General features: G+C 37.3%; 1 long non-coding RNA gene and 1 other non-coding gene across 2 annotated transcripts; both read left to right on the plus strand.

Annotated features, from left to right (window-relative positions):
• The first annotated feature begins 1,269 nt into the window (after window positions 1-1,269).
• On the plus strand, window positions 1,270-1,388 carry LOC149837909 (5S ribosomal RNA). Its single transcript, XR_016432276.1, has one exon. It is a non-coding gene; the product is annotated as a 5S ribosomal RNA (ribosomal RNA).
• Window positions 1,389-35,499: 34,111 nt separating this feature from the next.
• LOC149837910 (uncharacterized) lies at window positions 35,500-44,352 on the plus strand. Its single transcript, XR_016432134.1, has 2 exons — window positions 35,500-35,958; window positions 44,180-44,352. It is a non-coding gene; the product is annotated as an uncharacterized LOC149837910 (long non-coding RNA).
• Window positions 44,353-72,089: the final 27,737 nt, after the last annotated feature.

A 72,089-nucleotide genomic window follows, 5' to 3' on the forward strand; every position in this document is an offset into this window, starting at 1 on the left:
TGCATTCATTTTTTAGAAGAAAACAAGTTGAGCTAATTATTGGTCAGCATTGACAATTTGTGATATCTCTGTGTCTCCGCCTCCACCCCCTCCATGTTTCAATGGTTAGGGATCATCCACTCTTCTCAAGCTAATTCAACTGCTAATTGGCTTGTTCCCCACTTGAACAACATGTACACTTTCATAAACAGAGGGCACCCTCGCATCCAAACTGTCCCTCCTCATCAGGGCCTCCCATCAATCGAAAGAATGCTGAACCAAGATTCCAACGAGCCCCCCTCCACTTTTATCTGCAGATTCTGCACCATATTTCTTGCCATTTTTGGCATCTGTCTACCCAACTTAATTGCTTACCGAAAAAAAGAAAGTGTATATTTCTAACAAGCCAGCTCGAGCTCAACCATTTCACTCGGGCTCGCCATCAAATCGAGCTTGGCTTGGCTTGCCACAAGAATTAGCTGAGCCTGAACGCCCTTTGCTCATCTTATTTTGCTCGCTTACCAGCCCTAGTTGTGTTTTGTATTGGGTATCTGACAAAATCTGACCCAAATATTATTTGCTTTGAACCAAACCTGACCTGGAAAATATGTGGGTTGTGATTGTTGTGGGATGTCCTATTTAATAATAGCTGAACCCATGTAGTTGGGATAAGGCTTGATGATGATGGTGATCCTACTTGACTAGGCTTGACCTAAGTATCTTTTACCTATTTTTAGGCATATGTAAAAGTGCATATATGTGTGTGAAACCTAATCACTTGCCATTGGGGCAAGTTCAGCCCCACCCTATCATGACCCTTTTGCCAGCCATAAAATGTATTTTTTTGCACAATTGACAGCCCTATGCTTGATGTGAGAAATCTTACATGATACATATGGATCTAATACGACTAAATCGGATATAGGTTACCCCAAGTGGTATTACCTAGCATGATTAAAGGCTATAGCTGAGGCTTTTGAGATTTAAGCCTTTAAGGCTGCAAGAGGATGCTTGTCTCAGAGGTTTAAGCCTTGTTGCAAAGGCATAAGCATTTCAAAATTGATTTTTTTTTCATTAAAGGGGATGTTGCCATATACCAATAATTAATAGGGTTAGCATAGTTGGCAAAGTCGTCGGTTTGAACCAACTGAATCAGTGACTTGGTTCGATGGGGAGCAACTGAGTCTTGATTTGTGTTTCACTCGTTTTTCAACCCAGACTTTCCTATAGGGATCTGTTTAAACCGCTTCACTCGGCTGGAACTCGATCTGACCCAATTACGTTGGAATAGGGTGCGATCATACCAGCACTAAAGCACCGGATCCCATCAGAACTCCGAAGTTAAGCGTGCTTGGGCGAGAGTAGTACTGGGATGGGTGACCTCCTGGGAAGTCCTCGTGTTGCACTCTCTTTTAAACTCCGCATGTGTATAACTGTTTAGTTATACACTGTCGGTCCCAAGCCCGGATAAAGGAGGGTTGCGGTAGGCCTGTGACAGCCAGCATAAAAACTTTGTCATATCCTATGAAAATGAACCAATATGAGAATTTCGTTGGGGCGTTCCCTACTGAGCGACGCGTTGTACTCTCTAGGCCCGGAGGCAGTGATAAATGGGCAAGGGTTGCTAGGTCGTCGCCCAGAAGCGACGCGTCACACCGGCGCCCGGGTGTGGTGTCAAATAGGCAAGAGTTCCCTCACTTTGTTGGACGGGTGGGGGTAAAGAAGTTAGTCCAAGACCATAAAATTAGGTTAGCCACTTGGAACATAGGGTCCTTAACTGGTAAGTTGGTAGAGTTAGTAGATGTTATGTGTAGGAGAAAGATTGATATTTTATGTCTTCAAGAGACCAAATGGGTAGGTGAGAAAGCTAAAGTGATAGAACCTTGGGGATATAAGATTTGGTATACAGGAATAAATAGGAATAGGAATGGCGTAGGGATTGTTATAAGTCGTCAGTTTATAGATAATGTAGTTGAGGTCCGTAGGAAGGGTGATAGAATTTTACTTATTAAATTAGTGTTAGGTACGGATATTATTAATATTATTAGTGTTTATGCACCTTAAGTAGGTTTAGATGATTCCATTAAGCATCAATTTTGGGAAGATTTAGATGGAGTAGTACAAGGGATATCTTATGGAGAAAAGCTTTTCATTGGCGGTGACCTTAATGGACATGTAGGCATTAGTAGGGATGGATTTGAGAGTATCCATGGAGGCTATGGTATAGGAGAAAGAAATAAAAGTGGAGAAAGGATTTTAGATTTTTGTTTGTCCTATGATATGATCTTAGCAAACACTTGGTTTAGGAAAAGGGAGTCTCACCTAGTAACATTTAAAAGTGGGGTTAATACGAGTCAGATAGATTTTTTCCTACTTAGAAAGAGAGATAGGGGTTGTTGCATCGATTGTAAGGTTATACCGGGAGAAAGTGTAGCTGCACAACATAGAGTCTTAATTTTAGATCTTAGAATTAGACAATGCCGCAAATGGGATAGACATAGGATAGATCCTAGAATTAAGTGGTGGGCACTGAAAGGAGCTAAACAAGGAATGTTTGTAGAGCAGGTAGTTAAGGAAGCTGATTGGTGTCTCGAGGAGGATTCAGAATCAATGTGGAATAAGATAGCGGGTGGCATGAGAAAAGTGGCTAAGGAGGTATTGGGTGAGTCTAAAGGCGGTGCACCACTAGGTGAGGATACATCATGGTGGAACGAGGATGTCAAATTAGCTATTAAGGTTAAAAGAGAGTGTTATAGAAATCTAAGTAAGAGTCGGGATAATGAGAATTTGGAGAAGTATATGATAGCAAAGAAGGAAGCTAAAAAAGTAGTTCGAAACGCGTGGGCTAAGGTATATAAGGAGGTTTATGACAAGTTGGATACCAAAGAAGGCGAGAAGGATATTTATAGGCTTGCAAAGATGAGAGATAGGAAATCGAAGGATTTGGGTATGGTTAGATGTATCAAAGATGAAACGCAAAGGGTTTTAGTCAAAGATGAGGAGATTAAGGAGAGATGGAAAGATTATTTTGATAAGCTATTTAATGATAGTCATGCTCAAGATCTTGGAGACTTATCCATTCCTTTTCATGAGATTAATCGTGACTTCATGCGCAAGATTCAAAAGAAAGAAATTGCAGAGGCTTTGAAGAAAATGAAATCAAGAAGGGCAGTTGGCCCAGATGGTATACCTATCGAGGCTTGGAAATGCTTGGGAGAGAAAGGTTTAGAATGGTTGACAAATCTTTTTAACTTGATTTGGCGAACAAATAAGATGCCTAATGAGTGGAGGAAGAGTACTTTGGTGCCTTTATATAAGAATAAGGGTAATATACAAGATTGCACAAACTATCGTGGTATAAAACTCATGAGTCATACTATGAAACTTTGGGAGAGGGTGATTGAGTCTAGGTTGAGGAAGGTTGTCATGATATCGGAGAATCAATTTGGTTTTATGCCTGGAAGATCAACTATGGAAGCTATACATCTTCTTAGACAACTTAGTGAAAGATATAGAGAGAGGAACAAAGATTTGCATATGGTTTTTATTGATTTAGAGAAGGCATACGATAGAGTACCTAAGGACGTTCTCTGGTGGACAATGATGAAGAAAGGTGTTTCTCTCAAGTACATTAGAATAATTAAAGATATGTATGAAGGAGTAGTAACCAATGTCCGCACTTGTGGAGGGGTGACAACCAATTTTCCAATAACGGTTGGGTTACATCAAGGATCTGCTTTAAGCCCTTTCCTATTTGCGATAGTGATGGATGAGCTTACGAGATCAATTCAAGAAAATGTACCGTGGTGTATGTTGTTTGCTGATGATATTGTTTTGATTGATGAGTCTAGAGCTGGGGTTAATGCTAAGTTAGAATTATGGAGACAGACATTGGAAGCTAGAGGTTTTAAGTTGAGTAAGAGTAAGACTGAATATATGGAATGTCGATTTAGTAAGCAACGAAGTAGTGATGGGAGTGTAGTGAAGCTTGGTGAGCAAGAAATACCGATGAATGATTATTTCAAATGTTTGGGATCCATCATTCAAAAGTATGGAGAAATTGATGGAGATGTAAATCATAGGATAAAGGTTGGGTGGATGAAATGGAAAAGTGCAACTGGAGTGCTGTGCGATCGTAGAATGCCATTGCGATTGAAGGGAAAGTTTTATAGGACGACTATTAGACCCGCTTTACTATATGGTACGGAATGTTGGGCTGCCAAGAGACATCATATTCAAAAAATGAGTGTAGTTGAGATGCGAATGCTTAGATGGATGTGTGGAAATACTATAAAAGATAAGATTCGGAACGAGGAGATACGTAAGAAGGTAGGTGTTGCACCCATTGAAAATAAGATGCGAGAGAATCGTTTACGGTGGTTTGGACATATTCGGCGAAGGCCTAATGATGCTCCAGTTAGAAGGTTGGAGAAATGGGAAAATATATTAGTTAAAAGAGGTCGGGGTAGGCCTAGGAAGACTTGGATGGAGATGATAGGAAATGATATGAATGCTTTGAACCTCACCGAGGACATGGCATTGGATAGAAATGATTGGAGGAAAAGGATTCATGTGGAAGACCCTAAATGAATTTCTTTTTTGGTTCATATCGCTGACCCCAATTGTTTTGGGATGAAGGCGTAGTTGTTGTTGTTGTTGTAGGATGGGGGAACATGACTTAAAAAAAAAAGAAAAATAATCGGGCAGAAGTGGTTCTAACCTCGACCCTCTCATTGTCTCCACCCCCTCTCCTGTGCAGCGACCAGTGAGGTCAGTCTCTCTCTCTCCTTCTTGGGTTTTTTCTTTTATTTTTTTGTTTAGATATTTTTCTTTAATTAAGGTTTTTTTTTCATTGATTAGGGTCTTTCTTTGGTTTTCATTTATTAGGGTTTTGAATCAAACATCTTTAATTAGAGCTTTTTTATTTAATTTTATTAAGTCCTTCCTTTGATTTGATTAGGGTCATTTTTACTTGATTATGGCTTTAAATCAAATATCTTTAATTAGAGTTTTATATATTTAATTTGATTAGGACTTTTTTATTTTCTTTGATTAGGGTTTTAAATTAAAAATTTTAATTAGGGCTTCATGTACTTAATTTGATTAGGGATTTTCTTGTATTTGATTAAGGTTGTTTTTCTTTTGAATTAGGACTTTTTATATTTAATTTTAGAGTTTATTTGCGGGTTTTTTTATGGTTTGTTTTTTGTGTAGTTTAGGGTTTTTTTGGTTTATTTTCTTGTATTTTAGGTTTTTATGATTTATTTATAGTTTTTGCATTTGTATATAAAAATATAAATTTTTATTTTTTTTCTCAAATTACCGAAAATTTAAACATTTTTTTGTACTTGGATTCAATTTGAGATCCATATTTGGGGCTAAAATTCATAATTTGTTTTATAAACTTTCATAATTAAATCTAATATGACTCCGTTTACACTACAACAAAGCAGTAGATTAGCGACGACCACATTCCGTCGCTACACATGTTAGCGACGGATTAGCGACAACGAGGCGACGATATGCTTACATCGTGAATATTTCAACGCTAACTGGCGACGGAATTATTCCATCGCCAGGTCCGTCGCTAATTGCGACAGACTAACGAGCGCTATATTCCGTCGCCAATCCGCCGGTACTAAACGGCGACCACGGCTTGGCGACGGATTTACTTCCGTCGCTATGCCGTTGCTAGATTAATATGAATAGCGATGGATGGTTCCGTCGCTAATCCGTCGCAAACACGAAAAAAAATTAAAAAAAATTATTTGAAAATTAAATATCGAGAACTGTACAATTTATATTTCCTGTATAATTTATATTTCCTGTAAATAAAAAACAAACCACACAAAAAATTTCATATAACAAGAATCTACAACAATTAATCGTTCCACCTTAAAATTAACAAGTTTAATTATTTACAATTCAACAATTACAATTAGGAAACATAAAAAAATAAAACTTCTTCAACACAGTTCTCTAATCATCGCCAAGATTTTGCGCATCTTCTTGTTTATTGTCTTTATCTGTCCCTTCAGCTCCACTACACTGATTATCGCTAGCAGCCTACACAAGAAAAGAAGAGTCAGTATTGATAAACAAAATATAATGAAATAAATTACACACTATATGTGATTCTATCATGTGCTCATGTGTGATCTAAGGCAGTAAAAAAACTCTATATGTGATTCTATCATGCTCATATGTGCTCTAAGGCAGACAAAAAGTTATATATATATGTGATTCTATCATGCTCATATGTGTGCTAAGGCAGTCAAAAAATTGAATATGTGATTATAGCATGTTCATATGTGTTCTAAGGCAGCTAGAAAAACTCTATATGTGATTCTACCATGCTCAGATGTGCTTTAAGGCAGGCAAAAAACTATATATGTGATTCAATCATGCTTGTATGTGTGCTAAGGCAGTAAAAAAATTGAATATGTGATTGTAGCATGCTCATATGTGCTCTAAGGCAGGCAAAGCAAAAAAATTTATATGTGATTCTATCACAAATGATATATGTTCTAAGGCAGTAAAAAAACTCTATATGTGATTTGTGCATGTTCATATGTGTTTTAAGGTAGTCAAAAAACTGAATATGTGATTATAACATGCTCATATGTGTTCTTAGGCAGTAAAAAAACTGAATATGTGATTATAGCATGCTCATATGTGCTCTAAGGCAGGCAAAAACACTTTATATGTGATTATAGCATGCTCATATGTGCTCTAAGGCAATAAAAAAACTCTATATGTTATTATAGCATGCTCATATGTGCTCTAAGGCAATAAAAAAACTCCATATGTGATTCTATCATGCTCATATGTGTGCTAAGGCAGTCAAAAAACTGAATATGTGATTATAACATACTCATATGTGTTCTTAGGCAGTCAAAAAACTGAATATGTGATTACAGCATGCTCATATGTGTTCTAATGCAGTCAAAAAAACTTTATATGTGATTCTATCATGCTCATATGTGTTCTTAGGCAGGCAAAAAAACTTTATATGTGATTATAGCATGCTCATATGTGCTCTAAGGCAATAAAAAAAGTCTATATGTTATTATAGCATGCTCATATGTGCTCTAAGGCAATCAAAAAACTCTATATGTTATTATAGCATGCTCATATGTGCTCTAAGGCAATAAAAAAACTCTATATGTGATTTTATCATGCTCATATGTGTGCTAAGGCAGTCAAAAAACTGAATATGTGATTATAACATGCTCATATGTGTTCTTAGGCAGTCAAAAAACTGAATATGTGATTATAGCATGCTCATATGTGTTCTAATGCAGTAAAAAAAACTTTATATGTGATTCTATCATGCTCATGTGTTCTTAGGCAGGCAAAAAAACTTTATATGTGATTATAGCATGCTCATATGTGCTCTAAGGCAATAAAAAAAGTCTATATGTTATTATAGCATGCTCATTATGTGCTCTAAGGCAATCAAAAAACTCTATATGTTATTATAGCATGCTCATATGTGCTCTTAGGCAGGCAAAAAATTATATATGTGATTCGATTATGCTCATATGTGTTCTAAGGCAGACAAAAAACTGAATATGTGATTATACCTGAGAGGGACCTGGAATCGATGATCCCCTTTCCAGAACAGCGGCATTGATCTCATTTCGGAGAAAGGGGGCGACAGTGTATTGGAAGTAGTTATTTAGTGATTCATTACCGATCTGGCGTACATCATCATCGGAAAGAATAGTCGGCTGCTTGGAGCTTATGTCGGCGCAAGAAGTCGGTGAGCCGTAACTGGAAGAACCAATAACTGGTGAAGTGTTCATATTACTCCCAAACCCGAACACGCGACCTTTTTTGGGTTCACCTGCTGCAGTCACCCATGCTGTAGGATCAAATGATGGATGCTGAGTAGCGTCATCACCATATCGCTCTACCATCTGTTGCTCATATGCCTCCTACAAAATAATGTTTAAAATATTCATTAATAATTAATGATAACATTATGATAACTTGCATATATATTGCAATGATTATTAATAGAATTAATACATACTGTTGTCGTTCTCGCCTTCTCTGATACGAAGACTCACGTGGTCTTCCGTTTATGTGTTTCAACAAACACATCCTTATATGGTATACTGCCTCCTTTTTCTGCTTCCTGCGAAGTTAAATAACAAAAGATTTACTACACAAGTTTGCAACAATACTTATAAAATTAATATTATATATTAATGAGTTACCATTTTCTTCAGGTGGCTCCCAAATGTCCTAGATCCACCAGTGTGTAGATGGGCTTCGGGCATCTTCGATCGATTTTGTGCAGCCTTCGCAGAGCGATTTCTAAATGCATCTCCCGCCCACTTATCGCACATTTCATCCCAGTAATCTCTCCTAATAGTAATAGGACCATGACCCTTCCACAGTAATGGATCATCTACTACGCCAAATACTTTTTTTGCTGCAGTCTTCATAGTGTGCAGCTTGTCTGCAAATCGATTGACAACCACCTTCTGCCACACCTTCCTTGCATCATTTTCTTCCACCGTAGTTGCGAAGCGATTCGAAGCCTATAAATATTTTCAAAAAGTTAGTAGACATTGCTTAAATAAATTAAATATGAAACACATTAACTATGAGGAACAATTGTATACCATGAATGAGGACCACAATCTATCTAACACCTCCTTTGGGTACTCTTTCTATTGAGCAACTGGTCCTGGTAGATGTTGAAGAAGTGAATTCCTAATCTCCCGTACTACTTCTTGTGGCTCAAACCTCGTGCTGCACATGAATTGTTACACAGTAAATATCAATATAAAATATTTAAAAGATATGCAATAATTGAAAACAAAATACTTACGGTCGATTATCGATATACACTATTCGAATGAGTTTTCTTGTGCCAGCCTGAGAAGACCCTGTTTCCTGTGTTGGCTGTTGACTTGTGTGATCAACTGGTGTAGGTGGGTCGTGTACAGGCGCAACATCATCTGTAAAAAAATACATTAGAAATTCTCAGAATGCGCATTTGAACTAATCAAGCATCCAATTAGTTATATGATATACCTATCACAGGAGCCTGTGAAGATGAAGGTTGAGTCTGGCTACTACTGGATGAGCGACCACTATAACCTCCACGAACCATATTCTAACAAATAACATATGTCATACAATACATTCAAATAATTCACATCAAGTATTACAATGCATTCAAGTCATTCACATCAAGCATTGCAATGCATTCAAATCATTCGCATCAAGTATTACAATGCATTCAAATAATTCAAATCATTCACATCAAGTATTGCAATAATTCAAATCATTCGTTGCATAAATTATAATACATTCAAATAATTGAAATCATTCACATCAAGTATTATAATGCATTCGAATCATTCGTATCAAGTATTACAATACATTCAAATAATTTTTTTAATCATTCACACCAAGTATTGCAATACAACTCACATCAAGTACTGCAATGCATTTAAATAGAGGTTTGCAGTATAAGATTTTGCTCACTAGCTTGAGAATTCTTCCTCGTCACTAGTTTGACTTTCTTCTTCTTCTTCATTGTTTGCCCATCCACTTGGTACATCATTTGGATCACATTCCTCTATGAATGTTTCATCGGCCAATGGAGATATGACATGCATATCATGCGCAACATCGTGACCATAAGCGAAGTCATAGACATCATCTGATTGATAGTAATCGCTGTCTTCAGCTAACTCATCTTTCTGTAACTGATCATACTCGGGGTATAGTTTGGACTTCACCTTGCAAATTGCTCACCATTCATTTCTATCTGACTTTTTTATACTCGGATATGAAGTATAATAAACTTGTTGAGCTTGCGCGGCTAATATGAATGGTTCATATGTTCCAAACCTGGATTTATGATTCACCTCCACAATGCCTGAAGCTTTGTCGAGTCTTGTTGCAGTTGGATCAAACCAATGACACTTGAATAAAGTTACTCTGTTATTTATGCCTAAGTAAGTCAACTCCATTATTTCCTCTATAACACCGTAATAATCATGTTCATTTTCACCGTAGCTGCTACCCTTGACACACACACCACTATTTATCGTTGATTTGTTTATACCGTAGTCTTTTGTATGGAATCGATAACCATTTACGATATACCCGTTGTAGCATTGCACAACTTTGGTCGAACCATTTTCTAAATCACATATTCCTTGATCTTTAACATCACCATGGTGAATCTACGCACAGACATAAACAATGATTGTGATCACGATCAATTAAGTAACTTAGTGTTGTTTATAAGTACAAAATTTATGTTAGCTTCTTTACAAACTGTTTCAACCACTCCACAAACTTAGTTTCACGTTCTTTTTGTACTTCTGCATCAGTGAGATGTGAAACTTCGCTTTGCAACTCCAGATCAAATCGTCTGCAAACCATAAATACTTATATTACCGAGCCATGTATCCACATATAGAATATAAAAAGATTTATAATTGAGTTGCATATACATATACTTACTCGATGTATGGGTCGATCGTTGAGCAATTAAAAAGAATATAGATGTGTGCTGCATCTTGCTACCAAATGATCTTTAACATCTCGATTTGTCAATAGCTTTGATCGGCAACTACCAAATGTATGCCCAAGTGGTTGAAATATCGACAGCTTGTCAGCTACACTTGTTCTCCATCATCGTTACGGGGCGGGCATGTGTAACGTGTTGGAATATGAGGTTCGAAGTACATAGATGAGAAATTTGAAATCTCTTCTAAAGTGTACGCCTCACAAATAGAGCCTTCTACTCTTGCTTTATTACGAACCTTTTTTTTTGGGTCGAACATGCATCTGACAAGAATATACATTTCAAATTTTAAATATCTGTCATTAAAGAGACAAATATAAAAAAACATATACCTTTCAAATGGGTACATCCATCGATATTGCACAGGGCCACCAACCCTTAGTTCATATGGCAGATGTATGATCAAATGTTTCAGAACATCGAAAAATGCTGGCGAAAATATATTTTCTAACAGACAAATAGTGGTGATGACAAAGTCCTCGACATTCTTTACATCTGATACAACGACCTCCGATGCGCACAATATTCTGAAAAATCCGCTCAACTCAGACAATACCCCCCATATAGGTTTGTCTAACATATCATGGAATGCTAGGGGTATCAATCGTTGCATAAAGATATGACAATCATGGCTCTTCAACCCATATAACTGTCCATCATCAATCTTCACAGCCCGAGCAATGTTAGAGACATATCCATCTGGAAATCTCAGTTGTCTCAACCATTGACATACATGTTTTATTTGATCAGGTCCGAGCACGTACTTCGCCTTTGGTTTCATTACTTTGTCATTATACTCTTTGAGTTCCAATTCTGGTCTTTTACATATTAATTTTAAATCCATACGAGCCTTCGGATTATCCTTCGTTTTTCCTTTAATATTCATTACTGTGTTGAACACATTATCAAACACATTTTTCTCTACATGCATCACATCCAAATTATGTCGTATCAATAGGGTTTGCCAATACAGTAGTTCTCAAAAAATAGATTTTTTTGTCCAATTGTGATCCTTCCCAAATCCACGGAAGGGTGTAGGACTACGGGCATCTGTTAATACATCTGGAAAGTATCGCAATCTTCTTAGAATCTCTATGCCAGACAATCTTGAGGATGGACCTTCTGTTTCAGTTGTGCCTGCTTTAAACGCATTCTTTTGACGTTGGAACGGATGATCGTTGGGTAGAAATCGACGATGGCACTCAAACCAGCAAGACTTCCTTCAATGCCTCAATGTAAAAGCTTTGGAATCCTCCATGCAGTACAGACAAGCCAACCTCCCATGTGTGCTCCAACCAGATAACATACCATATGCAAGGAAGTCACTGATTGTCCATAGAACAGCGGCCTTCATGTTGAAATTTTGTTTTTTGTGGGTATCATACGTGGTAACACCGTCATCCCAGAGTACTTTTAGTTCATCAATCAATGGCCTTAGATATACATCAAGATTTTGGCCAGGTGAGGTCGGACCAGGGATCAACAAAGACAAGAAAAGATTTGGACGTTTCATACACAAGCTTGGTGGAAGGTTGTATAGAGTTACAAATACTGGCTAGCATGAGTATGGAGTTGATCTACCTCCAAATGGATTAAATCCATCTGTACATAGACCGAGTCTAACATTTCGCACTTCCATTGCGAAGTTCTGATGAGTACGATCAAAGTGCTTCCAAGCTTCAGCGTCAACAGGATGCGTGATCTTGTTTTCATTGTGTTGAACTTTATTTGCATGTCATCTCATGTGTTTAGCTGTCCTTGAAGACATATACAATCGCTGCAATCTAGGAGTGATAGGAAAGTAGCGGAGTGATTTGTATGAAACTTTCTTTGATCTCGTGCTACCATTGCCTCTTGTCTTTGGCTTGAACCGAGGATGCCCACATGATGGGCATGATATGTTGTTTTCCTGCTCCTTGAAATACAACATGCAGTGATTTGGATAAGCATCAATCTTTTTGTAACCCATACCTAGAGCGTTGACCATAACTTTCGCACGATAGAAATTTGGTGGCAATTTCTCATCTTTGGGCAACATACTCTTCACAGTCATGCACAAACGGTCAAAACATGATTGACTCAAATTATACTCAGACTTCAAATTCATTAGTTGAAGAACTGCAGACAAGATAGTGTGACTCTCGCAACCGTTCCAAAGTGGCTCATCAGCATCTCTACGTAAATCATAAAATCTACTAGCTACATCGTTTGGTGATTCTTCATCTACGACAGTTCTTACATCACTAGAACTCATAGCAGAACCTAGTTCTGTTTCTGCGGCATCAAATATCAAATCCGTATATGGATTATCGTGCACCACATTCACCCGTTCATCAAAATCGTTTCTAAATTCTTCTTCATGAAACATCCAGTTCTGATAATCACTCACAAAACCCTTCCTGTATAGGTGATGTCTAATGCCATGAGGTTCTACAAATCGATTATTCTTACAAATCTTGCAGGGACACCTAATCCGACCTGTGGGATCTACTGTACTGACACTTGCCGTTGTAAATTCAATGAAACTGTCAACACCATCCATATATTCATGCGGTAACTCATTGTCCACTATCCTACGGTACATCCATTCACGGTTTGCAGTCATTTTTTCGTATGATGTTACGAATAGTATCCTAACCAGTTAAAAGAGAACCATCAGAATGCTATGATGAAGAAAATATCAAATTTATCATGCAATATATGATGTCATACAATCACAAGAATTATGATGCATGCATTGATAACTTAATATTTTCATGTGCAAACTATTCATGACACGATACATTCATTTGAAACATGCTTTCAATATACAATTTCACATGGAAGACATAATCAAATTGAAAGTAACTACATGTAAGCATGGATACCATCACATCAAACATTGCAATACATTGAAATAATTCATATCAAACAAATGTCAAACATGTACCTGCAGCAAACACACTTCAATATCCCACTAACTACTATCATGCCTAGCATGGACTCCGTACTCCAAAAATAAGAACACTTCCATATTCATACATTAAAATCATGCTCAGCATGATCTCCGAACTCCAACAAAGCAATCTTAGATATCAACAACTAAGTGAGTGTGTGAACAATAAAGTGTTACATTCAATAAATTAAATAACATGTGATGCGCTTGCATCACTTACTCACCACGGGTATTTACCCGATTTGCATTGTTTTTGTCATTTACTTACCACGGGTGGCGGGGCACAAGCAAGTTCCGTTGAGAAATCTGCAAAAAACACTGTGTTAAAATGAATATTTAAGCTAATTAGGGAAACACAAACACTTATGCAATGCAAAAAACAACTAAACTGATGATGATATATCTAATGATGAAATGCGATGAAATAAAGTGTGCAAGTAATGTACTGCAATGAATATTGAAGCTAATTAGGGAAACACAAACACTTATGCAAAGGAAGCAAAAAGACTAAACAGAACTTTTACAAGAATGAAAAACTAAAAGATTAACATTATAATAGTCATGTTTTTGTGTGTTTTGTTTAGCTCATAAGTGACATTATAATTATACTCTTGTTCTAGTAGCTTATACACTTATTTTGAGTATCATCGTAGGTAGACAAGAGATATTTTCAATGTGGTGAGTATTGATGGGTATTTTAGGTTCTTTTGTGTGTGTTTTAGTGTATTGTAGTTTGTTTATTTATTCTGTAATTAAATCATTTATTCAATGTGGTGACTATTGTGTTTGAAAAATTAATGATTTTTTAAAAATGTTAAATTGTCTTATTAAATATTTTTTATATATCATATTTGTGATGTGTTTAGCCATCTTCTCTCTATAATATATAACTGATATAGTTTATTTTTGAAATATTTAATGTTTCATGATATATATATATATATATATGTATATAGTTGAGATGTTTTGTTAGCTTTATTTACATGTTCTCAACAATTAAATGATATTAAAGACCATTTCTGGAAAAGAACGGTCAGTGGCTTGGTGTGGAAACATAAGCTTTTTGTTGCTTTTGCTTTGATATAGAAATCATGTAGTAAATGGATCCATCTTGTAAGGTCTGACTGATTGAATACTGTATAGTAACCATGTTTGAATGAAAGAATTGGAAGCGTAACGTGAAGTCACCCGAGTGTTGGACGTAAAAAGAAGTCCTCAAAAAAGGAGGGAAACAGGGAAAAAGATTAGAAGGCTTCCTGTGCTACAAGTTCTTATGCAGGTTTGCCTGACATGCCTAGGGCACAAGGGTGCATGGGCCGAGTTGTTAACGAGGCCCTCTTTATGATACCGCCAGGATCTCCCTTAGCTGTCATTCCTTAATGCAATGAATGTCATCCAACCACCATGGATGGGTTGTTTGGTTCTCAGCCAGAGCTCAACAAAATTCTTTGAAGCTCAAGAAAGGCAGTTCAGCGATGGATGTCATCATTGTATGAATCAACAGCCAATGACCCTAGCGGTTAGCGGAGTTGGAACGGAACCATCTGCTAGAAAGGCAGTTTGGATTCATTTCCTGTGGCCATTATCTCCTTTGCATAAGCCGAACCCAACATAGGCCATGGGGTCAAGGGTACTAGCCATGGCGTTTTATGGCCCCGAGAAAGCGACCATCTCCAGACCCAAGACTGCAGTTTCCTCGTGTAAAATATGGAAAAAAACAACAACCATGGATCAGTTCTGAATGAATGGCATCTGACCACCATGGATGGGTTGTTCTGCTTTCAGAGAATATCTATTCGACATGAAATCCAATCGTTCTTAATGATGTTTGGCAAAGTAGGAATTCAAGATAATTTTAGCACACCTTAATCACTATAAAAAATCAACAAAGGATCAAAGTCACCGGTGTAAAAGGTAAATGCCAGTACAATGATCATGTTTTTCGATTCAACACCATCCAGTAGGAACGGGCTCATCTGAAAATTCAAATTCCTAATTGTGGAAACAAAAGGGAATGTTGGCACCAGGCTCTATGGAACTAACGAGGCAGGGGGGCCGACCCCCTCCCGGAAAAACTAAAAGGGGCGGGAGAAGAATAAGAAGAAGAATGAAGATGACTTACCGTACCGGAAATGATTACCTGCGCGTCGTCGGGCGGTGGCGGGAGGCTGACGGGGAGCGGCGGCTAGCGAGCGGTGGACGGCTGGTGAGCGGTGGACGACTGGCGAGCGGCGGCTGGAGAGCGGTGGACGGGGAGCGGCGGCTCGCGAGCGGCGGCGGCCGGGCGGTGGCGAGAGCCGACGGGCGGCGAGAGGGAGAGGGCGGCGGGCGGGCGCAAGACAGCGAAACAGGAAAAAGAGAAAGAGGGATGAGATTAGGGATTTACGCGACATTTAGCAACGGCTTAGCGACGGAATAATTCCGTCGCTAAGCCGTCGTAAATCAAAATACCAAAAAAGCGACGGAATATATTCTGTCGCTAAGCCGTTGCTAATTAGCGACGGATTAGCGACGACAGAGTTCCCTCTCTAAATCCATCGCTAAAATGGTGTTCTTGTAATAAGAATTAGCGACAAAAAATTGCAGTCGCTAATCCGTCGCTAAGTAGCGACGAATTAGCGATAAAAGTTGTTTCCTCGCTAATCTGTCGCGAATTAGCGACAGATTGTTTCTCTAGCTAATCTGTCACTAATTAGCAACGGAAAAAATCCGTCGCAAATTTCCGTCGCTGATTAACAATTTTCTTGTAGTGTTAAAACATTTATATATAAAAAAAATATCAATTCTTATTTTTTCATAAATTATCCAAAATTTTAAACATTTTTTAATTTTTAGATTCAATTTGAGATCCAGAAGTTAAAATCTATAATAAACATGTGAAAATGGTTGGGTGTATCGAGTCATACAATCCAAAATGAAGTTATCTCACCCATTATATCCATGTATCCAAGTTGTCTGCACAACATAAAAATCAAGCACTTGAAACATGAAACACAACTTCTTGTTCAGTCAAAACAAACGTTGGATGTAATACAGTTGTTACAAAACAGAATCTTGGATGAGCCATCAAATATACCCTTCAATTTTGTTGGGTTTCTTACTTTTCTTTTTGCATGGGTTTTTTATTTCTAGCCGAGTTGGATCCCCTTCAATTTTTGGTATTTTTTTTTAAAAGGAAATTAAGGAATCCAATCCAAATGGCATGTTGGCTGGGATTTTAGCCCATGAAATTTGGGATTTTGCCCATGCATGTCTATATTTCCAAAAGGCAAAAACCCATGCAAAAGAAAATTAAGAAACCCAATCCAAATGAGACGTTAGTTGGACTTAGTACATGCATTTTTGAAATTCCATCCTATAAATATCTTTATTTCCAAAAATCAATGGCCAAGCTAGCTAACGTTTTGCCATTTTCTTATGGCAATTCTCATCTTGTCCTCCTAGATCTTTTCTTTGTGCAGTTTTTTGGAGATGAAAGAAGCTATTTAAGCCTTCCAAGTCTTTCAAGTTTGTAAATAAAAAATGAGAGTGCATACTACTGATAATTCCTTTGATTTTTCTGGTGCTTTTTTAATATTTTCTTGAATAGTTTTAAATGTATTTTTATTTTTTTAAGAAATATATATTAAAAAAAATTCAAATAATATGGTTCGTCGTCCAAGTTGACTTGTGACTACGAGTCACGATTTGGATCCCAAACGACTTTTGCCCGGGCCAACTATGGGGTCAAAGCTCTATGAAAAAAAAAAACTTCTCAAACTGATCAATAACATGTACTAGCTAATATCTAATCATCATAAGTTCAAACAAATCTATTTTCTACTAGCACTTAATTTTTCAAAACATTAAGAAACTGGATGTCTAATGTTGATGTATTATTTATATCATTGTTATTTATTTTTTTGGCATTTAAAAATGTATAATATTTATAAACTTTCGGGCTCAAAAGACATAAGGTCATATATACTCCTCGATATGCCTCAAGGCTTGGGCCTTTTTTTTGTTTTGATATTCAAGCTGAGAGATTAAGGCTCCCCACCTATACCAACATTAGACAAGACCTACTGTGGCTGAAAATCAATTTATCTTTCCACATGACACAGTCTCCATCTTTCGAACTATCAAATCAGGATCTCTGATTCGAAACACACAATGTTTCATTGAAGATATCTCCATCTTGCTCGAAGAATTTCACACTAATGTCGCTCTCCCTTTGGCGCTCGTTTATGGTCCTTTATACAAAAAAAAATGGATCCCGAGGTTGTATTGATAACCTAATTAGGCCAGTCGCACTTAGTAACAACATTTATAAAATCATTTCCAAAGCGCTGGATTCCCGTTTCCAATTGGTTATTGACTCCATTGTCTCATATAACCAATTTACATTCATTAAAGGTAGTAGATTTTCATAAGAGTTTTCTTATGGCGCATGAAGCCGTGCATACCATTCATTCCACCAACTGATCAAGCTTTTCTGCTAAAGCTTGATCTTACCAAGGCTTTAGATTCGGTTGGATGAGACTTTCTTATTGCGTGTAGGGAGAAAATAAACTTTGAAATAAAATGGTGTTATTGGGTGAAGGAGCTTCTCCGAATCTCCGCAACCGCATCAATGGCCTTTGCTGTGTATGTTTTCTGAACTTTTCATCAATGGCCTCAAATCAAGCATTGTCATGTTCAATGGCGAGGGAGAACTAGTCACTTTCACAACAACCATTTTTGACTGACCAATAGGTTTCCTTTCTATCAAGAGCCTTGGACTGCCCCTTCGCCAAGGAGTCACAAGACACCATTTTGGAAAAAAAAATGGAGGACAAAATTCTTTCAGAAATTAATTCTTGGGTTGGCTTTAGACTTTGCTTTAGCGGGAAGTGACGTTTGTGAAGCACGTCCTTTATACTATACCTAGGTTCTTTGTCTTGTGCAAATTTTCCACATGACAAATAAGATGAGGAGGCGAATCAATAAATTAAGCCTTCCAAACGTTTATTTGGTCCAGGAAAGTGCTAAAAGAACGAGCCCATCTGCGCTCATGGGATGTTATGGTTAAGAAAGCAAATACAAGAATAACACCACAGATTAACGTGGTTCGGCACTGTTTGCCTACATCCACGGAGAAGAGGACACTCCCTCACAATTTATTCTGAACACTCATACATCAGAGGTTTACATTCAACAGCAATATATAAGCAGCTCCAACCAATCCAAGAAAAGAAACAATTGGCTGGAGATAGCCTTCCTCTCTTGGGAGATAATTATCATCTCTACAAAAAAGGCAAAAAACAATAACCATGGTAACAGATAATAACCATGTTAATCATAATCATAAAAGAAAGCATATCATAGGCTGGAGGAAGATCATGCCATATGTGGAACGTCTGCCAAAGGAACGGATAAACATCAATATTAACATTCTTCCCCTCAAGTTGGTGCGCAGATGTCAATCAAACCCAACTTGTGACTTAGTTTGATATGCATGTCACGGTTTAGAAATTTAGTAAAAATATCTCCCCATTTTTTTTGCTCCCCACATATGATGTGTACACTTCTTTTGCTTGAATTTTTTTCCTCACAAAATAACAGTCAACCTCAATATGTTTGGTTCTCTCATCAAAGACTGGATTTGCGCCAATGTGCATAGTCACCATGTTGTCACACTTGAGTTTCATCGGTTGGATTAAGATTATACCCATATCTCTGATGAGAGCTTTGATCAAGACAAGTTCACATGTGCACGTAGCCATGGCGCAGTATTCAGCTTCTGCGCGAGATCTAGCAACAACCGACTGTTTCTTGCTCTTTCATATAACAAGGTTTCCTCCAACAAACAAGCAAAAACCTATGGTGGATCTTCTGTCATTAGGATCTCCAGCCTAGTCGGCATCAGTGTATCCTATAATGTCGATATTTTCATTCATCTTCATAAGAATTCCCTTGCCAGGGGTCCCCTTGAGGTATCTTAGGATTTTGTGGGCAGCCTCAACATGGATAGATCGTGGTTCATGCATGAATTGACTAATTAAACTTACAACATAGGAAATATCTGGATGGGTAATAGTGAGATATATCAATTTTCTCACAAGTCTCTGAAAGCTTTCAACATTGTCAACCGTATCTCTGTCATTTTTCTTAAATTTGCAGTTGACTTCAAGAGGAGTTCCAGTAGCCTTTGCTTCAATTGCTCTAGTATCTTTAAGAAGATCTAGAGCATATTTACGTTGGCACAAGAATATTCTTTTATTTGAGAGAGCAACTTCGATGCCAAGAAAGAACCTTAGTTGGCTAAGATCTTTGATTTCAAACTTGGCATGTAAGATTTCTTTGGTTTTCTGCATCATAGTTTTATAATCTTCTGTCAAAATTATATCATCAATGTAGACCAGAAGAATCACAATACCTTGAGTAGAACTGTGAACATAGTATAATCATCAATATTGTGTTTAAAATTGATGTTGATGAAAACCTCACTGAGTTTTGCAAACCATGCCCGAGGAGATTGTTTTACGCCGTAGATTGATTTGTTTAGTTTGCATACTTTTTCGATATCAGAGTTGTATCTGGAAGGAGGATCCATATACACTTTTTCTTCTAATTCGCCATGAAGGAAGGCATTCTTTGCATTTAATTGATAAATACCCCACTGTTTGTTAGCAACAACAGACAAGAGAATACAAATATTTCAGTGAAGTGTTATCATTGCAAAATTTTACTTTTGCAAATCAAACTGACATTTTGAAAAAGTTTTGAAAATAACTTGCCTCCATTTTAAAATACGGAAAAATTCTGAGGAATGAAACTCGTCTGTCGGTACGAGGTTCAACCATTCTTGGTGCCATAACCAAGGGTAATGGAACCAAGGATCAATCATGTGCTTTGCTTTGCTTTGCTCAACTTGTCTAAATCAATGTTTTATTCCTAAATGCACAAAGAATCAGGCATGTGCTATGAACTTTATAAAATGCAGATTGAAAACATGATGTCTGCTTGGAATACTTGGCACATACTTCGAAAAGTGGACACTTTAAAAATAATGAATTACATTGAAAAAATATTTTTGAAGAAAGGAAAATTGATTTCTGAAGAAAATGAGATCTTTTTGAGAAAAATGAATTCTGAAGAAACTTTGGAGATTTTTGAGAAAATCAATTTTTCTGAGTTTTGAACTCTTGAATTAGTCAAAAGGATGGGCGTGTAACCCTGTGAAAAACTATTCATGATGTAATCTAACCTAGATGAATGAATGAATGTAATTTGCAAAAATATTTTCTAAAGAGTTTAAGAAAAATCTTTGATAAAAGAATTTTTGTGCCTTATAGAACTTAGATGAAATAAATTCTTTACATATCCCTGACTATGGCTACGAATATGTATTGAATATAGTTCATTTGATTCTAAAAGAAGAAAATATTTAGAAAAGTTTTGAAAATATGCAATGATTTCTGAAAATGCCTAAGAGTGTAGGCCATTTGTGGCTTAAAAGAAGATGATAATTCTGGATATTGTTTGTATTCTAACTATGGCCACAAATATGAACTCAATCAAGTTTATTAACTCCTTAGAAACTAGTGCATGTGCCATTCATATTGACCATGGTGAGTTTGCATATGCATGAATCATCATCCATCACATGAATCATATAATTGAAATAAACTATATGCAATGCAGCCCTAATCTAAGAAGAAAATTAAATTCTTATTCTAATATTTACAATTATAATTTTCATCAAAAGAGAAAATAAAAGAAAAGAAAATACACTATTGAATGTCCCTGCAAAATTAGCAAACTTGTTAGTGGAGATATGTCATCTTTTCAGGATTTATCCAGCAATATATGGAAATTGCTGGATTTATCCAGTAATATCTGAAAATTGCTGGATTTGTACGGATATAAGCCTTTTTCCATGCTTCCCTAAGATAAACATAATAAAGAATGATGCAAATATGAATAAATAATAAAAATGATAACTTTAAAATTCATAATTTTGAGAAAAATGACCAAAATGCTCCTAAAAACAAGACCATGGCCTTGAAATAAGGGTTTTCAAAAAAGATTTTTGTAAAACTTTTAATTCAGGGAACAAATGGATTCAAATCAACGCCAAATCAGGTGTGGAGTAACCTAGAATGATTATGAACATGATAAAACCCTAAAAATATAAAACTTTTCATGAAAAATTTGGAATATCATAAAAATATCAAATTTTGTCTGTGTTTCAGTTGAATCAGGATTTCGCGGGCATCTTGTTTTTATGATTTAACTAAATAATGCATCAAATAAATTCTAAAATTCACAAAAAATCAACACGAACACTTCTAATAACTTTAAAATTAAAGTGCAATAAAAAAATATTTTTGGTAGTATTTTGATATGAAAATTAAATAAAAACATAAAAATATACGATTTTGCCCACTGGCACGTACCTGTCACAGTGTCAGACCCGAATCAAGCATCAAACAGTAATGAAAATAGTAAAATTTCACATAAAGAAACTAAATATCTTGACAAAAATATTTCTTTTTATAAATTAGAAAAATCATCTCTGGTTAGGAAAATATCATTCTGGCAATATACGCTTGATTTCGGCGAACGTATAACGGTTACAAAACAGGTAGTTCTGATTTTGGTTCAAATAAAACTAGCAAACAAAGTTCAAAAATCACACTGATAAAACTAGATATGTTGTTAAACTTGTGACATCTTGCATATCATCAATCGAATCTCCGGTTAGGGAAATACGATTCATGCAAGTTGAACTAGGGCTTAAACGATACATAACAGTTATTGTGAAAAAGATTCTGATTTATGACAGAGAAAAAATAGCAAACGACCATATAAAAATGTAAAAATTTTACAGGATATACTAGACATCATAACAAACCCACTACTTTTTACGAATCTTCGATTGGATCTTTGATGAGAGAGATATCACCTCGACAAGCTGACCCTGATTCTATGTAGCATTTTCATGGTACAAAAATCAGAGTTCGATTTCTTTTTTTTTTAACAAGGTTACAGAACCCAAAATAATCCAATTTTTTTATGGAACATTACTGACAAACATATAATTCAACCCTAAAAAAATTAGATTTTATTGACAGAAAAACACACATGAAATAATGTCATTACCGTGTGGTCATAATCAAAAGATGTATAGTATCGATAAAGCATGAATAACCCTAATTTAAGCATGTAAAATCATAAAAAAAACATGAAAATCGTATAACAAATCATGATTGGATGCTTGAATGAATAAATTAAACATGAGCATGATAAAATATATAAAAAAATTTCAGGGATACATGATTGAAAATTTGATTTAGCCTTTGAAAGAAGGATTTGATCCATGGAGGGATCGAATCTCATCTTTTCTTTGGCATAAGCATAGAAAACGATAATCTAGGCTATTTTGATGGATTAAAAATATAGAAATCACTATAGTATAGCCTTAGATCACGTTCTTGGATCTATTTCTTGGTTTTTGAACGAGGAACATGCTTAAATCCCACATAAAGGGGGGGCGGCAATGGTTAAAACGCTTAAAACATGCAATAAAATTAATAAAAGCATGAAATAAAATAAATAAAAGCTTACCTTAGGAGTGCTGAAACAATGGAGGAAGGAGAGGCTGCTGGAAGAGAGAGAGGAAGCAAGATGAAGATGAAAAAACAATGAGGGTCGACCTCCCTAGAGGCCCCCTTTTATAGGATTTCATTAGAAAGAGTTTCACCTAAGTGAAACTCTTTTTAATGGTTTTTGATAAAGATAGGAAAAATCAAGGGGGGTCGACCTCCTCTTGGAGAGTCCTAAAGGCTCTCAAAGGTGAGGCGGCACTTATAGGTTTATTCAAAATTAAACATTAAAAAAAAGAGAGAAATTGACAAGTGGTGCCACCTAGGCGGGTCCACTTGATTTTCGAAATATATAAAAACAAACTTGAAAATAGGGGGCAGTTTTCTAAGGAGAGTTTCAACCCTAAAAGACTCTTCCTAACTAACTTAATTAAGTCCTAAAATCCATCTCAAATGTGGCGCCACCTATGGCCCACATTTGTTTTTTAAAACTTTTAATTAGAAGTTAAAAATGAGGTTTAAAAAGCAAAATTGAACTTTTAAAATCAATTTTGACTCTTCCAAAATTCTAACCTGAGTAAAACACTGACTAAACCTAAACTAACCTAAACATTTCCAAATGTGGCGCCATCTAGTGTAGGCCCCATTTGATTTTCAAAAAATAATTTTAAAACTTAAAAAAGAGTTAAAACAAGAATTTTCAAAAAGGGTTTGAAATAAAGGATAAAAAAAATCAAAATTCTAAATCAACTAGAGTCCTAGATGAATTAAAAATCTCTCGAATGTGGAACTAGGTATGTGGGCCCCGTATTTGAGTTTTTGAACAGGTTGAGATAAAGGTTAAAAAAGGGTTTTTAAAACAGATGAGAATAAAAGCAAAGAAAAAATTCGAGAAAATTAGAATCCTAAACCAACTGAAACTCCTGACTAGAGTTCTAAAATTTTAAAACTCTTAAATTTTGGTTTTTGAAAGATAAACAAAGAGATTTTGAAGGATCTTCTCAAGGATTAGTAAAAATGAACAAAAATACGAAACCAAGGTTGGAGTCCTAATCAACTGGGGCTCTAGGATAGATTCCCAAAATTTTAAAACTCTTAGAATTGGATCTGTTTTCGAAAAATAAGAGAAAAGTAAAATAATGAAATCAGAGTAGAGTTCTAGACCGACTGGAACTCTGGGGCTGAGTCCTAAAATTTTGAAACTCTACAATAAAGTCTTAAATTTTTGAAATTTGATTTTTTGAAAGATAAATGAGATTTTTTTTGAAAGATTTGCTAAAAAATGAAGTCAGGGTTAGAGTCCTAATCCAACTAAAACTCTGGAACAGAGTCCTGATTCAACTAAAACTCTAAAATTTTAGTCCCTTTTGAAAGATTTTGAGAGATTTTATTGAAAATAGTTAAAAATAGAAGTGAAAGATAGAGTCCTAATCTGACCGAAACTCTATGATAGAGTCCTAGTCCGACTGAAACTCTAAAATTTTGGCCAAAATGAAAGGTTTTGAAAGATTTGCTTGAAAACAGGTAAAAATAGAAATGAGAGATAGAGTCTTAATCTGACTGAAACTCTAGGATAGAGTCCTAGTCCGACTGAAACTCTAAGATTTTGGCCAAAATGAAAGAAGTTGAGGAGGAATAAGACTACCACTGACTTAAAACCAAAATAAAATTTTGAAAAGGTTCAAAAAGATGAAAAGACAGAGTTCTAAATCAACTAAAACTCTAAAATTTGAGAAATTGAGAAATAAAGAAATTCAGAAGCGACACCACCTAGATGGGTCTCGTCTGAGAATTAGGATCAATTATAAATTGATTTTAAAACAAATCCAGATCGCTTTCTAAAGAAAATATTTTGAAATAAAGAAATATAAGATCATGAGGTTGGTAAATGACAAATATCGATCTCAAAACCCAAGTTTTTAAAATTGATTTCAAAATAAGGTTTTAAAATCGAGTCTAGATTTGATATTTTGAAAAACAAGAGTACTGGATCTCGAGAATGACATGCAAGGTCATGAAATGCCATAAAATGATGTGAAATGATACAAAATGATATAAAATAAGATGCAAAATGCAAGCTCCGGATAGGGGATTTAAAATCCCAAACCCCTGACAGAGACAGAATTGAACATTTCTGTTCGAGGATAAAAATTGATAACTAAAATTGAGCCAAAATAGAGATTGAATTTTGAAATATTTGAATTTGGGGAAAAATTCGGGCTCTGAATAACCCTGGCTCAGATGTTGACCGACTAGTTTCCTGAAGGATTTATAGAGCAGGCCCCAGTGATAATAGAAAAAGGTTTGTGAGTGAAGGTGGAAAATTTGGGGTGTTTACATAAAGTCAATTCCTTCTTTTTGAGTATATCATTTAGCAACCAGTCTTTCGTTGTATCTTTCTACAAACCCATCACTGTTATACTTGATTTTGTATATCCACCGACATCCCACTATTTTCTTCCCATGGTGCAGCCTAGCTAGAGTCCAAGTGTTGTTTTTTTGTAACGCCTTTAACTCATCGTCCATTGCTGACTTCCATTGGGCATCTTCTAGAGCTTCACTGAAGCTGGTAAGTTCATGATGGGTATAGATCTTGGCCAGATAGGATTGATAAGACTCAAACAATTTGGAAAAATCAACTTGTTCTATAGAGTGGGGCTTAGACGAGTCAGAAGCACAATATGAGTAGTAGTCTCTCATTCGAACTAACGAACGAGTAGGTCGGGATGATTTCCTAACTTGATTAATTTCTTGAGTAAGATTGGGCATGAACATAGGCTAATTTGGATTATAACTAGTCTCAAGATCAACATTAGGTGGATTAGTCTCAAAGTCGATAACTAACGGACTTGCTTTAGAAGAAAGAGCGTTATCTTGATGAAAAAATGGTTCAAGGTCTTCAGAAATAGGTAAAATAGGACTTAGACCTGGTATAGGATCTGGGATAAGATCAGATTGATTTCCCCCTTGAAAGTAAGATTCATTTTTGAAAAATCTCATATCTCTTGACACAAAGTTTTTTTCTAATTGGATCAAAGCATTTGAAACCCTTTTTGAAAGAGGAATATCCAACAAAAACACACTTAACGACTCTTTTTTCAAGCTTATTTTGAAAGTTGGTTTGAATATGCACAAAGCATTTGCAACAAAAAACTTTCAAATGTTGAATAGAAACTTTCTGGTCTCTCAATTTTTCCATTGGAATACCATTTTCCAAACTAGAACTTGGAATGCGATTTATGATGTAACATGCAGTGGCTATGGCATCAACCCAATATGGTTAAGGGACATTCATATGAAACATGAGAGATCAAGCAACATTGAGAAGATGTCTATTCTTTCTTTCAGCAACCATGTTTTATTGAGGAGTTCCTGCACACGTGTTTTAGGGCATTATACCATGTTTCTTCAAAAAATCAAGGACTTCATTCAGGTATTCACCTCCATTATTGAACCTCAGGACTTTCATCTCGTGTTCATATTGCGTGAGCACAAAATTATAAAAAAATTTAAAAACCGTGGCCACTTCCTTTTTCTGTTTCAGAAAATACACCCATGTAGTTCAAGATTTGCCTTTAATGAAAGTAACATAATATTTAAAACCAAAACACAAATCAACAGGGTCTGAACCCCACATATCAGAATGCACTAATTCAAACAAATTGTTACTTCTAGTGGACGACTTTTGAAAAGGGAGTCTAAAAGACTTAGCGAATTCGCAAGCATCACAAGCGAAGTTGCCATTCCTTACTTCTGGCAACAGTGTCTTGATGTCTTTGGCCAAGGCATGTCCAAGGTGAGAGTGCCAAAGGGTATAGTCATTATTTGATTGAGAGCAACTGAAAAAAGCATGCACTGGTTGACTGAAAAAGTATAATCCATCACGTTCTATGCCTCTACCAATCATCTTCTTCATTTTTCTGTCCTGAAACTTCACACCCTTTGAAGAGAAAACAACCAAACAGTCATATAAGTTTTGGTGATTTTACTTACAGACATGAGAATAGCATCAAGCTTAGAAACAACAAGAACTTTAGAGTCCTGTTCTTGATTAATGAGTTTCATATTTTTTTTTCGATGATCATCATGATGGATCCATCGACAATGTACACTGGTTTTGACAAACTGGCTGAACTAGTATCATGGTTCGTCATGTGATCTGAGGCTCCTGAGTCAACAATCCATTCATTATTTGAAATATGAGATAGAAAACATGCAATTTACTTTGCTGATCAGCGATATCTTCCTTGATGGGAGTCGTGGATGCTAAGTTGGTCTTAGCCATTTGGTGAAAAAATCAAGCGAGTTCATCTTTGGTGACAAAGTTTGCGGTTATTGATTTGGACTTGATATCATAGTTGGGACATTCCACCAGATCCCAACACTGCTCCTTGGAATGACCCACTTTTTTATAATAGGAACATTTAAGTTTTGATCTGGCTTTGAATCGGTCTTGATTTGGGCTGTTTGAGGGCTCGATATACGATGCTTTTTTTGTATCCTACCTGAAACACCATGTTTTCTGGTTGTTCCTCTTTAATGTTTTTACTCGAATTCATCACCTTCCAGCGAGTTTCTTCACACAGTATCATGGCACATGCAACGTTCTATGATGGCATCAGTGTCGTCATCAGAATTTGACTTCACAGAGCTTCATAGTTTGGGCCAAGGCCAACAAGGATCTTAAAAACTGTCTTCTTCAAACCTCCTTTTATTTTCGAGGATCACCTGTTAAAAGATGATATTGGAGCAATTCATCCCACATCCCTCTAAGAGTACCTATGTACTCATTGAAGGACTTGTCATCGCGAGTTAACTTGACAATTTTGAGTTGGAGTTCATAAACTCTTGCGAGATTAAATTGTTCGACATAAATTTATTGAGCCGCATCCCAAATCTCTTTTGCGGTGTTCAAAAACAAAAAACTTTTGGCAATGGTTGGTTTTATAAATTTTAAAATCTAGCATACTCTCATTTTTTATATGAGGGATTTGAGATGTCAGGCTTCAGATTTTTTCCAGTGATATATCATAATTTGGATCTACCACTAAGAACCAATTTAATGGCCTTTGCCCAACTTAGGTAATCAATCCCTAAGAATAATGTGTTTGTAATTTTAAGCAAAGGGGTTTGATCATGACAACCGACCTTATAGTTGACTGAGCTTCCCATGAAATTGATAGGGTGTCGGCAATGTTTGCTCAGTCTTCTTGCATAGTATTGATGCCCGAAAAACGTTTCAACAATCACACTCTGATACCATGTTAAGCAAGCAAATACAAGAATAACACCACAGATTAACATGGTTCGTCTTTGTTTGCCTACATCCACGGAGACACTCCCTTACAACTTATTCTGAACACTTGTACATCAAAGGTTTATATTCAACAACTATATATAGGCAGCTCCAACCAATCAAAGAAAGGAAACAAGTGGCTGGAGATAGCCTTCCTCTCTTGGGAGATAACTATCATCTCCACATAAAAGGCAGAAAACAATAACCATGATAACAGATAATACTGATGTTAATCGTAAAAGGAAGCATATCATAGGCTGGAGGAAGATCACGCCATATGCGGAACGTCTGCCAAAGGAACGGATAATCTTATCACCTATATAAAGTTAGAGGGAGGCTTAGCTAGGCATAAGGGAGGTGGGTAGATGGAATAAAGCGTTGTTATTCAAACGACTTTGGTTGGTACTCACCATTGACAAGCCGTGGGTGGTAGTTCTAAAGCACAAATATGGCCTTCGCAGTTGGCCTTGGGAATGGAGTGGAGGTAAAAAGTGGCTGGGTAGTTCAGGTATTTGGAAATGATTGGTGAAGCCAATCACGGATTTCATGGAAGCAATATATGTGTTCCCTTGCGACTTACAGTGTACAGTTGCGCTTAGAGTCTGTTTTGCTTTTGTTGAGTCTGATGTAAGCTGCCCGGTTCAGGTGAATTAATACCCCGAAGGGGCAGCCCGTATACTTGAACTGTAATAGCCTGCGGGCAAAATTGTAAATGAATCAAATGCGTTGAGCTTTCTTTTGTTCACCCTCGTTGTGATTGCTTCTTGTGATTGCAACTTCTCTCCCTCTATTCTCTCTTGCTCTCTTGCACTCTGATCATAAGCTTCCGCGACCGGCAAGCGAGCTGACGAGTAGGCTTGCGGCGGTAAGGAAGGACCGTCGCGCCGCGCTGGCCCATTGAAGGAAATAGGCCCGTGACAAGTGGTACCAGAGCCCGTTCTCGTGCTGGGGAAGGGACTCCGGAGTCGGTGTCGACAGACACGCCGACAGGCTGCGATTTGTGAGCAAGACATCGTGGCGCCTTATCAACACTTGCGCAACACCAGAGGCAAGGCAGTTGCCGAAGCTGAGGAGATGGATTCACCTCGGGGCCAAGAAGAGTTGGCTGCAACTGTTAATAAGTTGGTGGAAGATGTGACTTCGCATGATGAAGCGATTTCACGCGCATGTGAATCATTCAATGGATTGAATGATGTGGTGGCGAGCCTGCAAGAGCAGGTGAACTTACTAATGAGGCAGGTCACTTCGTTGACGACTACAGTGACCGATCTTGAGTTGAAGAACCGTACGTTGCAGCGGACGGTGACCCTGAATGGCGGAAATGGTGAGAGACCATCAAGGATTGATGTACCTAGACCCGCAAAATTCAATGGTTCTCGCGACAGCAAGGCTATTGAGAACTTCTTGTTCCAAGTAGAAGACTACTTGGATATCCAAAATGTGACCCTTGAAGATCTGAGGATCAAGGCTGCAGCGGCCTTACTTGATGGGGATGCTATCGCTTGGTGGAGGCGGAAGCGCAATGACATGGAGAGGGGTCAATGTGTGATAGACACCTTTGACGACTTCAAAGTAGAGTTACGCAACTACTTCATGCCAAGAAATGCGCAGAGACAGGCTTACCGGATGGTTCGTGAACTCAAACATACTGGTTCGTTGCAAGACTATGTCCGAACGTTCCAGAAGCTTATGCTGGAGATACCTAACATGCCAGAGGACGACATGCTCAACTGGTTCATTGTGGGACTTCAACCATGGGCACAGTCCGAAGTGGAAAGGAGCAACCCCCGTATTTTGGAAGATGCATATGTGGCGGCGGAGCGCTTAGTTGATACTCAGCGCAAACCTTTCACCCCATCAACCAAAGTTGGGAAGAAGCCTGACCACGGAGGCAAGAAGGATGAGCAGCGCAACGATAAAGGTGAGGCGTCGACACGCCATCAACCCGAAAAGAAACAGAACTACACAAAGCATAACAACAGCAACAAGGGTGCGGTTGTGATATGTTGGTTCTGTGGTGATAGACATATCGCCCGGCAATGCCCAAAGCGCCTTGTAAAGGACGACGGGCAAGCCAATGCTGCACAGGAAGAATGCAGCGACACTGAAGGCAGTGACACTGAGACCATGCAACCGAGGATGGGCGCCATGCGATCGATTAACGCAGCTAGAAGTTGCGCAGCTAAGAACATGCAGGTCAGTAAGGAACTTATGTACGTAGAAGTCATTATGAATGGAAAGTCTACTTCGGCAATGGTAGACTCCGGGGCCACACACAACTTTGTCTCGCGGGAAGAGGCAGAGCGGTTGGGCTTGAAAACTGGGCCAAAGCAGAGGACTATCAAAACAGTAAACTCTGAGGCCAAGCCCATTCTTGGTGAAGCAAGAGATGTGGCTACTCAAGTGGGGAGTTGGGTCGGCGAAGCCAACTTCTCTGTGGTGCCCCTGGACGATTTCAAGGTGATTCTGGGTATGGAGTTTCTGCGAAGCCAGAATGTGATGATGCTGCCAAAGTTTAACACGTTGACGATCATGGGATCAGACCTGTCCCACACAGTACAGTGCCTCACGCAGAAAGGCAAGTCTTCAGTGTTATCAGCAATGCAACTGAAGAAGGGTGTCAAGCATGGGGAGCAGACATTCCTAGTTGCAGTGCGTGCAGATGAAGGGAAGGTAGAAGCAGCAGTGCCGCCGACCCTAGCCCCTCTATTGGAGGAGTTTCGGGGGGTGATGCCTCCGGAATTGCCAAAGCGTCTTTCGCCAAGACGCGAGGTCGACCACAAGATTGAGTTGACCCCGGGAGCAAAGCCTCCCGCAATGGTTCCATACCGTATGGGGCCAGCAGAGTTGAAGGAGCTGCGCAGGCAGCTAGACGAGATGTTGGACGCAGGCATTGTTCGTCCATCAAAAGCCCCATTTGGTGCCCCGGTCCTTTTTCAGATGAAACATGATGGCTCTAAACGGTTATGTGTGGATTACCGGGCCTTGAACAAGGTCACGGTGAAGAACAAGTACCCATTGCCATTGATAGCAGACTTGTTCGATCAGCTAGGCAGTGCCCGTATCTTTTCCAAGCTAGATCTGCGATCGGGTTACTGGCAGGTGAGGATTGCCGAAGGTGATGAGCCGAAAACAACTTGTGTCACCCGCTATGGTGCTTACGAATTTCTAGTAATGCCATTCGGGTTGACAAATGCTCCAGCCACATTCACGACTCTAATGAACCAGATTTTCTACCCTTACTTAGACAAGTTTGTGGTAGTCTATCTGGATGATATCGTGATCTACAGCAGTAACATGGAGGAACATGTCGGGCACTTGCGAACAGTGCTTCAGGTGCTGAAGGAGAATGACCTCTGTGTTAAACGAGAGAAGTGTCTCTTTGAGCAGGAGAAGATCAGCTTCCTTGGCCACGTTGTGGGGCGTGGTGTGCTGCGTATGGATGGGCAGAAGATAAGAGCCATCCAGGAATGGGTTCCGCCAAGCAAAGTGCCAGAATTGCGGTCATTCCTCGGCTTGGCAAATTATTATCGGCGTTTCATCGAAGGTTATTCCCTCATTGCTGCGCCCCTCACAGACTTGTTGAAGAAAAATCGGGTATGGCTCTGGACAGGAGCGTGCCAAGATGCCTTCGAGGGCTTGAAGAAAGCCTTAGTGAGAGAGCCAGTGCTGCGACTGCCTGATCATTCGAGACCCTTCGAAGTCCACACTGATGCCTCAGACTTTGCCATTGGCGGAGTTATTATGCAAGACGGGCATCCGATCGCATATGAGAGTCGTAAGCTGAAGGATGCAGAGAGGCGATACACAGTGCACGAACGTGAGATGACCGCCATTGTGTATTGCCTCAGGACCTGGCGGCACTACCTTTTGGGTGCCGAGTTCGTCGTCAAGACGGACAATGTGGCCACGAGCTATTTTCAGACGCAAAAGAAGCTGACGCCCAAGCAAGCTCGATGGCAGATGTTTTTGGCTGAGTTTGACTTTGCCTTGGAGTACAAGGTTGGAAAGACCAATGTTGTGGCGGATGCCCTGAGCCGTAGGGCTGAACTGGCAGCTGTGCGTGCGGAGTCTTCTGAAGTGCATTTGGAGGGTGCATTGTTGACCCGCATCCGTGAGGGTACGCAGCAAGATCCGACCGCACAACACCTTGTTTCTCTGGCGCAGGCAGGGAAGACTCGGCGATTTTGGCTACAAGACGGCCTCCTCGTAACAAAAGGGGGGCACATCTTTGTACCACGGTGGGGAAGCCTCCGCCGAGAGCTACTCAAGGAGTGCCATGATACACTATAGGCCGGCCATCCTGGTCAGGAGCGGACCTTAGCACTCCTTGAGCGCGGCTACTATTGGCCGCATATGAGAGACGATGTTGAGGGGTATGTGCGGACATGCCTCATCTGCCAGCAAGATAAGGGGACAAACCAGAAGGCTGCCGGTCTCCTTGAGCCTCTACCAATTCCAGAATGTCCTTGGGATAGCATCTCCATGGACTTTATTGTTAGTCTGCCAAAGGTAGAGGGCCTCAGTTCTATTTTGGTCGTGGTGGATCGTTTCTCAAAGTATGCCACCTTCATTTCAGCTTCTAAGGAGTGCCCTGCAGAGAAGACTGCAGAGTTGTTCGTAAAGCATGTGGTGAAGCACTGGGGCATACCAAAGAGCATTGTGAGTGATCGCGATGCTCGCTTCACGGGCAAGTTCTGGCGTGAAGTATTTCGGCTACTTGGCTCTGAGTTGCTGTTTTCAACTAGCTTTCATCCGCAGACTGATGGGCAGACAGAGCGTATCAACGGGATCTTGGAGCAGTACCTCAGGCACTTTGTTAGTGCCAATCAGAAAAATTGGGTGAAGCTCCTTGATGTGGCACAGTTTTGCTATAATCTGCAGAAGAGCGAGTCTTCAGGCCATAGCCCGTTCGAGATAGCCACGGGGCAGCAGCCACTGACCCCGCACACGCTTGCCGCACAAGAAAAGGGAAGGCCATCCTTTGCCTATCAGTTTGTTCGCGACTGGCACGAGCAGAATGAGTTGGCGAAGGCATTCCTACACAAAGCGGCAAAGAGAATGAAGAAGTGGGCGGACAAACACCGTCGGCCCGCAGGGTTCCAAGTTGGGGACCAAGTGTTGGTGAAGTTATATCCTGGTCGCACAGGCATCTTCCGCGGGCGGCACCGCGGACTACTCAGAAAGTATGAGGGACCCTTCACCATCACAAAGAAGGTGGGCAAGCTAGCCTATAAGCTGGAGTTGCCCCCAGACTTCAAGGTGCACCCCGTGTTTCACGTGTGCAACCTCAAGCAGTTCCATCCAGATGATGGATACCCGGAACGCAATGTGCCGCAACGCGCTCCCATCATGCAGAGGGCCCCGGCAGCACAACGGGCCGAGAAGCACCTCAGTCAGATCCTTCGCCACAAGGTCAACTACTTGGGGCAAGCGAAGAAATACTTGGTGCAGTGGGAGGAAACAGCGGAACCAACGTGGGAGCCTGCATTTCGAATGAACAGCCGCTACCCGGCTGAAGTCAGGGCTTACCACGAAACAGATGGCGCCGAGGACGGCGCATGATTTGAAGGGGGGAGCATGTTCCCTTGCGACTTACAGTGTACAGTTGCGCTTAGAGTCTGTTTTGCTTTTGTTGAGTCTGATGTAAGCTGCCCGGTTCAGGTGAATTAATACCCCGAAGGGGCAGCCCGTATACTTGAACTGTAATAGCCTGCGGGCAAAATTGTGAATGAATCAAATGCGTTGAGCTTTCTTTTGTTCACCCTTGTTGTGATTGCTTCTTGTGATTGCAACTTCTCTCCCTCTATTCTCTCTTGCTCTCTTGCACTCTGATCATAAGCTTCCGCGACCGGCAAGCGAGCTGACGAGTAGGCTTGCGGCGGTAAGGAAGGACCGTCGCGCCGCGCTGGCCCATTGAAGGAAATAGGCCCGTGACAATATGTGTCATTCGAGAATGGTGGAAAGATTCTTGGCATAAAGAAGGATGTTTGAAGGATCGCTTTCCTGCCCTTTACTGGCAAAGAATCATCAATATCTTTATTTTGGGAGTCGCTGCACGATTGGGAGATCCAATTGCGAAGAAACCCCTCACCCAACGTGTTTTAAGAATAGATGAATCTGATGAGGGTTCTTTCCCCACTAAGGCCATCTGATTCTCCAGACGCCCTGTGTTGGAAGCACTCTAAAAAAGGTAAATTCTCAATTAACTCTTGTTACCGTATGCTTGGACAACCATCTGTGTTTTGGATGCCGAACAAAGCTTTGTGGGACTTTGTATTTCCATTTCGTGGCTACATCAATGCGTGGCTATTCCTCCAAAATCATCTTCTTACTCATAAACTGCTCAAATCGTGAGGCTTTTTCACCTTCTTTGTGGTCATGCAGAAGAATCTTGATTTCACATTTTTTCGTAATGCGAATTCACAAGGGGCTGCTTCAAATTGATTTGGCAATCTTTTGTCCCTCATTGGAGTGAGCTTCATAATCTTAGAGACGTCTAATTAATTGCTTCGCACATTCAAATATAGGATCAAATTTCACCTACGCATGGCGGTGCTTTGTGCTCATCCTTTGGCGTCTCATATGCCTGCAATGGAATAACTGTCTGCACTTGGATGGTCACCAAAGTCAAATTTTTATTGCCAAAGCAACTCCCAGGGAAGTCTATATTCATTGAATGTAATAAACGCATTTTTAAGCATTTATTTAGAAACCATATATACAAATTTGGTAATATTGGGATTTGAGCTTGGGATCCAAGTTTTGGATCCAGGATCCATAAAGGGGTCTTTCTATATATATATATATATATCATATAAACTTATATATATGCAATAACTTTAATTTAATTATTTGAGTGATAGGTATTTAAAATAATACTTAGATGGGTTGGGATCTGCTTTTCGGATCCATATATCCATATATATATTGTACTATATATAATAATAATACTAAATAAATAAAATTACTTTGGGGGTTTGATATACAATTGGACCCATTTGGATCCAACTTGTGGATCCACCTTTATAGCATGAACCAGATCCAATTTCTGATTGGATCCCGAGTTGTGGGTGATGGGTTTCGGACCCGGACCCAGCTGCTTCATTAAAACCCAGATAAAGAATCGTGCCCTATCACGATTCTTGAATCTGTTGAGAGGAAGCGTAACCGCCAGGGAGGGGGTCGCCTCTTGTTTAAGGGGGAGAGGGTCTCGCCCTCTTCCTCCCGCTATCTCGCTTCCCTCTATCTCTCATCTTCCTTCCCTCCCACCTCGCTGAAGCACCCCTTTCTCCTCACCGACGACAACCACCGAATTTCCTCCTACTTTCTCTCTCTTTGATGATGGCCAATGGCCATCTCTCATTGTCATCCCACTGTTTAGTCATTCTTGTCACCGAGCCACCTCCATTATCGTCGTCCCAAGTTCCATTGTCGAGATCCGGGTTCCAAGAAACCCATAGTAGAAGAAATGAAAAAAAAAAGACCGTCCAAAATGCTCGTCTCTCATCTCCCTCTTTGTTTCACACCTCCTGCGCAACCGCAAGCCGTCGGCACTGGCGACCCTGTTCTTGCGACAGCGACTACCTTCTCATCCTCTTTCGATCGCTGGAAAAAGGTAGGATTCCTGTCATTTTTCTTGTTGGGTATTGAGTGAATCTAAGTGTGGTTGGGTTGGTCAAAGGGGGGGGGGGCTGTGTTGCACAAGTATCAAGTGTCTGGATTCTTGGCTGCCGAAAAACCCACCTCCGTGAGTTGGGGGTTCCGGTAGTTATGACATCCGAGCGTAGGATCCACTGAGGGAGTTCTTGCTTGGTTGGTAGTGGGTCGAGCATGCGGTAGGTTTTCTGAAAACCCCAAATTAATTGATTTGGGGATTTCGATTATTGTGGAAGAAAAACTAAATCTAACAGGAAATTGGGGTGTATATTTTCGGTTCTTTATATTAAAGGGAATTATAATCGTTGAGTATGTTCTTTTCAATTTTTGTAAATAGTTTTTTCTTTTTTTTAATGTTTTGATTGCGATTTCTGTTAAAAAGGGGGAAGGTCTGATTTTGAATATATATATTATAAAGGGTTCTGGGTTTTGGTTACCAGGGGTGTTTCAGATTTTAAGTATTTAGGGTTTATACCTTTAATATGTGTTGTGTTATCGGATGCAATGGCCCATTGCATTCGGGGGTTGGGGATCAAACAGTGGCCCCATGTTACCTCTGTGTAACTGGGTAATGATTTGTTGCATATACGCAGACTATGTAAGTATGTATCCTGAAATTCAATGTTGAAAGAGGTTAATACCTCTTCAGTGAATATGGCACTGAACAATTTTGTTCATTTTTGGGGTATTTCAATTTTGGAATACATGCTAAATCCATCCTTTCGAATGAGTTCTGGCCTGGGTATGTGTAATTTATGAAACCGAGCATGCTTAGGGTAGGCTATGTGGTAGCCAACTGCAATTGAAATGCATTATTTCTTTTAGGCATGGTGTATTTGATCATGTTTTTATTATTGACTGTGTATTTTGGCATGAGTCTGAGAAATACAGCATGCTTATTTGAGATTATGGTTGTTGAATAGTGCCTGTTATTTTCTGTGAAACAGAGCATGCTTAATGTAGGTTGTGTGGTACCCAAACTGAAATGGAAATTCATGTATTTCTTTTAGGCATAGGGCTCCTAATCATGTTATTATTATTGTCTGTGTATTTGAACCAAGTCTGTGAAATATGGCATGTATACTTTAGATTATGTTAGCAAAATGGTACCTGTTACGAGGATACTCTACTTCATATGAAATTTACACTAACCTGATGCTCACTGCATGGTTAGCTGCCTATTACAATGATATTCAGTTTCATAGAAAGCTACACATCAAGCTAATACTTAATGCCTTTTTGATGCCTATTATGAGGTCGTTTGGGTTACTATCCAGCTGCATATGAAATTGATGCCTATGCATTGTTTTACACCATTGTTGAATGTATACAGAAGCCTGTATATGCTTAAGGTTGTTACATTGAGTTCAAATATATGATGGTGCACTTAGTGACATATGGATATGTGCTTTTCTGCAAGGGGGTTGCTTGGGAAACCATGCCTAATAGGCAATATGGGTTAAATACATGATACAGGTACTTGTACTGTTAACTTATGTGTTTTGGCAATAAAAGAGGTAAAAAAAATAATCCTAAAAGTTGTGTGCCCAACTGGTTTAAAGGTACAGGGGGCATCAGTGCTTGACTGGTTTAAAGGCATCAGAGCATTCTGATTGGGTTGTACAAACAATATAAAAAAGGATGGAACATGTATATACCTTGGTAAAATGATTGAGGTTGGAAACCTACTAATATGTTAGTAGTAGGTAGTTGGGGAAAATGCTCCAGTACTTTGGAAAATTAAATTAAATAAAAAGACCAACCCACTCAGTTCGTGGGCTTACCTTGGAGAGGGTATATTATTCAAAGTTGTTTCATGTTTTGAGCAAAAAAAAAAAAGTTCGTTGGTCCCCAGTCCTCAGAGTTGGGGGACCCGGACTACGAAATGTGTCCTACGAGGTAACTATATGTTCTTCTGCAGAAGTTAGGGAGCATCCTGTTTTGGTTTGGCCCTTGATAGGTTCTCTCGGCTACTGGCCGCTCCCTTGAGATTTCAGTCTCAACCTTGAATAATATACCCCCGAACATTCTCTTCTGTGATGGTTGCCTTGGCCCTTGTGTACTCACAGGATAAGAAAAGATAAACACTAATTAGAACAGTTTAGGTATCACATTGAGTAGACTTAGTATATTGCTAGTCTTGTCTTTGCCTTGCAAAATGTATATTCCTTAAATTTCAGTATGCTTTAAAAATTGTAATTGTGATATAATTTAATTCATATTGTGATTGTTACACGAAAATTATTGTGATTGTTACATGAAAGTTATGCATGTTGCCCTTGTTGCATAGTCTGCTTTACTTGCTTATTGATATGCTTGTTATTGTTGTTGCATAATCTGCTTTATTTGCTTATATATATGTCTATTATTGATGTTGCATAATCTGCTTTATTTGCTTATGTATATGTCTGTTATTGTTGTTGCATAGTCTGCTTTACTTGCTTTTGTATATGATGAAAATCACACATGACGCCCTCATCACATACTAGACTCATGATATACCTGCAAGAAAATTTACAGTTTTCCTACTTAGACAATTAAAGTCTAATCCCTATAAATTTACCATTTTTTAGGTGAGTAATAAGATTTATGAGCGACTGCAGGATGAGGCATAGGATCGAGGTTTTGGATTTATTGTTTCCGGGATCGTTTGGGTTCATTGTAATTTATTTGCTCATATCATTTAAAACTCTGATGTTAATTTTTATCGATATTGGAATAAAGTAAATGTGTTGGTTGCTCTCCGCTGTAATGTTCTGGAATGCATAACCCTATAGTATTTCTTGTTTCTGCTGTTATAAAAAATAATCTCCTTAAAAAAATGGGTTAAAATTTTAGGGTGTTACAGTTATGGTATCAGAGCCTCGGAACAATTAATCAAAGATCACGGTCATTCTACACCCTGCAATCGCTTTGTGAGTATAATTTGTTTTGTTTTGTTATTGGTTACGTTACTTGTATATTTCTTTAAAGTATATGGTGTATGTGTATATGTACCTGTAATAATTGTAAGAATACTACAATTCATAGATTGTAAATATATATGTAAACGACATACCAGACACTTAAATATTATTGAACTTACTAGATGGACTTACGAATACACATGAAATGATGAAATAATCTGAATGTCTTAGATATATATATATATATATATATATATATATATATATATATATATATATATATATATATATATATATATATATATATATATGATTGGTATCCTGTGTGCATAACTCAAACTACATAGAAGTTACGTATCTTGAGGTTTAGTTGATTCTTGATATATATAGGATCACATTGAATAGGACTTATGCTTTGGTTACACATGCTTCGAGGTTAAATTTAGAAAATGCAATGTTCCTAGTGGCAAAAATATGATGCATAGGATAATATGCTTTTATATAATATCATTGAAATGCCACACGATCTGAAATTTTGAAAGCATGCAATATATGCTTAAGTTCAATAGTGAACTATGATTCATGGAGCCTTATTGGTGAAAAAGTGTGATTTCATGATTTTTAGTGCCATATGAAGTGATGATGCATATTAATGATATGCATACTTGTGCCCATATTAGTGGCTATCGACCTTGAGAGCAGTCATTTGTATTTATGCATGTATCACTATTTTCGCACATGTTGAGGACCTTTTCTGCATAGGATTATCTGTGAGAGTGTGTATGACCAAGATCATGTAATCTGACTAGAGCGGTAGATCCCCGCGAGGTAGTACATTGTCCAAGAATGGGCAACCGCAAAGACAATAAATTTCTGCGAGAAAGTGTCTTGTCCAAGATCGAGTATACCATCTAGGGCGGTAATTTCGTGTGAGGTCATGCATTTCTCAGACCAAGTGATCCGGCGTAGATCTTGTTAATCCTTAATTATAAAGAGTTATGGTAAATTGGGAGAGTTGACTGAGATTGATTAATATAATCAGTTAAAGATCAATAGATTTGGCTTTAGTTATAGCAGAATTAAATCATTATTGATTTTAAATCTTGATATAATGACATGTTTGTGTCTTTTATGGATAGATGAGCCATTCTGTGAGAGAATTAGACCTTGAGCAAGGTCTTGATCGTAGACAACTAGCCACGCAAAGCCTTGAGAAATAGGAATAAGTGAAGGTTATTCAGGACAAAGAGTCTGTTAGAAATGGCGATGACAACAAACAACGACGTGATTATGATAAAATAAAGGAAATTCCACCTAATAATCTAGAACAAGCTAAAGAAATAACATGTTGTGTCTATCATCTATGACTAAGTGAGAAGTAGTGAACATACACTCTAACTGTCTTAGCTTAAGACTTTCTCGTGAATTAGTACAGTTTGTACCATCAAAAGAATCATGTATGAATTTTGACAAGACCAACTTTTATCTCCAAACTTCTCTTAGAAACTCATTGTGTGTTGTTCTGATCCTTATATGTTAGGATATATGTTGAGAGCTCACACACCTATGTGCATCCTTGTCGATACCAATCCCCTCAGACTACGGTTACTACGGGAATCCTGCAATAAAATTTCGAGGACAAAATTCTTTTTAGGGAGAAAGGATGTAATAACTGCATTTTTAAGCAGTTATTTAGAAACAGTATATACAAATTTCGTAATATTGTGATTTGGGCCTGGGATCCAAGTTTCAGATCAAGGATCCATAAAGGGGTCTCTCTCTCTCTCTCTATGTATGTATATATATATATATATGCAATAACTTTAATTTAATTGTTTGAGCGATAGGTATTTAAAATAATACGTAGATGGGCTGGGATGCGCTTTCTGGATCCATATATATATATATATATAATAATAATAATACTAAATAAATAAAATTACTTTGGGGGTTTGATTCACAGTTGGACCCATTTGGATCCAACTTGTGGATCCACCTTTATAGCTTGAATCGGATCCAATATCCAATTGGATCCTGAGTCGCAGGTCACGGGTTTTAGACCCAGACCCGGTTGCTTCATTAAAACCCAGATAAAGAATCGTGCCCTAGAACGATTCTTGAATCTATTGGGAGGAAGCATAACTGTCGAGGAGGGGGTCACCTCTTGTTTAAGGGGGGGAGGGTCTCGCCCTCTTCTCTCATGCTATCTCGCTCTCTCTCTTCCCTCTATCTCTCATCTCCCTTCCCTCCCACCTCGCCGGAGTACCCCTTTCTCCTCGCCGACGATGACCACTGGATTTCCTCCTGCTCTCTCTCTTTGACGATGACCAATGGCCATCTCGCGTCACTATCCCACTGCTTAGTCCTTCTTGTCACCGAGCTGCCTCCATTATTATCGTCCCAAGTTGCATTGCCGAGATTTGGGTTCCAAGAAACCCATAGCGGAAGAAATGAAAAAAAAAGACCACCCAAAATGCTTGTCTCTCATCTCCCTCTATGTTTCACACCTCCTGCGCAACTGCAAGCCGTCAACGCCGGCGACCCTGTTCTTGCGACAACGGCTACCTTCTCATCCTCCTTTGATTGCTGGAAAAGGTAAGATTCCTGTAATTTTTCTTGTTGGGTATTGAGTGAATCCGTGTGTGGTTCGGTTGGTCAAAAGGGGGAAAACCCTGTGTTGCACAGGTACCGAGTGTCTGGATTCTTGGCTGCCGAAAACCCATGTCCGTGAGTTGGGCGTTCCGGTAGTTATGGCATCCAAGCGTAGGATCCACTGAGGGAGTTCTTGCTTGGTTGGTAGTGGGTCGAGCATGTAGTAGGTTGTCTGAAAACCTCAAATCAATTGATTTGGGGATTTCAATTGTTGTGGAAGAAAAACTAAAACTAACAGGAAATTGGGGTGTATATTTTCGGTTATTTACATTAAAGGGAATTATAATCGTTGAGTATGTTCTTTTCAATTTCTTTAAATAGTTTTTTTCTTTTTTTTAATGTTTTGATTGTGATTTCTGCTAAAAAGGGGAAGGTCTGATTTCAAATATATATATATATATATATATATATATATATATATATATATATATATAGATATATTATAAAGGGTTCGGGGTTTCGGTTACCAGGGGGTGTTTCAGATTTTAAGTATTCAGGGTTTATACCTTTAATATGTGTTGCGTTCTCGGATGCAATGGCCTGTTGCATTCGGGGGTTGGGGATCAAACAGTGACCCCATGTTACCCTATGTAATTGGGTAATGATTTGTTGTATATACGCAAACTATGTAAGTCTGTATCCTGAAATTCAATGTTAAAAGAGGTTAATACCTCTTCAACGAATATGGCACTGAACAGTTTTGTTCATTTTTGGGCTATTTCAATTTTGGAATACATGCTAAATCCTCTCAAATGAGTTCTGGCTTGTGTATGTGTAATTTGTGAAACATAGCATGCTTAGAGTAGGCTGTGTGGTAGCTAACTGCAATTAAAATACATTTATTTCTTTTAGGCATGGTGTATCTGATCATGTTTTTATTATTGATTGTGTATTTTGGCATGAGTCTGAGAAATAGTTATTTGATATTTGAGATTATGGTTGCTGAATAGTGCCTGTTATTTTCTGCGAAACAGAGCATGCTAAATATAAGTTGTGTGGTAGCCGAATTGAAATGGAAATTCATGTATTTCTTTTAGGCATAGGGTTCCTAATCATGTTATTATTATTGTCTGTGTATTTGAACCAAGTCTGTGAAATATGGCATGCGTACTTTAGATTATGTTAGCAAAATGGTGGCTGTTATGAGGATACTCTACTTCATATGAAATTCACACTAACCTGATGGTCACTGCATGGTTAGCTGCCTATTACGATGATATTCGGTTTCATAGAAAGCTACACTTCAAGCTGATACTTAATGCCTTTTTGATGCCTATTATGAGGTCGTTCGGGTTACTATCCAGCTGCATATGAAATTGATGCCTATGCATTGTTTTACTTTTTTCAAATTTTCTGCTTTACCACATATACCATTGTTGATCGTATACAGAAGCCTGTATATGCTTAAGGCTGTTACATTGAGTTCAAATATATGATGGTGTACTTAGTGACATATGGATATGTGCCTTCTCACAAGAGGGTTGCTTGAGAAACCTTGCCTAATGGGCAATATGGGTTGAATACCTGATACAGGTACTTGGACTATTAACTTGTGTGTTTTGACAATAAAAGGGGTGAAAAACTTAATCCTAAAAGTTGTGTGCTCGACTGGTTTAAAGGTGCCGGGGGCATCAGTGCTTAACTGGTTTAAAGGCACCAGAGCATTCTGAGTGGGTTATATAAACAATATGAAAAAGGATGGAATGTGTATATACCTTGGTAAAATGACTGAGGTTAGGAACCTACTAATATGGTAGTAGTAGGTAGTTGGGGAAAATGCCTCAGTACCTTGGAAAAATAAATTAAATGAAAAGACCAACCCACTCGGTTCTTGGGCTTACCTTGGAGAGGATAGGTGGTACAATACTCTAGGGACATGTGTTTTGTATTTTAAGTAAAAAAAAATAGCTCGTTGGTCCCCAGTCCTCGAAGTTGGGGGACTCAGACTACCAAATGTGTTCAAGGTGGTAGCTCTATGTTCTTCTGTAGAAGTTAGAGATGCATCATGTTTTGGTTTGGCCTTTGGGAGGTTCTCTCGGCTACTGGCTGCTCCCTTTAGATTTTTGTCTCAGTTAGAATGTTCGGGTTAATAAAACAACCATGAATAATATACCTCTGAACGTTCTCTTCTGTGATGGTTGTCTTGGCCCATATGTACCCACGGGGTAAGAAAAAATAAACACTAATTAGAACAGTTCATGTATTACATTGAGTAGACTTAGTATATTGCTAGTTTTGTCATTGCCTTGCAGAATGTATATTCCTTAAATTCCAGTATGCTTTAAAAATTGTAACTGTGAGATAATTTAATTCATATTGTGACTGTTACACGAAAATTGTTATGACTGTTACATGAAAGTTATGCATGTTGTTGTTGTTGCATAGTCTGCTTTATTTGCTTATTGATATGCCTATTATTGTTGTTGCATAATCTATTTTACTTGCTTATGTATATGTCTGTTATTGTTGTTGCATAGTCTGCTTTACTTGCTTCTATATATGATGAAAATCACACATGACACCCACGTCACATACTAGACTCATGATATACCTACAAGAAAATTTACAGTTTTCCTACTTAGACAGTTGTAGTCTAATCCCTATAAATTTATGATTTTTCAGGTGAGTAACAAGATTTATGAGCGACTTCAGGATGAGGCATCAGATCGAGCTTTTGGATTAACTGTTCTCAGGATGGTTTTGGTTCATTGTAATTTATTTGCTCATGTCATTTAAAACTCTGATGTTTATTTTCATCGATATTGGAATGAAATAAATGAGTTGGTTGCTCTTCACTTTAATGTTCCGAAATGCATAACCCTATAGTATTTCTTGTTTCTGTTATAAAAAAAAATCTCCTTAAAAATTTGGGTTAAAATTTTGGGGCGTTACATTGTAGATTTAAACGGCCTGATTCCTGCTTAACTTTTTTATCGACTCCCAGTCTGTCTGATCTTCTTGAAGTGACTTCTCGCCACTCTACGCTGTAATTTTTTCAATCTAAATTGAAATATCTGAATATTTTTCTCTCAAAAAAATAAATTTAGTGGGGTTGGTTTTACTAGGACTAAGTGTGATCTTAATCTTTTTATTTTTTTGTCTATCTTATTGTTTTTGTCACATGCATTCTATCGTACATCCCTTGTTGAGTGTGATGGTATAATTTTTTCTTCTTTCTTTTCTGTTCCAGCTTAGCTTGTATGTGTATGACTTCAGCTAATTTGCTACGTATGAATTCTAGTGTTTTTCCTACATTTTTCTGATTACTGTATGCGTCCTGCTGAGATCTTCAAAAGTAGCACGTGTAAATGTTTTTTATAATGTGCACTAGGGCTGTAAAGGTGGAGAACTTTGGCAGGTCTAGATTAGACTATATGTTCTTTTAATTAGGTCATATTCAAGAGCATGCAACTTTCCAAGTCACAGAAAAGCAATATCCAAATAGGAACTGATCCATTCTAAAAGATCTGCTTTTATTAGATGTCACACCCAGATCATGATATTAAGTCCCCTCCATCTCTGGATCCATGCCGGTTGACCATCATTATGCATAATTGGTCAACCGGAGTTGGAGTCCTTGTTATCTAGGACATAAATGCCAGAGAAGGGAACCGGGACGGGTATGGGTATGGGTACGGTGCGGGTACGTACAGACATCAAAAGTTTTGGGTACGCTTTAATTGAAATGTGTCTCTAAAAATTTTGATACGAGTTTCTACGAGCCTTTTGGTACACACTTTTCTCAACAACGGTGAGAGTTTCTAATGAAATTGATGCGGGTTTCTGAATATTACATCTCATCATTTACCATATAAAAATAAGAACATTGATATCAATATATTAACAAAAAAATAATAGTAAGTGTTTGAAAATAAAAAGATGTCCTACTTTTAGCCATGTGCCATTGACATGAGCTATATAACCAACACCCTTCAGTGCCCTACAACGCAGTTATTCTGCAGACTGAGCTTCCAATGCCCTCAAGCTTTTCTTTTCTTTTCTTTTTGAGTAATTGGTTTTAGAGTGAGAATTGTTAGATGGCAGAGGAAAAAATGACTCCTTTCTCCTTTCGTTTGGTATATTACTATGACAATTATATTTATCTTATGTTGAGATGGGGGCAGTCTATGCAATATATTACAATGACTGTCACCACCATTCCTACATACTTAGAGACGGCTTGCTTATGCAACAGATATCAGTTTCTAATATTTATGGGACGAGAATTTGTCAATTCTGAAACGTGGTACGTAAGGCTTTGGGACGTTTCATTGCAACTATGATCCCAGATTTGCCTCCTTTTAGCTCAGAATCCAATCTGAGTTTTGTGATGTATCTTGTAATTTTTTTTGATATTTTCAAGTTCAAAAATACAATTATGGATATGGACATGGAGATGAACATGGTCCAGGGCCTATTGAAGAGATTCATATATGAAATGTAATACTTGTGAATTTTATTCATTTTTAACTTTTAAATTCGAGCAAAATTCAAGTTAAATTTATGTTAAAATCAAAGTTAAATTCAAGCAAAATTGAAGAGTTTAAATGAAACTAGGACCTTAGTCAAATCTGTTACGAACAGTAAATCTTGTAAGAGATCTGATTTAGCGATTTTGAATATGAGTTGGTCCAGAAAATGTGGTTTGCCTCATTTCTAGCTCAGAATCCAATCTGAGTTTTGTGATGACAGCTCGACTTAAACAAGTAATGTTTTTTTTATGTGGGAAATTAGAAATAGGATCAGTTTAGACCAGATAATGATTTAATTGGATCCGACTTCAAAAGCTCATCTTGATTCAGATCTGGAATTAACAAGGCCCAAACTTACATGTCCAAGATCCAACCCAAAATTGGAGATGGGTTGCCCATTCTAAGAACATGGATATATCTGGGGCAGTCCTAGGTCGGACCTCCCCATTTGCATCCCTAATCTAATAAGGTTCAGCACTTCAGCCTAAACAACTGCAATATCCTTAATGGATCTTTAATTGCATCCAAATGCAAGCAACCTCCAATAAATCAAGGTTTACCATGACAAACCAGAAGCTGTAATAATCTATAATGGAGAAAGGTTATATACAGACGAGGCGAGAGACGATCAGGTCCAAGGAGCCTTGGACAGAAAACTATCCTAGACTTCTTGAATGCCATTGATCAAGGTGATGGAAATATCCCTATAAGGCAGTCAGTGTTTTCTCGATAAGCTTGTCTTCCGAAGATTAGGAGAGAATCCTGCAGATTTGTTAGTGATTGATCCTTAGCGTTTCTTGTTAAGGCAGTTACTATTTTTTCTCCTCCTTTCCTTATCTTTTATCCTTTTCTTCTGTATAAATATCTCATGTAAACAGTGAAGAGATATAAAAAAGAGAGAGCCTCTGTGTAGCCTTCCATCATGGATGTAGGTTGTATAGCCGAACCACGTTAATTCTTTGTTGTGACAAATCGTCATCATGATCCACAACAACACTGTGTAAATCACTACACAATGATACTTGCAAATCGCTACCTGTCTATAAATCACAACAATATCAACATCCACACCATGTAAATCGCTACATGGGTCAGCGCATAAATCGCTACATGGTATCAGAGCAAGCATTCCTTAATATTTGATCTTACGGTGTTCTATTTTCTGTGATCATGGACGATGGATCTGGTAACAATGGTAAAACTGCGACAACACCAATGGGCAGTGGCAACACCTCCATTGTCATTCAAGAATCTACAAGTTCTTCACACAGGATAACATCGTTGTTGCTGAATGGAACAAATTATGCTTTATGGTCAAAGGCAGTCATGCTGTATCTAAGCAGAAAATCAAAACTCGAATACATTACAGGTGACCAATCTAAACCAAATCTTGGTGATCCTAAGTATAAATAGTGAAAGTCTAACAATGACTTGGTCATGACTTGGTCATGTCTTGGCTGCTCAATTCAATGGAGCCAAAAATTGTTTAGGGCTTTCTTTTCCTTGAAACTGCTGAGCAAATGTGGAAAAGTGCACGAGAGTTATATAGCGAGCACTATAATATAGCTCGTATGTATCAACTCTCGCAAAGCATTTAAGGAAATAAAAAGATGAAGAACCAACCCTTCTATAAGTATCTTGGTAAAATGCGAGGGATGTGGGACGAATTGGACTCTTACACCTGTACTGTCATGGACTCTATATCTTTTCAAAAGGTAAAAGAGCAAGAGAAAATCTTCCAACTCCTTGCTGGTCTTGATTCTGAATATGAAAATTTACGTAGTCAAATTTTGATGGCTACTGAACTCCCTCCTTTGAATAAGATTTGCTTCATTATCATGAGAGAAGAAGCTCAAAAGAGGGTGATGAACCCTATGAAAGATTCTGAACAGAATGATAAAGTTGTTTTTTCTGCTGCACCAAACTTCATGTCAAAAGGCAATGAGCAAAATCTTGCGAAAAACAAGATCAAAAGATTTTGCACACACTGCAAAAAGGAGGGACACACCAAGGAACGATGTTGGTTTTTGCAGGAAAAACCAAGCACACCAAAGTATGAAAAATCAAAAGAAGAAGTCTCTACCAAAATCGCTCAGACCAGTTCGTCTGAGACACACTCCCTCATTGACAAACTTATCGAGTTAATCCAACACTACAATTGCAAGGATACCGGAGTTGCTACATCAGCCAGCACTTCAAGTATTCCAGGTAAGACTTTGCCTTACTCAAAATTCAATTTTTGGGTTATCGATTCAGGGGCCAGTGAGCATATGACAAATACCAAAGATGATTTGATTAATTACAAAGACTTGGACTATAAAAAAAAAGTCACCACCGCTAATGGTTCATCCATAAGGGTAAATGGAATTGGTGAAACCCGATTTGTAGAAAGTCCAACAAATTTGAACATTTTGTATATGCCGCAACTTGTCACTAACCTTCTGTCAATATCCAGGATTACTCAAGAACTAAATTGCAGAGCCATCTTTACTCCAACTAATATCATTTTTCAGGACCTGGTGACTCAGAAGATGATTGGTGAAGGAAGGATGTCTAAAGGGCTATACATCCTTGATAAGAAGGAGATGTCATTGATAGCTCAACACAAAAATAAGTCAACTTTGGCATATGAGACTTGGTCATCCCTCCAGTCTCACATTGAGAACTCGTATGCCTGGTTTATATTTTGATTCACATGATTGTGGAATTTGGTAATATGCTAAATTAACTAGACCATCTTTCCCTACCTCTGAGACTCATGCTACTAGCATATTTGATCTTGTTCACATAGACGTGTGGGGTCCAGCCCTAGTGGACTTCTATAGCAGATTTAAATACTATTTATCTTTCATTGATGATTTTTCTAAAACCTACTGGATTTATTTGCTTAGATCAAAGGATGAGGTGTTTACCAAGTTTTGCGAATTTTACAAATTTATTGAAACACGGTTCGATAAAAGAATCAAAGTGCTTAGATCTAATAATGGGACTGAATATAAGAATCTTTTATTTGAAACCTTTGAAAAGGAAGCAGGGATGGATCACCAATTCACCTACGTAGGTACTCCTCAGCAAAATGGAGTTGCTGAGCGCAAGAACCAACACCTCCTTGTGGTTACAAGGTCCCTTCTTTTCCAAATGAAAGTTCCAAAATTTTTCTGGAGTGATGTTGTTATGACTGCATGTTACATTATTAATCATATTTTCAGTAAACAACTTGGAGGAAAATCTCCTCCTGAAATCCTTAGAGGAAAAAGAATCGACATTGAGCATTTTAAGGTGTTTGGTTGTACTATGTATGTCATAATTAAAGGGAATGATAAACTTAGCCACAAAGCTATCAAGTGTGCTTTCCCCGGATATTCATCATCCAAGAAAGGATATCGGTGTTATGATCCAAAAGATAATAAACTTTATGTCTTTCGAGATGTAGTATTCGACGAAAGCAAAGTCTTCTTTGGTGATCAATATAAAGAGAATACTTGTGAGGGGGAGATAGTGCTTCCCAACATGTCTTGGTATGATGACCTTCTCGTACCCCATATTGTTGAAAATACCTCTGAAAGCCTGAACCAAACCGAAGGTGCTAGTGATGTTGGCGAGAACTTACAAAATCCTACTACAATGAGAAGATCTCAAAGGGACCATCGTCCTCCAAGTCGGCTCAACGATTTTATTACATATGTTGTCACTTCTCCCCTATTGAAAAATGCTTGTCATATAGTCATGTTTCTAAAGAATTAGTTGTCTTCCTTAGCCACATTGAAGCCCAAAGAGAGCCTACCTGTAAACACCCCAAATTTTCACTCATTCGCAAACACCTACCTCTCGTCACTAAAACTCACTCTAAACCTTTCAGGGAACCAGTTGGTTGATATCTGAGCCAGGGCCATTCAGAGCCCAAATTTTGCGCCAAATTCAAATATTCCAAAAGACAATCTCCATTTGGGTTCAATTTCAATCATCAATCTTTATATTCGAACATAAATGTTCAATTCCTTGTCTCTGCCAGGGGTCTGGGATTCCAAATCCCTCATCCGGGGTTTACATATTATGTGTCATTTCATATCCCTACATGCATTTGACATATCATCTCATATCATTTCATGGCATTGCATGCCATTGCATCTCATTTTCGAGATCCAACACTCCTGTTTTCAAAATCTTTTAATCCAGATTCGATTTTAAAACTCATCTTTCAAAAGCAGTTTCAAATACTTGGGTTTTAAATCGACATTTTGTCATTTGCCAACCCCCAGAATCTTATATTTCAAAATATTCTTCTTAGAAAATGATTTGGATTCGTTTTAAACTTAATTTTAATTGATTTCAATCCTCAGATGAGACTCATCTAGGTGGTGTCGCTTTTGGATTCCTTCATTTATCAAATTTATCAAAAATTTCAGAGACCTAGTTGGATCAGAACTCTTTCTTTTTATCTTTTTAAACCTTTTCAAAACTCCATTTTGATTTTAAACTAGATATAGTCATATCCCTTACCCATTTTTTTCATTTTAGCCAAAATCTTAGAATCTCAGTCAAATTAGGACTCTTTCCCAGAGTCCTAATTGGATCAGGACTCTATTCCAATTTCATCATTTACTCCTGTTCTACACTTGTTTTCGAAAACCTTCTCATCTGACTTTCAAAAGAGCTAAAATCTCAGAGTCCCAGTTGGATTAGGACACTTTTTCAGAGTCCCGATCTGATCGGGACTCAATATTTTACTGTCATTTTTATTTGTTTTGAGAAAACTTTTTTATTTTGGCTCAAAAATTTAGATTTTCAGTCAGATTAGGACTCTCCTTCAGAGTTTCGGTCGAATTAGGACTCTATCTTTCGTTGTCATTTTTACTTATTTTCAACCAAATATTTTAAAATCTTTTGAAAGATGTCAGAAATTTAGAGCTTTAGTTGAACCAGGACTCTATTCAAAGAGTCCTAGTTGGATCAGGACTCTGATCGTGACTTTAATTTTGAGAGAATCTTTTAAAAAACTCTTCATTTATCTCTTCAGAAACCAAAATTGTTACACTTTTATCACAGAGTTTCAAAATTCTGAGACTCTATCTTAGAGTCCTGATTAAATCAGGACTCTATCCTGAGTTCATTTTCTTACTTTATTTTCACTTGTTTTCAAAACTTCTCCTTAAAATCTCATTGTTTGCTTTCTAGAAAATAAAAAATTCTCAGAGTTCTAGTCGGATTAGGACTCTTCTTCAGAGTCCTAGTCAGATCAGGACTCTGAACCGAACTGCAATTTCTACCTTATTTTCAACTGTTTTCCAAAATCCTCTTGTTTGTTTTCTCAGAAAATCCAAAATTTTAAGAGTCCCATTAAAATTAGGATTTTGTCCCCAGAGTCCCGGTTGGATTAGAACTCTATTTTGATTTCACCGCTTGTTGCTATCTTCACTGGTTTTCAAAAATTCTTTTATATATTTTTTAGAAAATACCAAAAATCTAGAGTTTTAGTCTGATCATGACTCTGTCCCAGAGTCCTAATCCAGTTAGGACTCTATTCTGAATTTTATTTTTACTTTAATTTTTTTCGAAAATTAGTTCAGTTTGCAGGGTTCCAGTTGATTCAAGACTCTATTTCATAGTTTTGGTCGAGTTAGGACTCTAACCTTGACTTCATTTTTCAACTTATTTCCACTAGTTCTAAGAAAATCCTTCAAAAACCTCTTCGTTTGGTTGTCAAAAACCTAAATCTCAGAGTTTTAGTTGGTTCAGAACTCTGGTTCAGAGTTTCAGTCTGCTTAGGACTCTATTTTTAAAACCTCTAAATTTCATCTATTGATTTTAACTCCATTTTAAAACCATTTTCAGTCTTTATTTCAACTTTTTCAAAACTCTGATGTGGGGCCCACTCAGTCGGTGCCACATCTGAAGGAGTTTTGATCTAGTCAAGACTCTGTGTCATTTCAAAACTTTCAAATTCAATGCTAATTTTAAACCTCTTTTGAAAATCTCTCATACTCAAGTTTTAAAATCGTTTTTAAAAAATCAAACGGGGCCCACTCTGGGTGGCGCCACATTTGTGAGAGTCAGGGTTAGGTTAGAGGTAGTCAGTGTCCTAGTTAGGTTAGGGGTTTAGAAGAGTCTAAATTGATTTTAAAGAATCCATTTTTACTTTGGTTTTTAACTATTGCTTTTTAAAATCTTTAAATTCAAGTTTTAAAAAACCAAATGTGGGCCCACAGGGGTCGGCGCCACATTTGAATAGGTTTTAGGGTTTTATTAGGATTTACATTAGGTAGTTAGGGCCAAGAGTAGGTTAGGTAATTCCCAAAAAATCGCCCCTCCCCATTTGACCTATCTCTTTTAATTAAGAAAGTTCTAAAATAATTAGAACTCTTCCTAATTAAGGCTCCTAAAATTTTCTATGAATAAAAGCCAAAGGGGGGGTCGACCCCTAGGCTTTTCCCCCTTATTTTCTTGGAGCTTCTCTCTCCTCCCAGCACCCTCTCCTTCTTCCCTTACAGCTGCAGCCATGCAAGGTAAAATTTTGCACTTTCCTTCATGTTTTTATTAATTTTTTTTATGTTTTTGCCATGGATTCCACCATTGTCGCCCCTTCTTCATTGGTTTCGAGCATAGTTTCCCTTCAAGAACCCTAAAACAAAATCAAGAACATGATCTAATGTTGTTTCATGGTTCATTTTTCATTTTTGATCCGTTAGAATGGTGGGTTTTTTATGTTTTTGCCCAATAAAAGATGAGATTTGCCCGTTAAATGGGTTGAATCTTTCTTTTTTCAAAGGCTAAATCGAATCTAACCATGCTTACCCTGATTTCTTTATTTTATTTCACTGTATTAATGTTTATTTTGATCATCCAAACATCAAATTCAATTTTGTTATGTTGTTTGCATATTTTTTTCATTAATTTTCATGTTTAAATTAGGGTTTTTAGTGTTTTATTGAATATCCATGTGTTTTGATCCTGGAGCTGTAAAAATCATATTGTTTCATGCTTAAATCTTGGTTAAAAAAATATAATTTTTTAGGGTTGGTTCACGGATTTGTCAGTGACTACCTGTAAAAGAATCAAATAGTTTTAGGTTCAGGAACTCTGTCAAAAAAATAGAAAGTTGAACCGTGATTTCTAACCCGGGAAATCACTATTGCGATTCATGCACAACTTGTAGATGCGATATTTTTTGTTATCTGAGATCTGATTTATGATCCGTAAATTGCAGTAGTTTCATATTGATGCCTAGTATTTACTGTATTGTTTACATATTTTTATGCATTAGTTTACTATTTTTCCTCTGTTAGAAGGTAGAATCGGTTTCTCAGAACTCGTTATATCGCGTTTAAACCCTAGATCAATTTGTGTTGATCATAACCCCCTAACCGAAGATCTAATCGATAATCTGTAAAAAGAAAAATCTATTTCTATGTATCTGCTATTCACTGCTAAAATTTCATAAATTTTTAATATGGTTTGTTAGTTTTTCCTGTACCCAAAATAAAAGTACTTGTTTTAATATATTTTATATTCGTTATAATTGATCGTATATTGCCAAAATAATATTTCCCTAACCGAAGATGATTTTTTCAATCTGTAAAAAGGGAAATCTCTATTTTCTATCTAGTATCTTTTTATAAATGTTTATGAATTTATATGATGATTGGCCCATGATTCGGGTCTCACACTGTGACAAGTATGTGCTCGCGGGCAAAATCGCATATTTTAGGGTTTTATGCAATTTTCATATTAAGATAATGTCAAAAATAATTTTCTAATTTTAGGGTTATCAGAAGTGCATGTGCCAATTTTTATTGATTTTGAAAGTCGTTTGAGGCTTGGTTTGATCAAATTGCAAAAATAGGGTGCCCGTGGAGTCCCGATTCGAGCAAACCATTGGCAAAATCATCATTTTTGTGATATTTATGATTTTTTTTTTATAAAAGTTTATGTTTTTAGGATTTTTTTATGTTTATAATCATGCTAGAACACTTCATATTCAATTTGGTTTTGATTTGAATCTTTTTGAGCCCTAAATCCAAATTTTTACCAAAATATTTTCTGAAAACCCTGATTTCAAGGTCATAGTCTTGTTTTTAGGGGTATTTTTATCAATTTTCCCCAAATTCTGAATACCAATGTAGTTTGTCTTTATTATTTCTTTAATTTTACATCATACTTTATTATGCTTATTTCAAGAAAACATAGAAAAAGACTCATATCCGGATAAATCCAGTAATTTCTAGATATTACTGAATAAATACAAAAAAGCCAACATATCTTTACTAACGAGTCTTCTAGTTTTGCAGAGATATTCAAGGTTGTGTTTCTTTTATTTTCTTTTATTTAAATTCAATTAGTGATGTAAATTGTAAATAAATTTGGAATAAGAATTTACTTTTCCTGTTTAGATTAGGGTTTGCATGTGTATATAGTTTAATTTTATAATAATGTCAATGTGTGATGGATGATGATTTATGCATATTCAAATTCACCATGGTCTACACGAATGGCATGTGCACTAGCTTCTAGAAAGTTGGTAAACTCGATTGAGTTCGTATTTATGGCCATAGTCAGAATACGAACAAAATCTAGATTTATCTTCTTTTAAGCCACAATCAACCTACACTCTTAGGCTATCTTTGAGAACCATTGCATATTTCAATCTTTTATAAATATTTTTCTTCTTTTAGAATCAAATGAGATATATTCAATCCATATCTGTAGCCATAGTCATGGATAGGAGGCAAATTTACTTCATTAAAGTTTTATAATGCACATAAACTTCATTTTTTAAATAATTTTCTCAAAATTTCTTCAGAAAATATTTTCTTCAAAATTGCATTCATTCATCTAGGATTAGATTACATCATGAAAGTATTTTACAAGCCCACACGCCCTTTTTCCTGATTCATTTTTCCAATCCCATTTCAGAAAAATTGATTTTCTCAAAATTTTCTCAGTCTTTCTCAGAAATTGATTTTCTCAAAACCCTTGGCTTTCAAGGATATTGCAAGTATTTCCCAAGTTCAAATCGCAATTTTCCAAGTTGTAATATCTTCAATTTCAAAGTTCAAATTCAGAGAAATCAATTTTCTCTAAGTCATTTTGAGTTTTTCTCATAAATCAATTTTCCTAAAACACCTGGATTTCTCAGAAATTGGCACTTCTTTCCTTCAATAAGGCTCACGATTTTCAAAGTGTCATCTTTTTCAAGAATTTTTTCAACTATTTCAAATCTTTAAGGCAAACATCATGTTTTCAAACCTGCATTTTCAGAAATTCATAGCACATGTCTGATTCTTTGTGCATTTAGGAAATAGAACATGATTTAGACAAGTTGAGCAAAGCAAAGCACCGGATTGATCCTTGGTTCAATTATCCCTGGTAAAGGTGCCAGAAACGGTTGAACCTCATACTGACAAGCAAGTCTCATTCCTCGAAATTATCCTATATTTTAAAATGGAGGTGAGTTATTTTCAAAATCTTTTTCAAATGTCAGTTTGACTTACAAAAGTAAAATTTTACAATGATAACACTACCTCATATCAAGAGGCTAAAACTCAACCAGAGTGGACTTTAGCCATGCAAGAGGAACTTGATGCATTACATAAAAATAGAACCTGGGAAATTGTCCATCTCCCTAAGGAAAAGCGCATGGTGGGATGTCAATGGGTATACAAAATTAAGTACAGAAATGACAGAGCTATAGAGAGACATAAGGCTCGATTAGTGGCTAAGGGTTATACCCAAACTCAAGAGCTTGGCTACGAAGAAACCTTTGCTCCTGTGGTAAAGATAAATATTGTTAGGATTCTTCTAAGTATTGCTTGCAATTTTGAATGACCTCTATTTCAGTTAGATGTCAAAAATGCTTTTTTGCAAGGTGATCTTAATGAGAAAGTCTATATGAAATTACCTCCTAGACATCTTCAAGAAGGCGATCCAAATCTCATTTTCAAGCTTAAAAACCCAATTTATTGGTTAAAACAGTCTCCTCAAGCTTGGCATTACAAGCTCAGTCAAGCACTTGAGAAAGAAGGTTTTGCTAGAAGCTATGTTGATAGCTCTCTGTTTATAAAAATAGATGGTGGAAAAATTGTTATCATGCTCATCTATGTCGATGACATAATTATCACTAGAAATTATCAGATAAGTATTAACACTCAAAAAAGGTTCTTACAAAATTCGTTTGATGTCAAAGATCTTGGGCGATTACGATATTTTCTAGGCATAGAAATAGCTCATTCAAACAAAGGCCTATTTCTTTGCCAGCGGAAATATGTCATTGATCTCCTTACTAAAACTGGGAAGATAGGATCCAAGCCTGCAACTACTCCCATTGAACTCCATGAAAAACTTGATGGTTCTACAAAGAAAGTTATTACTAATATTAAAGGGTATCGAAGACTGGTGGGAAAGCTTATTTATTTAACTATTACTCGACCTGATCTCACTTATGCTGTAAGTTTGGTTAGTCAACACATGCATGCTCTTAACCCAGTTCATATGAGAGCTATTGATCAGATCCTTAGATATCTGAAAGGATCTCCTGGACAAGGCATGTGGTATAAACAAAATGAAAATACTGACTTCAAATGCTACTCAGATGCAAACTGGGCAGAAAGTTTGGACACAAAATCCACTACTGAATATTGTGTGTTCGTCGGAGGAAATTTGGTTTTATGGAGAAGTAAGAAGCAAAGCCTTGTTGCTAAATCTAGTGCAGATGCAGAATATCGGGCTATGGCAACAACGGCTAGTGAATTAACATGGATGCTAGAAGACATTAGTCTCAAAGTTGAGAAACCCATACCAATGTATTGTGACAATCAAGTAGCTATTCATATTGCAGCTAACTCAGTCTTTCATGAGAGAACCAAGCAAATTGAAATTGATTGCCACTATGTCAGAGAAAAGGTTCAGAATGGGGTACTTTGTACACCATACATTCAGAGTATAGATCAATTGGCCGATGGCTTCACAAAAGGAGTCTCACATAAACTTTTCCATGATCTTGTAAGCAAGTGTGGATGCTTTAATATATATGCCCCACTTGAGAGGGAGTGATGAAAATATCCCTATAAGGCAGCCAGTGTTTTCTCGAAAAGCTTGTCTTCCGAAGATTAGGATAGAATACTGCAGATTTGTTAGTGATTGATCCTTAGCATTTCTTGTTAAGGCAGTTACTATTTTTTATCCTCCTTTCCTTATCTTTTAACCTTTTCTTATGTATAAATATCTCATATAAACAATGAAGAGATATAGAAAAGAGAGTGCCTCTGTGCTGCCTTCCACCATGGATGTAAGTTGTATAGCCGAACCACGTTAATTCTTTGTTGTGACAAATCGTCATCATGATCCATGACAACACTATGTAAATCGCTACACAATGATACTTGCAAATCGCTACAATATCAACATCCACACCATATAAATCACAACATGGATCAGCGCATAAATCGCTACACAAGGAGATGGACAGCACCAAAGATTCATCTAAAAGATGGTCTTTACCTAGATGGGCCCCACAAAAATTTGTAATGCCTTTCACTTTGCTGATGAACAGCATCAATGACATAAAAGTGAACGGCTAGAAATCATCCAAAATAGGGGCCATTCACTGAGTAGGTTCTGGGTGCTGTTCATTTTTCATAATGAATGGCATCCATGTGCCTTGGATGGTGCTTTCTTGGACCTGATCCGCTCTCTATACAGTCTGTGTTAGATATTTGTATGAAGGGCATGACACCACCACCTGGACGTGCTCAATTTTAGGAGGGCAGTATGCAATGAAGCTTAGAAATTCATGTCTTGAAAGCCTTATCCCAAGTCACGTTTCTCCATTCTTTTCTATTTAAAGCTAAAACTTTGGTCATTATACAATCTTTCATGTCACCTCTAGTTGCTCAAGCTATAAGAGTGCAACTCCGTTTTTCCCACAAAAAATGCTGAACACAAGCGTCAAAGTGCCAAAAAAATACTTTTAGTGGCAGTTCTTAACCTAGAGGTCTCAGCGAAGAAAGAGGCCTTTTGGTCAAAAAACTGCCGCTAAAGTTTCCTTTTCCCAGTGGTGCCTTTAGCGACAGTTTTGACTGCCGCTAAAGGTTTCAGTGGAAAAAAAGATCCTTTAGTGGCAGTCAAAAACTGAAAGGCTAAAACGCGCGCGTTTTAGCATTTTTTTGCAATGGTCATTCGTCAAACCCTGTGATGAATGGCCAGCATGATTCCGTAAGTAGCTGCGCACCTAAGGGTTGCACAGCTATCACTTCATATATATATATATATATATATATATAAACAAAGAGCCTTGTTACAGGCCTAGAGATGCCACATTGATCATGGCCCAGTTTCCTAGATGGGGGTGTAAAATTCTTCTAGATCTTCTCCCTAACCACAAGAGCAGTTTTTCGTTTTTCTTTAGTCATGTGACAAGGGCCATATACTTTGAAAGGCTTAAGCTGATGCACCCAGCCAGGTGTGTGGAGCTCTTGTTGGCTTTCTCTCTTTGTGTTTTCTAATGAGATTGTTTATTTTGTCCAGTGGCAGCTAGGAATCAAACGAAACTTGTACCTAACAAAAAAAAATGCTTGTAGTTACATTGGGACTGTAAACTTAACTTCCTGCCTTATATTGGATTCACATGGGCCGCTTAACTGAGTCTTTCAATTCTTTTAACAGTCTCGGATCAAGTGAATGCTCCTTATGACAAGTGCAAAGAAGGTAGGATTGGAAAGATAAAAAGTTTATAATTCTATTGGATTGTTGGTTTAATGGACATGGAACCTGGTAGTAAGACCCTATCATTCTATCTAAGATGGATGACTATTGTACTACACTACAAGAAAAATGCCAAATAGCGACGGACTTTTGAGATGGATTTTTTTCATCGCAAATTTGTGATGTATTCGTGAGAGAAAATCATTCGTCGGTAAGTTCGTAAATATTTATGAAATTAGCAACGAAAATTTTGCCGTCGCCAACACCATCGCTACTTAGCGACGGATTAGGGACTAAAATTTTATGTCGCAAAACCCATCGCGCTTAGCGACGGAGATAGCGACGGAATACCTCTGTCGCTAGTTTGCGATGGAAATATTTTGTTGCTAAATGCTGTTGTAAAATTTTGCTAATTAGCATTGTACTAGCGACGGAAAAATTCCGTCGCTAGATCATCGCTAACTGTCGATGTAAAATGCCCTAGGGCACGAAATCGATTTTTTTTTTACTCACCCACGCCGCTCTCTCTCTCTCACCTGTGTCGCTTTCTGTCCACTCTTCTGTTACCACTCCTCCCTATCTTCGGCTACTGGCGACCGCCCCCCTCACGCTCTCCAGCTACCTCCCCCCTCACGCTCTCCGGCTACCGCCCCCTCCCTCTCTCCGGCTACCAGTGACTACACCGACCACCTGCCGCTCTCCGGCGATCGCCCCCCTTTCGATCGTGCCCCGCGACCGCTGTCGTCGGCAACCACCTGCGGCTGGTCATCACCCCTTCCACCTTCTTTTCACTATTGTGAGGGCGCCAACGACTCACACCGCCGTCGTCCATTCTGGCGAACTTGGTCGACATCCCCGATGCCGTCTTTCCCCTACGTTTTTTGGTGACGTCGCCGCCAGGTAAACCCCTCTTCTTCTTCTCTGTGAGGGGTTGACCGATAAGGGGCGGAGCCCCTTGTCATCTCCACTAGTTGCCAGGGGGTTACCCCCAGACTTTCTTTTGGGGTCGATTGACGAGGGGGGTGGAGCCCCCTGTCATCTCCTCTCGTCGACAGGGGGTTACCCCCTGCCTTTCTCTTGGGGTCGATCGACAGGGGGCTGAGCCCCCTGTCATCGCCTCTCATTGGCAGGGTGTTACCCTCCTTGCCTTTCTTTTGGAGTCGACCGACAAAGGTTGAGCCCCCTATCGTCGCCTCTCGTCGATAGGGGGCTCCACCCCCTGTCGCTCACCTTGTCGTCTAGCAGGGGGCTCTACTCCCCCTGTCCTTTTTGCTTTGTCGTCAGGGGGCTCTACCCCCCTACCATTTGCTTTGTCGACAGGGGGCTCTGCTCCCCCTATCCCTCTTGTTTTGCTGGCAGGAGACTCCGCCTCCCCCTACCTTGATCTTGTTGACGGCAGGGGTAGAGCCCCTGCCATTCTCATTTTCGGCAGGGGGTGAGGGTGAAGCCCCCCTGCCTTTTTCCTGTTTTCAAGCAGGGGGGCGAAGCACCCTACATCTCGCTTATTCTCTGGCAAGGGGCTTCGCCCCCTGCCTTGACCTTATTGCCGACAGGGGCAAAGACCCTGCCTTTCTTGTTTTCAGCGGGGGGTTGTGCCCCCTGTCCTGACTCGTGTTTCAACTGGGGGTGGTCGTTTTAGTTATATATTGTATATTGTAGTTAGATGCAATTTTCTGGATGTTCTTGGACATGTTCGTTTTAGTTATTTTTCTATTCATCTTATGAGTGAAATACGCCACATTTCTTTTTTACTGTCTCTGTTTGATGAAATCATTTTCTGTTTGATTATTGAAAATCTGGTGAATGTTGATTTGATTAAGCTACATTTTCTCTCTGAATGAATCTGAATATTAAATGAATTTCATTATGATTTACTGAATTTCAATATTTAAATGAAATTGAATTTCATTGCAATGCTTTTATTGTTTGTTACTGATTTTATTTATGCTTTTTACTGTTTTCTACTGAATAGTAATTGAAGTTTCATTATATTTTTTTTACTGTGTTAACTAAGTTCCATTGCATATTTTTACTATTGGTTTTACTGATTTTTACTTGTGTTTTACTGATTTTTTATGTTTGGATTGAATACTAGTGTTAGTGTTAGTTTATTACTTCGTTAGTTGTTTAGTTAAATAGATTAGTTAGTTGTTAATATAGCAATTAGTTAATTGTTAAGTGAAATAATTACCATTGTTGTAGAAAAAAAAACATGATTTGTATATATATTCGCCTCCTTGTTAATTTTTTCGCCATATCCTCCTTGTATTGTTTTGTATATATATTCTTTGCAGGTACGTTGCTAAGCAAATTGCGCGATGCTTATTGCTAAGCATCGCATGCTGTAAAATCTTCAATGCAAAAAGAAATAAGAAAAAAATTGAAAGGCAAAAGCAATTCAAATCGGGTAAATACCTGTGGTGAGTAAGTGATGCAAGCGCATCACATGTTATTTAATTTTTTGGATGCAACACTTTTTTGTTCACACACTCACTTAGTTATTGATATCTAGGACTGTTTTGATGGAGTTTGGAGATCATGCTGAGCATGATTTTAATGTATGTAAATAAAAGTGTTCTTATTTTTTGAGTACGGATTTCATGCTAGGCATGGTAGTAGTTAGCGGGATATTGGAATGTGTTTGTTGCAGGTACATGTTTGACTTTTTTTTTATATGAATTATTTGGATGTATTGCAATGTTTGATATGATTGTATTCATGCTTGCATGTAGTTACTTTAAATTTGATTATGACTTTCATGTGAAATTGTATAATGAAAGCATGCTTAATTGGTTAGCATTCTGATGATTCTCTTATAATTGGTTAGGATACTATTTATAACATTATACGACAAAATGACTGCAAACCGTGAATGGATGTATCGTAGGATAGTTGACAATGAGGTATCGCATAAATATATGGATGGTGTTGAAAGTTTTTTTGAATTTGCAATGGCAAGTGTCAGTATAGTGGATCCTACAGGTCAGATTAGGTGTCCCTGCAAGATTTATAAGAACAATCGATTTGTAGAACCTTATGGCGTTAGACATCACCTATACAGGAAGGGTTTTGTGAGTGATTATCGAATATGGACCTTTCATGGTGAAGAATTTATGAACAATTTTGATACACGGGTGAATGTGGTACACGATAATCCATATATGGATTTGATATTTGATGTCGTAGGAATAGAACTGGGTTCTGCTATGGGTCCTAGTGATGTAACAATTAGGGTAGAGGAAGAAGCATCAAACGATGTTTTATGATTTACTTAGAGATGTTGATGAGCCACTTTAGAATGGTTGTGATAGTCACACTATCTTGTCTGCAGTTCTTCAACTACTGAATTTGAAGTCCGAGTATAATTTGAGTCAATCATGTTTTGACTGTTTGTGCATAATAGTGAAGAGTATATTGCCCAAAGATGAGAAATTGTCACAAAATTTCTATCGTGCGAAGGTTATGGTCAACGCTCTAGGTATGAGGTATCAAAAGATAGATGCTTATCCAAATCACTGCATGTTGTATTTCAAGGATCTGGAAAACAGCATATTATGCCCGTCATGTGAGTATCCTTGGTTCAAGTCAAAGACAAGAGGCAATGGTAGCACGAGATCAAAAGAAGTTTCATACAAATCGCTCTGCTACTTTCCTATCACCCCTAGATTGCAACGATTGTATATGTCTTCAAGGACAGCTAAGAACATGAGATGACATGTAAATAAAGTTTGACATGATGAAGACAAGATCACGCATCATGTTGACGCGGAAGCTTGGAAGCACTTTGATCGTACTCATCAAAACTTCACAATGGAAGTGAGAAATGTTAGACTCGGTCTATATACAGATGGATTTAATCCATTTGGGGGTAGATCAACTTCATACTCATGTTGGTCAGTATTTGTAACTCCATACAACCTTCTACCAAGCTTGTGTATGAAGTGTCAAAATCTTTTCTTGTCTCTATTGATCTCTGGTCTGACCTCACCTGGCCAAAATCTTGATGTATATTTAAGGTCATTGATTGATAAACTAAAAATACTGTGGGATGACAGTGTTATCACGTACGATGCCCAAAAAAAATAAAATTTTAATATGAAGGCCATTGTTCTATGGATAATCAGTGACTTCCCTGCATATAGTATGTTATCTGGATGAAGCACACATGGAAGGTTGGCATGTTCGTACTGCATGGAGGACACAAAATCATTTAGATTGACGCATGGAAGAAAGCCATGCTGGTTTGAGTGACATCGTCGATTTCTATCCAGTGACCATCCGTTTCAAAGACAAAAGAATGTGTTTCAAGCAGGCACAACTGAAATGGAAGGTCCACCGACAAGATTGTCTGGCATAGAAATTTTAAGAAGATTGTGATACTTTTCAGATGTATTAATAGATGCCCGTAGTCCGACGCCCTTCCTTGGATTTGAGAAGGATCACAATTGCACAAAGAAATCTATATTTTGGGAACTACCATATTAGCTGACCTTATTGATATGACATAATTTGGTTGTGATGCATGTAGAGAAAAATATGTTTGATAATGTGTTCAATACAGTAATGAATGTTAAAGGAAAAATGAAGGATAATCCAAAGGCTTGTATGGATTTAAAAGTAATATGTAAAAGACTAGAATTGGAACTCAAAGAGTATAATGGCAAAGTACTGAAACCAAAAGGCAAGATACGTGTTTCGACCTGATCAAATAAAGCAATTATGTCAATGGTTAAGACAATTGAGATTTTTAGATGGATACGTCTCTAATATTGGTCGAGCTGTGAAGATCGACGATGAACAATTATATGGGTTGAAGAACCATAATTGTCATATCTTTATGCAATAATTGATACCCCTAGCATTCCATGATATGTTAGACAAACCTATATGAGGGGTATTATCTGAGTTGAGTAGATTTTTTAGAACATTGTGCGCATCGAAAGTCGTAGTATCTGAGGTAAAGAATCTCGAAGATTATGTCGTCACTATTATTTATCAGTTAGAGAAGATCTTTTCGCCAGCATTTTTCGAAGAACATTTGATTATACATTTGCTATATGAACTAAGGGTTGGTGGTCCAGTGTAATATCGATGGATGTACGTATTTGAAAGGTATATTTTTTCTTATATTTTTCTCTTTAATGACAGATATTTCAAATTTGAGATGTATATTTTTTACAGATGCATGTTTGACCTAAAAAAAAGGTTTGGAATAAAGCAAGAGTAGAAGGCTCTATTTGTGAGGTGTACACTTTAGAAGAGATTTCAAATTTCTCATCTATGTACTTTGAACCTCACATTCCAACACGTTACACATGCCCACCTTATAACGATGATAGAGAATAATTTACTGTAGCTGACAAACTATTGATATTTCAACCACTTGAGCATGCATTTGGTAGTTGTCGATCAAGACTCTTGGCATATCGAGAGCAAGACGCAACACAAATTTATATTCTTTTTAATTGCTCAGCAATCGACCCATACATCGAGTAAGTACATATAAAGGAAACACAAATCTAAATCTTTTTATGTTCTAGACGTGCATACATGGTTCAATAATATAAGTATTTTTTAAGTGCAGACGATTTGATCTGGAGTTGCGAAGAAAAATTTAGCATCTCACTGATGCAGAAGTGTAAAAAGAATGTGAACCTAAGTTTGTGAAGTGGTTGAAAGAGTTGGTAAGGATGATGACATAAATTGTTTACATGTAAACAATACTAAGTTACTTAATTGGTCGTGATCACAATCATTGTTTATGTTTGTAGGTTCGCTGTGGTGATGTTAAAGATCAAGGGATATGTGATTTACAAAACGGCCCGACCAAAGTTGTGCAATGTTACAAAGGGTATATCGTAAATTGTTACCAATTCCATACAAAAGACTATGGTATAAACAAATCAACGATGAATAGTGGCATGTGTATCAAGGGTAGCAACTACGGTGAAAATGAACATGATTACTATGGTGTTATAGAGGAAATAATGGAGTTGATTTACTTAGGCATAAATAATAGTGTAACTTTATTCAAGTGTCATTGGTTTGATCCAACTGCAACAAGAGTTGACAAAGCTTCAGGTATTGTGGAGGTGAATTATAAATCAAAGTTTGGAACATATGAACTATTCATATTAGCCTCGCAAGCTCAACAAGTTTACTATACTTCATTTCTGAGTACAAAGAAGTCAGATAGAAATGAATGGTGGGCAGTTTGCAAGGTGAAGTGCAAACTATACCCTGAGTATGATCAGTTACAAGAAGACAAGTTAACTGAAGAGAGTGATTATTATCAATCATATGATATCTATGACTTCTCTTATGGTCACGATGTCGCGCATGATATGCATGTCATATCTCTATTGGTCGATACTTCATTCATGAAAGAATGTGATCTAAATGATATACCAAGTGGATGTGAAAACAATGAAGAAGAAGAAGAAGATGAAGAAGAGGAGGAAGAAGAAAAATATAAAAGTCAAACAAGTGATGAGGAAGAATTCTCAAGCTAGTGAGTAAAATCTTGTAATACAAACCTCTATTGAATGCATTCCAATGTTTGAATGTTATACAAAATCATTTTTTATTCTTTGATTATGTATCTTCGATACATATCGAGTTATGATTTGAATGTATTGTAACATGTTTGAATGATTTGAATGTATTGCAATACTTGATGTGAATGATTTCAAATTATTTGAATATATTGAAATGTATTGCAATGATGTGAATGATTAGAAGGTATTCCAATGTTTAAATATATTGCATTACATTTTTTATTCTTTGATTATGTATCTTCGATACGTATATAGTTATGATTTGAATATATTGTAACGTATTTGAATGATTTGAATGTATTGCAATACTTGATGTGGATGATTTCAAATTATTTGAATGTATTGCATGACATTTTTTATTTGTTAGAATATGGTTCATGGAGGTTATAGTGGTCATTTATTCAGTGGTAGTCAGTCTCAACCTTCATCTTCACGGGCTGCTTTGATAGGTATATCTTTTAACTAATTGTATACTTGATTAGTTTAAATGCGTATTCTGAGAATTTTTAAAGCATTTTTCTACAAATGATGTTTCACCTATACATGACCCACCTACATCAGTTGTTCATACAAGTCACGAGCCAACACAGGATGCAGGGTCTTCTCAGTTTGACACAAGACTCATTCAAATAGTGTATATCGATAATCGATCATAAGTATTTCATTTTCACTTGTTACTTATTTTATAAATATTGTATATTGATAGTTAATGTATACCAATTCATGTGCAGTGTGCCCTTCGAGCCACGACAAGTAATATGAGATATTAGGAATCCACTACTTCAACATCTATCAGGAGCAATCGCAATATGAAAAGAGTACCCGAAGAAAGTGTTGGACAGATTGTGGTCCTCATTCACGGTGTATAATTGTTTCTTATAGTTGATATGTTTTATATTTAATTTTTTGTTATAGTCATGTCTACTAACTTTCTGAAAATATTTGTAGGCTTTGAATCGCTTCGCGACTACGATGGAGGAATAGGATGCAAGAAAGGTGTGGCAGAAGGTGACTGTCAATTGACTTGCAGACATGCTACACAATATGAAGACTACAACAAGAAAAACATCTGGCGAGATAAATGATCCACTGCAATAGAATAGCCATGGATCTCCTACTATTAGGTTAGATGTTTGGGATATAATGTACGACAAGTGGGCGGGGCATGAATTTTGAAACTGCTCAGCGAAGGCTGCACAAACCGAGCGAAAATGCCTGATGTCCATCTACACACAGGTGGATATAGGACTTTTGGGAGCCACCTGAAGAAAATGGTAACTCATCAATATATATATTATCAATTTTATAAATATTGTTGCAAACCTGTTAAATAATTCTTTTATCATTTAACTTCGCAGAAAGCAGAAAAATGAGGTATTGTGTCATATAAGGATATGTTTGTTGAAACACATAAGCGTAAGACCACGGGAGAGTTTGTACAGAGAAGGCGAGAACAACAACGGTATGTATTTATTGTATTAATAATCATTGTAATATACAAGTTATTATAAACATTATAATTCTTAATTATTATGTCATATTGTAATCATTACTTTGTAGGAATCATATGAGCAATAGATGGTAGAGCGATATGGCGATGACTCCACTCAATATCCACCTTTTGATCCTGCAGCATGGGTGACTGCAACAGGTGAACCAAAAAGGGGTCGTGTGTTCGGGTTTAAGAGTAATATGAACACCTCACCAATTGTTTCTTCCTCCAGTCATGGCTCACAGAGTTCTTCTGTTAGCATCAGTTCCAAGCATTTGACTGACCCGCCTAATTCTTAGGATGGTGTACATTTGCTCGTTAAGGACACAATGCATGACTACTTACATGAAGCAATTTCTGACGTTGTCCGTAATGAGTTGAGAAGTTTTTTTCAGAACAGGGGAACTTCGTCTGCAGGTGAATCTCAGGTATGAAAGTTTTATGTTATGTATTATATGTCGTTAGATTTCATGTCACTTTGATTGCCTTAACTTAGGTGCATTGCATATAATTTATTTTAGTATATTTTGTTTATCAATACTAACCTTTCCTTTCTTGTGTAGGTTGTTGGCGCTAATCAGCGTAATAGAGTTGAAGGCGCAGATCGATACAATGAAGAAGAGGATGCACAAAATCTTGGTGATGATTTGATTCATGTGTTGCATTTGGTGTACCTACTTTTTGTTTAAAAATTTTTAATGTTCGATTGTAAATAATTATAACTTGCGAATTTTGTAGTGGATCGATTAATTGTTTTAGTTTCCTTTTATATATGTTTTGACAGGAAATATAAATTGTACTGGAAATACAAATTGTATTACGAGAAAATTTTTCTCGATATTTATGTTTTAAACATTTTTTTTTATTTTTTTCCTTTTTTGTGATAGATTAGCAACGAAAATATTCGTCGCTATTTGGTACTGGCATGCAATGTAATGATGGATTAGGGACGGATTTTAATTCATCGCTATTTACTAGCTGGTCATTGTTTTTGTGACGGATCTTAATTCATCGCTGGGTTTGTCGCTATATTAGTGACAGATATTAATCTGTCGCAAAGCCAAAATCTTTGTATAGTAACGACGGCTTTGCGACAAAACTTGTTGTTCGCTAATTCATCACAAATTAGCGACAAAACTGGCGACAAATAGTTTTCATCGCTAATTAGCGACTATAATTTTGCGATGAAATCCATCCGTCATTACTTCGACGCTAATCGGTCGCTAAATACGTTAGCGACGGAGTAGGGTCGTCGCTAATTCACTGATTTCTTGTAGTGCTAGTCATTTCTAGGTCTGAATTTGTTCTGGTTTAGACTTCAACTATATATATATATATATATATATATATATATATATATATATATAGAGAGAGAGAGAGAGAGAGAGAGAGAGAGAAATACATAACAGTGCAATCCTTAGGTGTGAAGTTACGAATGGAATCATGCTGGCTATCTATCAAACGCAGCATGCAAAAAATGGTGGACAAACTCACAAAAAATATTGTTTTTTGCAATTTTTTGAATTAACGACGCTTTTGAAGTGCCACTAACACCACAGAGTGATAAGCTCCACATTTTGCAAATGATTTTAGCGGCGGTTTTGAGCACCACTAAAGGTCAGCAGAATTGGAACCTTTAGCAGCGGGTAAAGGTCAGCGGAATTGGGACCTTTAGCGGTGATCCAAAACCGCCGATATAGGGGGTTTTGTATGGTTTTATCCATTTTCAGTGTTTTTGCAAGAAAAAACATTGAGCATCCATCACACGCATGATGGACGCTCAGCAACATCCCGTTTCAGTTGTGCATCTATGGATTGCGCTGCTACATATCACTATATATATATATATATATATATATATATATATATATATATATATATATATATATATATATATATGGGTTAATATTTGCCGCTATTAAAGGCACAAAATTGAATGGAACTATTGAGCTGAAAATCATAGGTCTTAGATTTCTTTTGTAGATTAAATCCTATGAATGTGATCTACAAGTTTTGTTTAGTAGAAAATGAGTTTTGACTAGTGATTGCACATAAGCACATTGTTTAAGGGCTTCAAAAATTAATGGTCTACAATGCACTAAAATTTTATGACTCAAAGAATCAGATTTTTTAATCTAAATAATACAATAGAAGGTTTGATCTTAAAAAATAAACCATCTTGAATGCATCAGTGCAGTCAGATTGAGTGGATAACGCTTTAACATATAATTTTTAGCTTTCAATAGCACCAAATATTAATTATATATATATATATATATAGTGAGAGAGACAGTCACTAGAATACGAGAACTTAAAATATGAGGATTAATGTGTGAACCGTGATTTTCATGTATTTTTTGTTCCGTTCTCTTGATTCTAACCATATGGATGTGATCTACATGTTTGGTTTTATAAAAACCTGCTCTTGAATCATCCGATTTTGATTCATAAGAAAGATTTTTTTTAATGCTTTAAAATCAATAGCTCATAATCTTCATAAATATTCAAGCATTCAAAAATCATATTTTTCATCTAAAACACAATATCCAATGGTTGCTTTCTAGCAAATTCACCATGCCAAGCACATCCACATGGTTGGATTTGCAAAAAAAAAAAGTGTTGGAGATGTCCATATTTCAGCTCTCTCTCTCTCTCTCTCTCTCTCTCTCTCTCTCTCTCTCTATATATATATATATATATATATATATATATATATATATATATATATATATATATATATATTTATATATAAGATTCAGATTTGGAAATGGCAACCTGGCCGTCCAAATAAGTTGAAACACATAGACACAGGTCATGTTATATAACGGACGTCATGGATGGATTCAGCATGGTCCAAAATACTAAGATAAGTTGTTTGCACATTGTAGGCGGTTGTTTTTTCAAAGCTCATAAAATCATGCCTACTTGTTGTGATTGGACGTTCCCAATTATAACTAAACCAAACATGTAGTTTCACAAAAAACAACAAGAAAATTAAAAAAAAAAAACTTGTGTTCAGCCGGTCTTGTTTTTTGGACTGATTCAGCTAGTTCAAAAAGGACTGTCCATCTCAATCGATCAATGGTCTTATTCAAATTTTGTTTTTGATCGAAAAAATAAAAAAATGAATCCTGTTAATCCCGCCTTCCCCCCGATGCACCTATCATGCTCAGTATATTGCACCTATGCCTGAGACCCCTTCTTCCCATGACTTTTTGTTTCACACCTCTCCTTCCTCCCTTGGCTTTTTGTCTCCTTAAGCACCAGCACCATCTCCCTCCTTTGCACAAGCCTCAAAGGACTGCTTTGTCTGAATTTCCTCTTACACATTTGCTAATGTTCCTAAAATGTGTAAGTCTTCTTTTAGTAAAATCGCATAAGGGGCACAAGCAGGAGGACATTCATAAATGTGTGGGAGAAAATTTGCGTATTTACGAGAAAATTTGTATATGTGAGAAAAAATTCACATATTTGAATATTTGAGAGAAAGTTTGCATATCTAAAGTAAATTTGCTCATGTGAAAGGTAAAAAAGTCTTTTTATAACAAAAAATTTTGTGAATTTGAACATCGGGTGGTTTTCAAAAATTATATGACATTTTGGAAATTAAATGCATCATTTTTAGCATATAATACGATCATTTTCTATTTTAACTTTCCATACTTTCAATTCAAACACTTGTGTGCGAACAGTGAAATAATATGCATGATCTCCAAAGCATATAAAAGATACAATCGATCAGTTAGCCAATATTGTGATTCCATCTTTATCGCATTTTTGGATCTAAATTTCATAACAACCTATACTCGCATGCCACATCAACAAAAAACATTCCCGATATTGCTTTGACTATAGATTTATGCATCGATGTTCTCAAGAATAAGACCCAATTGGTGATAGTACAATACAGTTTAACAAACAACCTGTACATGCATGCCAGATCAACAGAAAACATCTCCAATAATGCGTTGACTACAAATTTATGCATCAATGTTGTTCTCAAGAATAAGACCCAATTGGTGATAGTAAAATACAACTGAGTAAAATACAACTGCAAAATCTGATTTCACCATCACCTGCCCCAACCACAGACATATTTTCAGGATTAATGTGCATATTCATCTATGAAACAAACATACATCCTATTGAACTTTTTTGGGTGATCCAAGAAACCTGCTATCAAGAATCAATACATTTGGGATACTGCTCATTAACCTGTTAATCATTAGAACCATTAGGGATACACATCATATGATGAAGCCCATGTCACAAATTAAAGTGTTGGTTGCTGTGCATGGTGGTGAACCTAGAATGAAAGGAACTGCTCTATGCAATTCTATCAAATGTCTTCCATTCAAATCCAGTTGTTTTGGAGGATAAGGACATTTCATGGACGGGCTCCTGTATTTTGGGCCCTTTTTTCTAATTCATGCTTTCTGATGTATTTTCTTATCTTAAGATGAATTCAATTCGTCTTTGCTAATTAATTGATTTTTTCTCTCTAAAAAAAGCAATACATTCATGAAATGCAAAAGGAAGACCAAACTTAGGCAAACAACTAAATATATGAAATATATTTAAGAACCTACAATTTCAAATGTCTTTTATAACAAATTTTGCCCTCGTGTAACCTCCCTACAAGGGACATGTTAAAGTGCCCACCACGCCCACCATTACGAAATACAACTTATACATGAATTGAAAGAGCATCAAATGACTAAGAAAAACCAAATATATATGAATTGAAAATTTTTAGGGGTATCTCAAAAAGGGTAATAGAGTACTTAACACAATAATAAGACCATGCTAGTGGTTGTCACTTAGCAATCCTTGATTTGGTGCTCATTGATTGTTCTCTATAATCACTATGAATAGAACACAATACAATCCATTAACATAATAAGTTAGTGTAAAAGAAAACGATAGCAAAATTCAAATAATTTTACCCATGTGTTTTATGTGAGGACAATTTCTTTTATAATGACCGGTACCCTTACAATGTTTGCATGCTCTCGGTGTTTTTTCATGTCCAATAACACTAGAAGATGAATTTTTGTCACATAAAAATGAAAAAAAAAACATGACAGGACCAATATCTCATTCAAAATGAAAAATATATTAATTATTTGACATACCCAGTGTTGAGGTTTGATTCACAGACAGTTATGAATGTCATGACCACTCTTGCTACAAAATGTATAATGTTTTGGTCATTTTGACAACTCATTACCCGATTGTAATCTCTTACCACACCCTTTTGCACGTATAGGTTCACAATTTACAATACTCGGTGCATTTGATGAACATTTCACTTC

Source organism: Nuphar pumila, chromosome 5, assembly GCF_984573655.1.
Source record: "Nuphar pumila chromosome 5, dmNupPumi1.hap1.1, whole genome shotgun sequence".
Taxonomy (NCBI): Eukaryota; Viridiplantae; Streptophyta; class Magnoliopsida; order Nymphaeales; family Nymphaeaceae; genus Nuphar; species Nuphar pumila.